Source organism: Phacochoerus africanus, chromosome 15, assembly GCF_016906955.1.
Source record: "Phacochoerus africanus isolate WHEZ1 chromosome 15, ROS_Pafr_v1, whole genome shotgun sequence".
In the NCBI taxonomy this organism is placed as follows: domain Eukaryota; kingdom Metazoa; phylum Chordata; class Mammalia; order Artiodactyla; family Suidae; genus Phacochoerus; species Phacochoerus africanus.
The window spans coordinates 141698707-141768783 of record NC_062558.1 but is presented as its reverse complement, the minus strand read 5'-3'; the positions used below and the strand labels follow the sequence as shown (position 1 = coordinate 141768783).

The following is a 70077-nucleotide window of genomic DNA, read 5'->3' as shown; positions in this document are numbered from 1 at the left end:
CCACAAAACTGTTAGAGCTCACCCACGAATTTGGCAAAGTCACAGGATACAAAATTAATACACAGAAATCAACGGCATTTCTATACACTAACAATGAAAGAGCAGAAAAGGAAATTAGGGAAGCAATCCCGTTTACCATCACATCCAAAAGATTAAAATACCTAGGAGTAAACCTACCTGAAGAGACAAAAGACCTGTACTCTGAAAACTACAAGATGCTGATGAACGAAATCAAAGATGACACAAACAGATGGAAAGATATACCATGCTGGTGGATTGGACGAGTCAGTGTTATCAAGATGACTATACTACCCAAGGCAATCTACAGATTCAATGCAATCCCTAGCAAATTACCAAGGACATTTTTCACAGAACTCGAACCAAATATTTTAAAGTTTGTTTGGAAGCACAAAAGACCCAGAATATCCAAAGACATCCTGAAAACGAAAAATGGAGCTGGAGGAATCAGGCTCCCTGACTGCAGACCATACTACAAAGAAACAATCATCAAAACCGCATGGTACTGGCACAAAGACAGAAAGATAGATCAGTGGAACAGGATAGAAAGCCCAGAATTAAACCCATGCACCTACAGCCAACTAATCTATAACAAAGGAGGCAAGACGATACAATGGAGAAAGGACAGCTTGTTCAATGAGTGGTGCTGGGAAAACTGGACAGCCACATGGAAAAGAAGGAAATTCGGACAATTCTTAACCCTTACATAAAAATAAACTCCAAATGGATTAAAGGCCTAGATATAAGACCAGATACTATCAAACTCCTAGAGGAAAACATAGGCCAAACACTCTCTGACACGAATGACTGCAACATCTTCTCAGATCTATCTCCTAGAGTAATGACAATAACAACAACAAAATACTTAAAAATGTACAATCTCCCACAACTGAATCCTGCAAGAAATAGTAATTATGACCAGTCAGATTACCAGTAATGAAATTGAATCAGTAATTTAAAAACTCCCAGCAAACAAAAGCCCAGCACCCGTTGGTGCCATAAGTGAATTCTACCAAACATTGAAAGAAGAGTTAATGCAGATAAATGACCTAACCAGGAAGTCTAAAAAACAACAAACGGAGCCCAAAGATACAGAGGAAGTAAATTTTAAAGATGCGAGCAGCAAAAAATGAATACGGCCTTGAAAGACAATAGGAAATATAACAAACTTAAGAGCTATTTCTTTAACAAAATGAACAACAAAATTAAAAGCTATTAGCTAGACCAAGAAAAAAGAGAGAACTCAAATAATTGAAGGGGGAGACATTACAGCAGACACCACAGATCTAGAGACAGTCATAAAGGAGTAGTATGAACTATTCTGTCCCCCAAACTGATGACCCAGAATAAATGAACACATTCCTATAAACATGCAGCATTTCAATTGGGTCAGGAGGAAAGAGATAAGCTGAAGAAAATGCACAAGGAGTAAGTCGTGTAAGGAGATTGAAGCAATAATAATAATAATAAACCACCCCCAACAAAAAAAACCCAGGACCAGATGGCCTCATGGGGTCAATTATACCAAAAATTTAAAGATAAACACAAGTCCTTCGAAATTCTTCCGAAAGTATTAAGAGGAGCAAACACTTTTAAAGTCACTTAACCAGTCCAATAGCACCCTATTACCAAAGTGGGACAAGGACTCAATCAGAAAAGGAAATTCCAGGCTAGTATCCTTGAAGAACATAGATGCAAAAATCTCAGAAAAATACTAGTTAACCAAACTCAAGAGCACATTAAAAAGTATGCTCAACTTTTAATCTTGTGATGCAAGGATAGTTCAATATTCCCAAATCAATCAGTATGATTCACCACATTAATAGAATAAAGGATTAAAAACCATATGATATAGATGTAGAGAAAACATTTGAAAAAATAAACCATCTTTTCATGAAAAAAAACCTCTCAACCATTAGGTACAGAAAGAAGGTACCTCAATATAATAAAGGCCATAGATGACCGGCCCCCAGCCAACATCTTCCTCAGAGGTGAAGGGCTCAAAGCTTTTCCTCCAAGATGAGGACTAGGACAAGGAGGCCCACTCTCACCACTTTTATTCAGTGCAGTACTGCGAGTCCTAGCCAGGGCAAACAGGCAAGAAAAAGAAAGGAAAGGCAACTAAATCGGAAAGGGAGAAGTGAAAGTGTCTGTGTTTGCACAGATGGCACGATCTTATACACAGGAAACACTAACGACTCCATCAGACAACCCCACGCAAGTCACCCTGCCCTTTGGGACAATCGAGATGAATCTGGAGGACATTGTGCCAAGTGAGATGTGCCAGGCAAAATGACAAATAAGTACGGTACTGCTCACATGTGGAATCTAACAAAATTGGGTCACATAGAAACGGAGAGTAGAATGGGGCTTGCCAGGAGCTTGGAATGTGGGGAATGAGGAGAGGTTGATCAAAGGGTACAAACGCTCAGTTATAAGATGAGTAGGTTCTAAGGACTGACTATACTGCATGGAAACCAGAGTTAATAACACTGCGTTGTATGCCTGGTATGTGCTAAGAGAGCTAACATTGAGCATTCTCGAAACAGAGTATGTCTGGGAACTGATGAATACATTAATTAATTTTACGGAGGTAATCATTTCAGAGTGTGTACATATATATATCAAATCATCATATTGGATACCCCTAAAGTCCCATGTTGTAAATGCAAAGTATAAATAGACCCAAACTGGTAGGTGCCCTAACGTCCAGGCAAGAGCAGCAGGATGAGTCTGAGAAGATGTGGTGACCAGCCACCACCGATTCCACATTAACGTCCTGAGGACTGGAAAGTCCTAAAGCTTTCCAGGAGCAGGGCAGCTGCAGCCACTGGTTCATGCTGGCCCAGGTGTGTGATTTTTTTCTTTTTGGCGACACCCACAGCATGTAGAATTTCCCCAGAGAGGGATTGAGGCTATGCCACAGCAGAGACTTTGCTGGAGCCTTAACACGGTGCAGCAGCAAGGAACTCCCCAGGTGTGTGGTTTGCCCAGGGCAGGGTGGTTTTCATTCCCCCCACGTTTGGTAAGCAACTGTTAAGAGGAGTTGTTGCCATGATTGGATGAAGTCTGTACTTGCTGGTCTTGCGAGGGAGGCAGCAGTGAAAGAGCAGACGCTGAGAGCAGTGTCACTAGTGGCCGTTGACAGGCGGCCTTTAGCCAGCATATGACACTAAAATCGGGTGATGTCCTTGGCAGCGTGGACCACAGATCCACTGACAGAGGCTGCCCTGAATTTTGTGTGTTTCTTTCTGGGAAGGAAGGTCAGTGTCTGCCCTCAGCCGAAATGATGGGTCCGTTTGTTCCCTGCCTGGATGCCAGGAGAACGTCAACGTCTGACATGTCAGCTCTGCGCATCCTGCAGCTGTCCATGCTGCTGCTGCTGGTCAACCAGTCCCTGGATGGGCACGTCTAAGCACAGCCCCAATTCCAGGCAGGAAACACCAGCATGTGCCAAGGATGACCTCAGTTCTTCCTTGGCAGGGCTTAGACCTGTCCCCAAGGTGCTGGTCAGCTCCTCCAGAGAGTCCTGGATCCATGGGCTGGTTCTGCCTAATTAGGGAGAACAGGTTCTGTGCTAATTGGTCCCTCAGTTAGTCCCTGAGCACTAACTGTGAGCCATCTCTGTGGACGTCAGATGAGGCAGAGCTTCTCCAGCCGGGCTCACCATCTCTGCCTGACCTTCCTCTTGTCTGCAGTGTACCCATGGTACTTTTTTTCCCTTTTAGTCAACTCTTTCTTCAAGTGATTGCCGAGAATTCTCAAGCGTTTTCCTGAGAAGGGAGTTTCTTGAGAGGATACCAGGAGCTCCAGAGATTCTTTTCCGTCTTTCATAAGCACCTCCTGTGAGTGAATGTGGATTCTGTGTGTCATGTGTGTGCTGTGATTTGGGTGGATGGTGCTATTTTACTCTGGGACTAAGAGCCGTGAGACCCCTTTGGCTGTCATGTTGGAGAACAAAAGTTCTGTAAAAAGGGAAGTGAGTAATGTGCACGAAAGATGGTATAAAATCACTCTCTCCGTGTGTGTGTGTGTGTGTGTGTGTGTGTCTTTCTCTTCTTTACTGGGAGAAATTGCTGGTTGAGAAGTGTTAGCGTTTTCCACACCAGTGGAGACATTCCAGTTGGCTGTCTGGATGTCATTCTGGACCACCGCTCACAGAGACACATCTCTGTCACATTTCGGGAAAGCCCTAATCTCCAGACATTGACTCTAAAGCAGGCGGGCACAGGGAGACCAGACTGAAGGCACACCATGCAGTGGTTGGTTGGTCCCCAGATTAATGTAGACATGTGATAATCTCCTTTTTATTTAAAGTGCTGCAAGCTAAGTGGTGAAGTATTTTTAAAAAGCTTGAACTTGAAATCCGCTCAGTGCCCCCCATGGAACCCCAGTTTATAAAGTGCCAAGACACCTTCACTTGCACCTCCATCCAGAAGCTGGCCTCCATGAGCCCAAGTGCCCACTATTTCTGGATGATCCTGTTGTTGGCGGGGGGGGGGGGGGGTGGTGTGTTTCATTCAGCGGAAGAGATTTGGTGGTGACTTTTCTCTGATTTCAGGGGTCCCTGTTGTGGGTTGCTCAGGGGCAGGCAGCTGCCAGATCTGGGTTTGGTACCATTCTGGTTCTTGGCATTCCAGTGACCCTGAGTGTGAAGACCCTTGGCTGACTTCAGTCCATGTTGCCCTGTTGTGGTTAGTCTAGGAGGCGACATGAGGATTTTGGAAACAAGTTCTTTGCCATAAAAGGTTATTTTTTCTTGCCATTCTTCCTTTGTGACCAGGCACTGAATGCATGTGTGGCTAAAACGAAACGCTTCAAGTAGGAGAAAGAGCTCAGGAACCCCTCTGATGGGTTTCCCTGACAGTTGAGCCCAACTGCAACCCCACACATGCTCAGTGCTCCATGAGGGCTGGGCAAGGACACGTCATGCACGCTGTCCAGGTCTCGGAGTCTGGGGATTTGGGGGAGTGGCCGTCTTGGTCCTGCACCAGCAGAGAGGGGGTGGGCACTGGAGCTTCTCCACACCTCGTTGGGCAACTGCTCTCACAGCAGTTTCCCAGGGGTCCAAAATTATCAGGGGCACAAAGCTCCACTTTTATTGCTGGCCTGGGATTTGAACTTCTCTTCCTAACTTCTCTTTCTTGCTACACCCATTCTAGCAAGATGGAACATTCAGCTCCAGTGTAAAAGTGAGTCCCTCTGTCTCTACAGCCAGTGCCAGAGCAGCCCCTGGGCTCCCAGAGGGCTCCAGCCTGGCACCCACCAGGGTGGTGATGAACCAGACGCTGGTCACCGAGTTCCTCGTTCTGGGATTCTCCGAACCTCCTGGGCTGCAAACACTGCTTTTTCTCGCCTTCCTGCTCCTCTACACCGTGGCCCTTTTGGGAAACCTGCTCATCGTGGTGGTCATCAGCTCCAGCCCAGCCCTGCACACCCCCATGTACTTCTTCCTGGTCAACCTGGCCTTGGTGGACATCCTCTGCACCTCCACCATCCTGCCCAAGCTGCTGGTGGGCATGGTGGCCAGCAGGACCATCTCCTATGGGGGCTGCATGGCCCAGCTCTTTTTCTTCACGTGGTCCATGGGGGCCGAGCTGCTACTCTTCTCTGCCATGGCCTATGACCGCTACGTTGCCATCTGTCGGCCCCTCCACTACAGTGCCCTGATGGGCCCCCAGGTGTGCCAGCTCTTGGCAGGAGTGGTGTGGACAGTCAGCCTGACCAACACCGGTGTGAACACTGGCCTCTTGTTGCGCCTGCCGTTCTGCCACTCCAATGTGGTTGAGCACTTCTTCTGTGAAATCCCGCCTCTGCTGAAGCTCTCCTGTGCCCCGACCCACCTGAACGAGACCATGGCCTTCACTGCGGATCTTTTCCTGGCGGTGGGGAACTTTTCCGTGATCATGCTCTCCTACGGCTGCATCGTCGGCAGCATCCTGCGCATACGCTCAGCTGCGGGCAAGCAGCGGGCCTTCTCCACCTGCTCCTCCCACCTGCTGGCGGTCACCATGTACTACTCCACTGTCATCTACACCTACATCCGCCCCACGTCCAGCTACTCGCTGGACAAGGACAAGTTGGTGTCGGTGATCTACACCTCCGTGGCACCCTCCCTGAACCCCCTCATCTACTCACTGAGAAACACAGAGGTGAAAGTGGCACTCGGGAGGCTGCTCTCCTACCGCTGAGGTCTGTCCTCGTCACCCAGCCTGCCCCCATCCCCCCAGGGTGGGGCCCAGCACAGTTTTCCCTAAGGTGGGGCGTGTTTGGTCCTGGAAGCCTCTCTTGTTTTCTCTGAGCACACACGTGAAGTACCATTCAGTGTCCATGGGACCAGTTCTGACCCTTTATGCCCTGGGGGCTGGAGTTGCCCCTAAACCTCCAGTTGCCCCTAAAACCTGGGGTTGTGTGTGACTTCTTCCTGACCTGAGAAGCACTAAGTACATGTGCAGGTGGGCTGAGCCCTTTCTCCAACCCTCCTCCCAGGTTCTCCCCAGGAGGCCATCTCTGGATCTTGTGGACAAGCCAGGGTTTGCTCGAGCTCTCCCGCTGTGAGCTCCTTCCATTGCAGTGGCCTTTGCCTTAGTCAGAGTGGGGGCTGAGCAGGGAAGGAGGGGGCTGAATGGAGGGTAGGGGTTTCAGGAGGACAGGTTCTCCCAGGCAGCAAAGTCTCCAAGAGGAGTCCTTCAGAAAGGGGAGTGCTTTTTAGGGTACTATTTTGACAAGGCTTTTTCAAGTCAACAGTGTAAAGATGTTACAGGCATCCGTAAGGGCAGCGGCCTGGAGGCTTCCTTTCCTTCTCCCTCCACCACCAACCAGGAATCCAGCCAACCTCTCCTTGGAAGACCCTGGCTCCAGGAAGGTTGGGTTCAGGAGGGTTTGGGCACCAGGACAGGTGCTGGGGATGAGGTTCTTCACGGGCAAGCACTTTTTGTTCCCTTGCGATTTGACTTTGCACTGCTGGGGGCGGCAGTGTGGGGAGGTTGTGTGGCTTGAAGGAATGTGGGAGAAAGGACCCTTTGAGGGAACAGGGTTTTCAGTCTTGTGGGGTTTGGCACCCTCTCTGAGCAACTCTGACTCCTCCACATTGTCTGGTCTCTCTCCCTGTACACACTGTAAGTCCTCTGAGGACGAGGACCTGGTCCTGTCCACCTCTTATCTTCAATCCCTGGTTGTTGGTCCAAAGCAATTCATTCCGGAAGCATTGCACACCAGGCCCATGGCAGGCACCCAGTAAAGACCAGTTGACTGACAGAAGGAGTGAGAGGTAGGGATGACTTCTACCAAATAGACCGCTAGGCCCAGTTTTGGAAGGCTTGGCAGAGGCATTTTTGTGGCATGGTAAGTCAGTGAATGGTGACCATTGTCTTTATTTTCCTATTCAGAAATAAACTTCCTGTTTATGAGATTTGTGATGCCTGTGGAAATTGGGTGGTGGCCAGTGGCTGAGTTTGCAGCACAGTCCTGGAGCCTGAGCTTTCACAGAAGGTCACAGGGAGGAGGGGGTGATCAGTCAGCTGAATGTTGAGGGTTAGTGGGCCCCACACTGTGGCTTTGCCCTCCATGTATGTAGGCTTAGCTTTCTGAGATGCTCTGTCCTCAGGGGAAGCAGGAGGTCTGCAGGAGGTGCTTCCAGACCAGAACCCTGAAGCCACAATCTGCGTGAGGTGCACGGCTCTTCCACACTGGGGGAGGCACTGCAGTGCGGTGCACGTCCAGAGCCCTCGTGGAGGACCCGCAGCCCAGGCAGCCACTGTAAGGCTCACACCCCTAACTCGTATGAATTCCTGGTTTCTGTTGCTGTGTGCTGTAGGGATGCCCCGAAGAAGATAATGGGGCTTCTTTTCATTACAAAGGGATTCCGTGCTGGTAAAATTAGAAAGCAAGACATTTAAAGGGTGAATATACAAGAGCAAAACCCCTGTAATTCCACTGAGAGGTAACCATTTATAACATTCTGGTGTAAACAGGTTTTTTTTGTTTGTTTGTTTTTTCCTGTTTGTATGCATTTCTGCACATACAGAGACTTTAATAAATAGAGGATTATTCCGTACTTACTATTTAAAAGAGAACCTGTTTCTCTCACTTTTGAAAACACCATGTACTTCTTTACATGGCACTCCAGGCTTTTCCGAACTGATTCATTTGGGAAGTCCTGTATTTCATTATCGGCATGGGAATGCAGTTATCAAGATATGCAGCAGTCAAGCTCTAGATTCAAATTCTCAGAAAGTTCTCTCGTTCTTTCCTTCTGTTCTATTTTCCAAAATAAAATGTACGTATAATGAAATTTTGTAAATTGAGATTTTAAAAGAGACACCGTGCTATTTCTAATTCTATAATCTTTCAGTAGGTTGTATCAGATTAGCCTCCACATAGGCAGCAACTATAATCTCCCGAATAAAAAAACCTTTTAATGCCACAATTCTTTTTGTAGCTGAGGGTGTTGTATACCAGGCAAAGCAGGACAGAAATAACCTGTGAAAGGATGGCATCATTGTACTGATTTTCCTCTGGCTAAACTCAATTTTCAGCTGAGCATGGGGCACAAGCAACTCCTCATCAGGCCACACTCTCATCGGTTTGATGTGCCCAAGGACGGAGACTGGGACAGGTGGTGACTGAAATTTGAGTTCCACCAAGGAGAGGAGCGTGGCCATTAAAACAGAAGAAGGGCCACACTTAAGGAATAAACTCTTCATTACAGGACTAAGGGCCTACCCTAAGACGGAGGTCATTCAAACACAGATCAAAAAGCACAGTGACATGCAGCCTCACACCTGTTAGAATATCTGTCCTGCAAAAGACAAAGATGGCACATGTTTGTGCAGGTGTGGGGCAAAGGGAACCCTTGTGCACTCTCGGTGGGAGTGTAACTGGTGCAGTCACTGTAGCGAACCATATGGAGGCTCCTCAAAAAGTTGAGTTAGAATTTCCTTGGGGTCCAACAGTCTCACCTCTGGGCATATATCCAAAGGACCTGAATCAGGATCTTGGAGACCTTCCTTCCCCGGAGAGAAGCCAGACCGAAGTCTCCTGATTCTGTTTATAGGAAATGTTTGAGTTAGGCAGATGCAGACAGACTGGTGGTTGCTAGGGTCAGGGTGGGTGTGGGTGCCGGGAGCAGTAGGCAGTTACCACGTAAAAGCCCAAGGTTCCTGGAGTGAGGAGTCCAGATGGCAGAGTAGAAGGACCCAAGCTCACCTCCTCTCATGAAAACGCCAAACGGATTGTCGAACAACCCTCAACAAAAAAGAGTTGATTCTACCAAAAAAGATATACTACCCCAAAAGAAAAAGAAGAAGCCATGAGAAGATGGGGGTGGGGGGTGCGATTTTGCTGTATAAGCAAATCCCATACCTACTGGGTGGGTGTATAGTTACAGACTGCACAATAACTATATGGCAGAGACGTTCCCACAGGCGTGAGAGTTCTGAGCCCCACATCAGGTTCCCGTGCCCATGGTCTGACATCGGGTGGAGGAGTCCCCCACACCGTTGGCACTGAAGCCCCGTGGGGCTTGACCGCAGATCCATGGGATCAGGAGAAATAGAGCCTCCACTCTTGGAAGGTGCACACGATATTTCATGTGCACTAGTCCCAGGACAAAGCAGTCACTCCTTGGAAGTCTGGGCCAGAACTACCTGTGTGTCTTGCAAAGTCTCCTGGGAAGCAGGGTTCAGCTATAGCTCCCTGTGGGGGCAGAACACAAAAAGTGAAGGTCCCAGACAGCAATTATCAGTATGAGCTCCTCCTGAGGTCAACTTGCAGAAATGAGACTGCCCCACCCAACCGCCTCCTGTGCTGCAGTGTTACAGACTTGGGGCCACCCAACAGGCTCTGGTGCTGGAATGTTACAGGCCAAACAACCATAGAGTGAGCACAGCCCCACCCATTCACAGAGTGGCTGCTTAACCTCCTCCAGGCACACATCCACCTCTAAACACAGCCCTTGACATGTCTCTTCCCACCAGATGGACAAGACGCAGCTTTACCCACGAGTGGGCAGGCAGCAGTCCCTCCCACCAGAAATTCGGTGCAAGCCCCTGGACAGAACTCACCTACCAGGGGGCAGACACCAGAAGCAAAAATGGCTGAAACCCTGCAGCCTGCAGAAGGGAGACCACAAACAGAAAGTTAGACAAAATGATGTGGCAAAGAATTATGTTCAGGTGAAGGAACGAGTCAAAATCCTAGAAGAACACTAAGTGAAGTGGAAATAGGAAACCTACCAGAATGGTTAATGAACCCGACTAATAACCATGAGGTTGTGGGTTCGATCCCTGGCCCCACTCAGTGGGTTAAGGATCTGGTGTTTCCGTGAGCTGTGGTGTATGTCGCAGACGTGGCTCAGATCCTACGTTGCTGTGGCTGTGGTGTAGGTCAGCAGCTGTAGCTGTGATTGGACCCCTAGCCTGGGAACCTTCACATGCCACTTGTGCAACCCTAAAAATACAAAAAACAAAAGAAATATAAAAGAATGGAGGCACAGACCACGAAATTACAAGAAACCTTTAATAAAGAGCTAGAAGATTAAAGAACAAACAGAGAGGAACAATACCATAAGTGAAGTGAAAAAGCACTGGAAAAATCAGTAGCAGAATTCATGAAATGGAAGGGCGAATAAGTGAGCTGGAAGACAATGGGTGGAGATCACTGCCAATGAACAGAATAAAGGAAAAAAAATGAGGAAGGTCTAAGAGACCTCTGGGACAACATTTAATGGACCAACATTTGCATTAAATGCGTCACAGACGGAGAAGGGCGATAGTGTTGGAGATGGAGAAATGTTCAAAAAGACAACAGCCAAAAACCTCCCTAATAAGGGAAAGGAAAGACTCCAGTCTGGGAAGGGCAGAGGGTCCCACAGGGATATGCCCTAGGAGGAGCCCCCCAGACACATATTAATCGAACTGAACAAAATTACAGACAAAGAGAAAATATTGAATGCGGTTAGGGAACAGGAACAAATAACAAGCAAGGGAATCCCCATAAAGTTTTCAGCTGATTTTTTAAGTAAAATTTCTGTAAGCTAGAAGGGAGTGGCACAATATGTTTTATTTTATTTTATTTTATTTGTGTGTTTGTTTATTTATTTATTTTGCTTTTTAGGGCTGCACCTGTTACATATGGAGGTTCCTAGTCTAGGGGTTGAATAAAAGTTGCAGCTACTGGCCTATACCCCTACCACACAGCAATGTGGTATCTGAGCTGTGTCTGCAACCTACACTATAGCTAATGGCAGTGCCAGATACTTAACCCTTTGAGGGAGGCCGGGGATTGAACCTGCACCCTCATGGATACTAGTCAGGTTTGTCACTGCTGAGCCATGATGGAAACTCTTCCACAATATATTTAAAGTGATGAAAGGGAGGGAGTTCCCTGGTGGCCTAGTGGTTAAGGATTTGGCATTGTCACTGCTGTGCTGCAGTTTCAATCCCTGGCCTGGGAACCCCACATGCTGTGGGCACAGCCAAAAAAAAAAAAAAAAAAAGTAATGAAAGAGAAAACTTACAACCAAAAATAGTCTACCCAGTAAGGTACTCATTCATATTCGATGAAGAAGTCCAAAGATTTAAAGACAAGCAAAAACTAAGAAGATTCTGTGCCACCAAACCAGCTTTACAACAAACGCTAAAGGAGCTTCTCTAGATGGAAAACAAAGGCCATATATAGGAAGAAGAAAATTACAAATGTAAAGGCAAACAGAAAATAAAGTTAGGGAATCATCCACACACAAATATGGTATCAAAACCAACAATAGTGATAAGAGGAGAGTATGAATGCAGGATATTGGAAAGGCATTTGAAATTAAGAGACCAGCAACTGAAAACAGAGAGAGAGAGAGAGAGAGTCAGAGAGACTGCTGTATCAAAACCTCATGGTAACCACAAAACAAAAATCTGCAATAGATACACACACACACCCACACGCACACCCACACCCATACCCACACACAACAGCAATCCAAATATAGCACTAAAGATAGCCATCAAACCACAAGAGAAGAGAACAAAAGAGGAAGGGAAGAAAAAAGACCTACAAAGAAATCCAAAACAATTAATGAAATGGTAATAAGAAACACATATCGATAATTACCTTAAATCTAAATACTCCAAGGAGTTCCCATCGTGGTGCAGTGGAAACAAATCCGACTAGGAACCATGAGGTTGTGGGTTCAATTCCTGGCCTTGCTCAGCAGGTTAAGGATCTGGCATTGCCGTGAGCTGTGGTGTAGGTCACAGACATGGCTCAAGTCTGGCATTGCTGTGGCTGTGGTGTAGGCCAGCAGCTGTAGCTCCAATTAGACCCCTAGCCTGGGAACCTCCATAAGCCACAGTGTGGCCCTAAAAAGACCAAATAAATAAATAAATTAGTACTCTAACCAAAAGACAGACTGGCTGAATGGATACAAAAACAGGACCCATATATATATAATCTGTCTACAAGAGACCCACTTCAGATCTAGGCACACATGCAGACTGAAAATGAGGGCATGGCAAAAGATATTCCATGCAAATGGAAATAAAAAGAAAACTGGAGTTGCAATACACATTTCAGAGAAAATAAACTTTAAAATAAAAATGGTTACAAAAAACAAAGAAGGACACTACATAATGATCAGAGCATCAATCTAAGGAGAAGGTATGGCAACTGAAAATATATATGCCCTCAGCACAGGAGCATCTATGGCAACTGCTAACAGATATAAACGGAGAAATCGAATTAACCCAATAATTGCAGTGGATTTTCACATCAATGGACAGATCATCCAGAGACAAAATCAATAAGGAAAAAGAAGCCTTAAATGATTCATCAGACCATGTAGATTTAATTAAATTTTATAGATCATCCCATTCAAAAGCAGCAGAATACACATTCTTCTCAAGTGCAAACGAAACATTCTCCAGGATAGATCACATGTTGATGCGTAAACCAAGCCTCAGTAAATTTAAGAAAATCGAGATCCTGTCAAGAATTTTTTCAACCTCACAATTCAGTGGGATTAGAAATCAACTACAAGAAAAAAACTGCAAAAAGAAAAAAGCCACCAACACTTGGAGGCTGAACAATGTGCTACTAAAACCCGGTGGATCACTGAAGTAATAAAAAGGTAATAAAAAAATACCTAGAGACAAAAGAAAATGAAGACACAATGACCCCAAACCTATGAGATTCAGCAAAAGCAGTTCTAAGAAGGATGTTGATAGCAGTAGAAGCCTACCTCAGGAAACAAGAAAAATCTCAAAGAAACAACTGAAAGCAACTAGAGCAAGAAGAATAAACAAAACCCAAAGTGAAATAATTTTACTTTTTAGAATTTATTGGGGCTTATTCTGTGGCCCAAGATGTGATCTATCTTGGAGAATGACCTGTGTGCAGTTGAGAAGAAAGTATATTCTTCTGCTTTGGGGTGAAAGTTCTATAGATACTAGTTAAATCTATTTGGTCTAGTGTATCGTTTAAGGCCTGTGTTTCCTTGCTGATCTTCTGTCTGAATGATCTGTCCATTGCTGTAAGTGGCATGTTAAAGTCCTTCACTATTATTGTGTTACTGGCGATTAGCCCTTTTTTGGCTGTTAGTAGTTGCCTTATATTTTGTGCTGCTCCTATGTTGGGTGCATGTATTTTTAAAATTGCTATTTCATCTTCTTGTATTGATCCTTTCATCATTATGTAATGTCCTTCTTTGTCTCTTGTGGCCTTCTTTATTTTAAAATCTATTTTGTCTGATATGAGTATTGCTACTCTGGCTTTTCTATAATATCCATTTTCACGTCATATATTATTCCATCTCCTCACTTTAAGTCTGTATGTGTCCTTAGATCTTAAGTGAGCCTCCTGTGGACAGCATATATATGGGTCTTGCTTTTGAATCCATTCAGATAGTCCTTTTCTTTTAATTGGAGCCTTTAATCCATTCACATTCAAATAAATTATGGATAAGTACGTATTTTTTGACATTTACTTGAACTTTTTTTGGATTACTATTTTTGGTATTTTCTCTTCCTTTCTCCTTTTTTGTTGTCTTTTCTTGGATTTGCTGACCATGTTTAGTGCTAGGTTTGGCTTGGTTTTACTTTTTTGTGTGTGTGGCCACTATAGTTATTTGACCAGTGGTCCCCCCTCGTATTTTGACATATCCATCTATATGTGTGCAGAATTGTTTTGTCTTGCTGGCCCTCTTAAATGCAAATGCATTTTCAATGTTCTGCATCTGTCTTCTCCTCTTCTCATGCCTGCTGGTTTAGATATCATATTTGTCAATGGGTGATCTCCTACTTTTAAATTATCTTTGCCTTTACCAGTGAGCTATTCATTTTTAATATGATAGTTTCTAACGTGGCTTTTCATTTTCTGCTTAGAGAAGCTCATTTAGGAGTTGATGTAGAGCCGGTTTGGAGGTGCTGAATTTTCTTAGCCTTTTCTTGTCTGTGAAGCTTTTGATCTCTCCATCAAATCTGAATGAGAGCTTTTCTGGGTGGGATATTCTTGGTTCTAGGTTCGTCACCTCAAATGTATTTTGCCAGTCCCTTTTGGCTTACAGAGGTTCTGTTGAGAGATCAGCTGCTATCCTTATGGGAATTACTTTATATGTGATTTGTTGCTTCCCCTTTGTGGCTTGTAATATTTTATGTAAGAGAATGAAATTAGAACACTGTCTAACACCATATGCAAAAATAAAATCAAAATGGATTAAAGATCTAGGTGTAAGGCAAGACACTATACAACTCCTAGATGAAAATATAGGCAGAATACCACTTGACATAAATCACAGCAATATCTTGTTTGCTTCACCTCCTGGAATAAAGACAATAAAGACACAAATAAGCCAATGGGACCTAATTAAATTCAAAAGCTTCTGCGCAGCAAAGGAAACCTTTAAAAAAATGAAAACACAATGCACAGAATGGAGAAAATTTTTGCAGATGACCCAGCCAACAAAGGTTTAATCTCCAAAATACACAAACAACACACACAACTCAACAACAAAAAAACAAACAACGGAATTGGAAAATGGGCAGAAGACCTAATGAGAAATTTCACCAAAGAAGACATACAGATGGCTAGCAGGCACATGAAAAAAATGCTCACCATTTCTAATTATTAGGGAAATGCAAGTCAAAACTATGATGAGGTACTACCTCACTCCAGTCAGAAAGGCCATCATTAATAAGTCCTCAAATAAGAAATGCTGGAGAAGATGTGGAGAAAAGGGAACCCTTCTACACTGTTGGTAGGAATGTGAATTGGTACAACCGCTTTGGAAAACAGCATGGAAATACCTCAGAAAACTAAATGTAGACCTGCCATGTGAAACAGCAATCCCATTCCTGGTCAGATATCCAGACAAAAATTTCATTGAAATAGATACATGCACCTGTATGTTCATTGCAGCAGTAGTGTCAATAGCCAGGACACGGAAACAACGTAAATGCCCATCAACAGATGAATGGATTAAGAAGATGTGGTACGTATATACAATGGAATACTACTCAGCCATAAAAAGAACAAAACAATGCCATTTGCCGCAACATGGATGAAACTAGAGACTCTCATACTGAGGGAAGTAAGTCAGAAAGAGAAAGACAGGCACCATGTGATAACACTTCGATGTGGAGTTTAAAATATGGCACAACTAATCTATCTACAAAATAGAAAAGTTATGGACATGAAGAGCAGACTCATGTTTGTCAGGGGGGAGGGGGAGGACGTGGGATGGATTGGGCATTGGGGTTAGTAGATGCAAACTCTTGCATTTGGTGTGGATGGGCAATGAGATCCTGTTGTATAGCACAGTATCTAATCACTTGTGATGGAACATGATGGAGGATAATGTGAGAAAAAGAGTGTATATATGTATGACTGGATCACTCTGCTGTATAGGAGAAACTGACAGAATGTTGTAAATCAATCAAAATAAAAAGTAAAAACCCCCAATGAGTAGAAGGAAGGAAATCATAAAGATCAGAGCTGAAATAAAGGAAACAGAGACGAAGAAAGCAATAGGAAAGATCAATGAAATGAAAAGCTGGTTCTTTGAAAATATCAGTAAACTTGATAAATCTTTAGCCAGACTCATCAAGAAACTAAGAGAGAGGGCTCAAATCAATAAAATTAGACGTGAAAAAGAAGTTACAGCTGACACCACAGACATACAAAGGGTCATAAGAAATTATTATGAGCAGCAATATGCAAAAAAAAAAAAAAAGGACAACCTAGAAGAAATTGACAAATTCTTAGAAAGGTATAATCTTCCAAGACTGAAGCAGGAAGAAATAGAAAACACGAACAGGAGTTCCCATCGTGGCACAGTGGTTAACGAATCTGACTAGGAACCATGAGGTTGCGGGTTTGGTTCCTGCCCTTGCTCAGTGGGTTGACGATCTGGCATTGCCGTGAGCTGTGGTGTACGTTGCAGATGTGGCTCGGATCCCCTGTTGCTGTGGCTCTGGTGTAGACCAGTTGCTACAGCTCCGATTCGACCCCCAGCCTGGGAACCTCCATATGCCGTGGGAGCAGCCCAAGAAATAGCAACAACAACAAAAAAGACAAAAGACAAAAAAAAATGCCAAGAAAGAAAGAAAATCATTTCTATACAAACTCATCCATAAAATTAAACAAGAAAGAATACTTCCAATTCATTCCGTGAGGTCGCTCTCCCTAGTTTCAAAACCAGAAGAAGGTGTAGCAAGAAGACTGGGTACCAACATCACTCACACCTTTAAATACAAACTTTCTAAACCAAATCTTCTAAATAAACTTTCTAGACAAAATAATTTGCAAAGTGAAAAAGCCCCACCTTAAAAGAGTACATGTGTATAATTCCATTTATATAAAGTTCACAAAGTGTTACCCACGTAGAGAACAGACTCGCGGTCGGCAAGCGGGGAGGGGCAGGTGGGACGGAAGGGGACTTGGGGTTGGTAGATGCCAACAGTCGCATTTACGTGGATCGGCAACGAGGTCCTCCGTAGAGCACAGGGAACTCTAGCCAGGGCGTTGGACAGAGCACGAGGAGCGACGATGTCAGAAAAAAGGATGTGTTTTACACACGTGTAGAGGGAGAGATGTGACTGGGTCAATTTGCCGGACAGCAGCAATGGACACACGATTGTGCGAGCTATACTTTAATAGAAAAAATAAAGTAAAATAAAATTCAGAAAGTGCAAGCTAATTCAGTGTCGAAAGCTGAACCACGATTCCCTGTGGCGGCAGGTGCAGGAGCGGCGAGAGACAGACAGGGCGTGAGGGCTGCGACAGTCTCACGGGTGACACGAAGGTGGCGACTTGCGGCCGTGCACATTGCGAGGTAGGTGCTGCGCTAGTTCTGCCTCGATAAGAGAATTAAAAGGAAAACAAAGACACAGCATATCAAAACTTCAGGGGTGCAGCTAAAACCACACTAAGAGGAAACATCACAACCTGAAATAATTACACTAAAAAGAAGAAAAGCTGACAATCAGTGCTCCAAAACATCCACATAAAAAAGCCAGAAGAAGGAGGAGGAAAGAAATTATAAAGCTGAGAGCAGAACCAAGTGAAATCAAAAGCAGACGTTCAACGAAAACCGGGAAGAAGGACAAAGGTTCGTGTTCCACGCGCCCTGGGAGGTGCTGGTGACGAGAACGCCCTCTGACAACACTGATCACGACCCCGAGTGAGGAGACAGCGGTGAGCAGCGTCCCGAGCAGAGTGCCCACAGAGTGGCTGCAGAGTCAGGGGCATTAAAACAACAGCCGGCGTGAACCACTGCATGCCAGTACATTTAGAAATTTTAGATAAGATTGCCAATTCGCCGGAGAACTTAACAAACCAAATATGAGATAAAAAAAAAAAAAAACCTGGATGCTCCAACTATCTGTATTTTTAAAAATTGAATCTGAGCAAAAAAAAAAAAAAAAAAATTCCCGAAAAGAAAACTCCAGTCCCAGATGGCATCACTGTTGAATCCTTCCAAACACTTAAGGACGAAATGAAACCAACGCTACATGAAGTCTTGCAACTATTTTTTTAAAACATAAGGAATTTGTCCCATGGCTGAATAATCATTATACCAAAAAATGAAACAGAAACACTCACAAAAAAGGAAAATTATACATCAAATTCTCCACTATTTACTTCTGAGAACTGCAAAAGAACATCACACATGACAAAGCTGAGTTCGTTTAACCCAAGGCTGGTTTAACATTTGCAAATCAATCAATACAGCGCTCACCTTGCTAACCAAAAAGTGGAGGAAAGTCATGTGTTACCTTAACGGACACAGAAAACCATTTTCTAGGCCAATGTTTTCATGAAAAAAGGCAAAACACCTAAAAAATTCAGAATAGATTGGATTGTCTTTGGTCTGATAAATGACACCTACCAAAGAAAAGAACCTCAGATGTCCCATTCATGGGCGACATGAAGTATGAAACCCCGTCACTCTCTGCTGCAAATCAGAGGAGGGAAGGTGTCCGCCCGCCGCCCGCTCTTCAGCACCGGGTGGGTCCTGGCCTGTGAAATAAGCACAAGAAGAGGAGACTCAAGGTGCGAGAACTGGAAAGGCGAGGGTAAGTTCGACGTTATTTGCAGGTGACATGATCACTCACCGAGAGTCTGCGAGACCCTCTGGGTGCCGTTAGGAAGGATCAAAAACGGGGAAGGGAAGTGAGTGCCTGCTTCCACCACGGAGGCTCCGGTACTTATTCTGCAACGTGAAGATGATACCATTGTGCTTTAAAAAAAAAAAAAAAAAAATGAAGCACAGCTATGGATTTCTACACGCATTTGTATTTGTCATAACCAGGAGCCTCCAGGCTACGCAGCACATCTGTCCACAGCGAGGACCTCCCAGCAGGAACAAGGACGGGGGGACACGCAGGTGGAGGAGGGCCGGGATTCTATGGGAGCCTTGAGGACACTGCACTCGTTCTCAAATTGAACACAATTGCAAAGGAAAGTGAAGACCTGTGACTTTGCAACCGGAGGCCCATGTGCATTTTCTCCAGGTGTTTTACAGCCGCGTCTCCTGCAGCGGAAATGCAGCCTCATCGTAACCCTGAGGACGAGATCCGCGGTCTTCTCCCTCCTCCAGCGCAGACTGTCCATCTGCGAGGCTCGCTGCCCTCCCGAAACGGGTCACCAGACACGTCGTCACCGTGTTGGCAGGGAGTGCAGATAGCCCCAGAAGCCACGATGACTCGCCACAGTAGTCCGGTCTGTTCAGACGTCCCTCTTGTTGGGGATGCACAGAAATGTCACCAAAAGAGCACACGTCAGAGTGCTGAGTGCCGACACCAGCACTCAGTCCCCCACCACAGCACCTGCTCACCCACATGAGGACACTGAGGTGGGTTGCCTCCATCAGACGCGCACCCCACCCCACCCCGTGGAGGTCCTCACCAGCGAGACACCACCTGGGCGGCCCCTGGAGCTGCTCTCCCTGGAGTGGGACAGCCTACTGGGGGCGGAGCTTTCTGACTGAGCCCCAGAGGCCCACTCCATCCCCACTGGTTTGGTCCTGCATGGCCCCTGCCCAAGGGAGCCCCTTGCACCTAGACAGACTGTGGTCAGCGCCCCCTCCTGGTGAGTCCTCCAAAGTCCCACCTCCAGGTCCACCCCACGGAGCTGGGAGCATAGACACACCTGCCATGGGCACCCGACCGCACCCTGGTCCTCCTCACCCGGGGGCTTAGCTCAGGCTCCGCAATTTCCTCATCTGGCACAGCTGGAGGCAGCTCCCCGAGGACGTCACAAGGGGGTTCTCCAGGAGGTGCCTTGGAGCTCCCCAGACCTAAGGCAGGGAGGAGCATGGCCACACACAGGCCCTCGGTGTGGATGCGGCCATGGAGGTGGGGTGGCGACCTCAGGACACCACTCAGCAGAAAAGCCGAACACTCCGGGCTGGGACCTGGAGGCTGCAGGGCTGTGACCAGGACCCTCTGTGGGTGCCCATGGCTGGCCACCAGCCCCTCATCATGGAAGCCAGATGCAACTCCCCCTTGAGCCCCAGTGTGACTTCCTGATGGGGCCCTCTAAGATTCAACCCAGAGTCCCAGGAGTCAGGGGCCGATTACTTTCCAAGTCTCTCTCTTTGGCCAGTAGGAGGACACTTTCTGTGAATGCCCCCCCTCAGCCCCTGCCCCGTAGGGACCACAGTGCCAGGCTGGAGTGCTGCTCTCATTTTCACCACACTGACCGTGGGGCTGGGGCAGGTGTGCACACCTCCCTGCTTCATCTGTGTGATTCGGAGCAGGATCAGGAGGCCCAGGAGAAGACCAAGAAGGGATCCCAGGACTTTGCTGATGGCCCTGAGCACCAGGCAGGATTGGGGGGGGGCAGCGAAGGGGCTGGGCCAGGCTCTGTGGAAAGAGAGGTCAGGAATGGGGTCAGTGGTGGGTGAGCCCTCAGTGGTGGGGGGCAGTGCCCACACCCTCACCCTCATGGGTCGGCATGTGGCTTCAGAAATATTGCAGGAAGCATCTGCAGGTCCCTGATGGGCTGAGCACCCCAGAATCAGCTAGTGTGTGCCAGTGGGGTGCCATGTTTCTGCTCTCAGAGGGAAATGCCCCCCCCATGACACAGTGAACCTCATGGTCCCAGAGCAACTACATGAGGCAAACTATTTTACTACACTCAGTAAAAGCTACCCACAGCTAGTATGCTGCTACAGTCACTGCCATGGTCTTTGTCCTCTGCCAATAACACAGTGCAGCACTTGGAAGTAAACGCAGTGTCCAAACTAACAGAGGCTCCGCAGCCCCACACTTGCCCCTGGGTGACCCCACTCCACAGCTGTGGGCATGAATCAGGGGCAAATAAAAGTCGTGTCCCCAAAATATTGGAGGAAACCACAACAGACCAGCTCATCTCAGGAGAAGTCAAGGAGGAAACCCATCACCACATGGGGCCCATCCTCAAGCCCAGCAGGGACAGAGGGAGCCAGAGGCCCTGCCCACTCACCTGAGCAGCTCACTCATCTCCCAGCAGAGCCTCGTCTGCCCTCGGCCTCCCATTTGATCCAGCGCTCTCACTGACCCACCTGAGCAGACCGCGGTGGCCGCGTTGCCACGGGCACAGGCCGGGGCCCCCAAGGTGCTCACTGGGCAATGCCACAGGTAGGGCTTGGTCCCCACTCAGTGAAAAATGTTGGGCCAGATGCCTGCGTCCCCGTCCCCAAAATGGCCTCCTGCTGGCGTGGCCACCGTGTTGCCACAGTTGAGCTGCTGGCAGAGGACCGTGGTGTCTGCTAAGTCCCAGTGGGCAGCACAGAGGGGCGCCCAGCACCCCTGAACCTGGAGCTCCATGCGCCCCTCACAGGCACTGCTGCCACTGACCAGCCAGAACTCTGGGGGAAGACGGGGTGTCAGCACTGCCCCAGATCTGCTGCATCTCTCCTTACAGTGAGCTTGGCTAAAAACAGTCTGTTCCCAGACTTGGGAGGGACAGACTGAGAACTACAGCTCTGAGGAGTGACGTCACTGAAAATGGTAGCTAAGGGACACCAAAATCTATCTCTTCACTAAAGCAGTGGTTAAGCTGGAAAAAGAGTCAAAGCCAACTCTTTCAGCAGTCTGCAATGTAAGAAATAGCAAGAAAGCATTAATGAAAAATGAAGTTGTCAAATGTTGTCTCCCTGCAAACAGGAAGAGAATAGGAAGATAGAGAAAGTGGCAGAAGAGTGAAACTCCAAACTCCATCCTTCTTCTAAAGCAATGATTAAGCTGATAAAATTGTAGTAACCAACATTTTTGAACTCTGGTATCTAATCAAAAACTTGTTGGGAGTTCCCTTGTGGTGCGGTGGATTAAGGATCCAGCGTTGTCACTGCAGCAGCTTGGGTTGCTGCTATAGAGCAGGTTTGATCAGCCTGGAATTTCCACATGCTCTAGGTACAGCCAATAAATAAATGAGTAAATAAATATTTTTAAAGAAAACTCGTGACACTAAGAAACACTTAATAAAGTAATAAGTGTGCCAGTATGGCTCTAAACAGGTAAGAAGTGAATGCTAAGGCAGAGTTGGAAAATGGCCTGCCTTAGCATTAAAGATGTGGTCCAATGAAGACCTAATACACAAAACCAGAAGAGTTTTGAGTTTGGTTTATTTATTTTTAGCCAAAAGAACTTAAGAAAATTTTCTATCAAGTCACTATCTCACCACTTGGCTAATGAAAAAGAGACCTCAGTGCCACTCTTTATAAAACTTGTTTAGAAATATCACTAAACATGTAAAAAACTGAGAGTTCCCATTGTGGCTCAGTGGTTAATGAACCCGACTAGTATCTATGACGTTGCAGGTTCAATCCCTGGCCTCACTCAGTGGGTTAAGGACCCGACATTGTCATGAGCTGTGGCGTGGGTCACAGAGGTGGCTTGGATCGCACATTGCTGTGGCTGTGGTTTTGGCCAGCAGCTACAGCTCCAATTTGACCCCTAGCCTGGGAACCTCCATATGCCATGGGTGAGGCCCTAAAAAGACAAAAGAAAATGTAAAAAACTATAACCCATAACAATATCTACAACAAACTCTGAGGTGAGGTGGGGTGGAGAATATGGTTTTTGGAGCTTCCACATTATAATAACTCACAATTTCCCACTTTCAACAACAACAAAAAATAAGACACATACAAAGGATCAAGAAAGTATGACACAGGGAGTTCCCATCGTGGTGCAGTGGTTAACAAATCCAACTAGGAACCATGAGGTTGTGGGTTTGATCCCTGCCCTTGCTCAGTTGGTTGACAATCCAGCGTTGTCATGAGCTGTGGTGTAGGTCACAGATGTGGCTCAGATCCCGCATTGGGCTTTGGCGTAGGCCGGTGGCTACAGCTCCGATTGGATCCCTAGCCTGGGAACATCCCATATGCTGCGGGAGCAGCCCAAGAAATGGCAAAAAGACAAAAAAAAAAAGTATGACACAGTCACATGAGAAAAGAAAAAAATGGAAACTGCCCCTGAGAAAGCTAAATCATTAGACTTACTAGACAGAAACTTTAAATATAGAGTCTTAAATATGCTCAAAGAGCTGAAAGAAACCAGGATGATACCTCATAAATGGGGAATTTCAATAAAGAGACATAAGTAACTTTTTAAAAACCAGATTGAGTTTCTGGAATTTAAAATAATTGAACTGGAAATTTCACTATAGGGGTCAGCAGAAGATTTGAGCAGACAAAAGAATCAATGAACCAGAGATTATCAATAGATATTATCCAGTCTGAGGAGTAGAAAGGAAAAAAATGAAGGAAAATGAGTAGATCCTAGAAAGTCAGTGGGACACCCGATCAAGTGTACCAACATATACATAATGGGTGTGCTAGAAAGAAAGGAGAGAGAAAATGGTAGAAAAAATATTTGGAGAAATAATGAGGAAAACATTTCAGGTTTGATGAAAGACATGAACCTACATGTCCAAGAAGCTCAACAAATTCCAGGTCGACTGTGGTCAAAAAGCTCTACACTTAGACACATTATAATCAAACTGTCAAACACCAAATTGAAAGAGAGCACTGAAAGGAACAAAAGAGAAATGACTCATCAAGTACAAGGATCCTCAACAATATTAACAGTTGACTTCTCATCAGAAACCATGGAAACCAGAAGACAGTGTGATAATGCATTTAAAATGCTGACAGAGGAGTTCCCATTGTGGCGCAGTGGTTAACGAATCCGACTAGGAACCATGAGGTTGCGGGTTCAGTCCCTGCCCTTGCTCAGTGGGTTAACGATCTGGCATTGCTGTGAGCTGTGGTGTAGGTTGCAGACGCTGCTCAGATCCTGTGTTGCTGTGGCTCTAGTGTAGGCCGGTGGCTATAGCTCCAATTGGACTCCAAGCCTGGGAATCTCCATATGCCACAGAAGCAGCCCAAGAAATGGCAAAAAGACAAATAAATAAATAAATAAAATGCTGACAGAAAGACATCAACAGATGATTAGATTAAGCAGATGTGGTATATATACACAATGGAATATTACTCAGTCATAAAAAAGAACAAAATAACGTCATTTGCAGCAACATAGATGCAACTAGATATTTTCATACTAAGTGAAATTAGAAAGAAGAAGACAAATACCATATATCACTTACATGTGGAATCTAAAATATGGCACAAATGAACCTATCTACAGAAGAGAAATGACTCACAGACACGGAGAACAGACTTGTGGTTTCCAAGGGGACGGAGAACAGACTTGTGGTTTCCAAGGGAAGGTGGAGGGAACAGAATGGACTGGGAGTTTGGGGTTAATGGATGCAAACTGTTGCATTTTAAATGGATAAGCAATGAGGTCTGACTGTACAGCACCGGAAACTATATCCAATCTCTTATGATAGAACATGATGGAAGATAATATGAGAACAAGAATGTAAACAAATGTATAACTGGGTCATTTTGCTGTACAGCAGAAATTGACACAACATTGTAAACCAACCATACTTTAATAAAATAAAGTGCCGGCAGAAAAAAATACCTGTTACCCCCAAAATCCTATATCCACCAAGGCTATCCTTTAAAAATGAAGGAGAAATTAAAACAAACACTAAAGAAATTCATTGCTAGTAGACCTTTCCTAAAAGAAATGCTTCTGTCTGAAATAGAAGGACACTAGATGGTATATCAAAGCCATATTACTAAATAAAGAGCCCCGATGAAGATACTACATAGGAAAAAATGCAAAAGCCAACAGTACTGTATTTGGAGCTTATTACTCCTCTATTTTTTCCTATATTCCTAAAAGACAAATGCATAAAACAATGATTATAAATCTATGTTAATTGGCACATAATACATAGAATGTCATTTATGACTAACTATATAGAAGTAGACTTTAAATACTATTGAGGATAAGTTAACTTTAATTCAAACCAGAGTTTTAGAAATTTAAAGTGTTACTTATAATTTCCAGATTAACAATTATGGAAAAAACTTAAAAATACACCCCAAAAAAGAGAGAAAAATGATACAGGAATCAAAATGGCACGCTACAAAAGTCAATTAAACACAAAAATCAGTAGCAGAAGAAGTGCATAACAAAAAAAAGATGAAAGACATGGAGAAAACAAATACCAAATTGGCAGAAGTAAATATTTCCTTATCCATATTATTTGAAATGTAAAGACATTAAATTCTCTAATTAAAAGGCAGAGAATGGCAGAACGGAATTTTTGAAACATAGTCAATAACATGCCATTTTCAGTGTACTCACTTTGGATCAATGGACAATAGGTTGATGGAATTCCCTTGTGGCTCAGTGAGATAAGGATCCGGTGTTACCACTGCTGTGGCTTGGTCACTGCTGTGGAGCAGTTTCCATCCTTGGCCCAGGAACTTCTCCATGCCACAGGCATGGCCAAAAAAAAAAGGTTGAAATAGGTTGAAAGTGAAAGGCTGGAAAATAGGAAACCATGCAAATAGGAACCAAAAGAAAGCTGCTGTGGCTATACCGATATTAGACAAAACAGACTTTAAGTAAAAGGTTGCTGCAGGAGACAAAGTAGAAGACTGTGTGTTGATTAAAAGATCAGGAAGATAAACTGATTATAAACACATGTGCATCTAATAACAGAGCCACAAAAAATGGACAGACGTGAAGGCAGAAGTGGAAGATTTTTAAATAATAGTTAAATGCATAACTGATTATTAGAGAAATGCAAATCAAAACTGCTATGAGGTACCACCTCACACCAGTCAGAATGGCCATCATTAATAAGACCATAAATAACAAATGCTGGAGAGGGTGTGGAGAAAAGGGAACCCTCCTGCACTGTTGGTGAGATTGTAAATTGGTACAACCACTATGGAGAACAGTATGGAAGTACCTTTGAAAACTATACATAGAACTATAATATGACCCAGCAATCCCACTCTTGGGCATATATCCAGACAGAAGTTTCCTTGAAAAAGACACATGCACCCACATGTTCATTGCAGCACTATTCACAATAGCCAAGATGTGGAAACAACCCAAATGTCCATTGATAGATGATTAAATTAAGAAGATGTGGTATATATACACAATGGAATACTACTCAGCCGTAAAAAAGAACAAAATAATGCCATTCGCAGCAACATGGATGGAACTAGAGACTCTCATACTAAGTGACGTAAGTCAGAAAGAGAAAGACAAATACCATACCACACACTCATAAACAGCCAAAGGATCAAAGAAGAAATCAAGAAAAAAATTAGAACATGAAAACAGCATGCCAAAACTTATGGACCGAGGCAAAAGCAGTGTCCAGAGGGAAATGTAGAGTGACAAAAGCCTACATTAGGAAAGAAGTTTACACCTTAAGATCTGAAGCTAGTGGAAGGAAATAATAAAAATAAGAATGGGGAATTCCTGTCATGGCTCAGCGGTTAATGAACCCAACTAGTATCGATGAGGACACAGGTTCAATCCCCGGCCTTGCTCAGTAGGCTAAGGACCTGGCATTGCCATGAGCTGTGGTGTCAGTCGAAGACATGGCTCGGATCCCACAATGCTGTGGCTCTGGCATAAGCCGGAGTCTCCAGCTCTGATTGGACCCCTAGCCTGGGAACCTCCATATGCCACAGGTGTGGCCCTAAAAAAAACAGAAAGAAAAAAAAGTAAGAATGGAAGTAAATGAAATGTAAAATAAAAAACAATAGAGAGAATAATGAAAAAAACTTTACTTTTTGAAAGGTCAACAAAACTTAAAATAGCTAAATTGACCGTGAAAAGAAAGAAGATTCAAATTACCAAAATCAAGTTACTAAAAGAAGTCAAAGGGGAGGCATTACTACTGAGTTGACAGAAATAAGAAGAAATATAAGCAAAAACTACAAACAAGCACTCCACCATACTAGATGATTTTGATGAAATGAACAGATTTCTAAAAACATGAAAACTACCAAAACTGAATCAATAAGAAATAGGAATTTGAACAGACAAAAAAAGTAAAGAGAATGAGTCAACAAAGAAAAGAAATGTAAACAAAGAAGACAGCCCTGGCTGTCTTCCCTCTACTGATAGAATGAAGGGGAAAAAGCAAAACATGATCATCTCGAGCGATGCCGAAAAAGCATCTAAACTCAACAGACGGAGGACGAAAACACTCTACAAACCGAAAGAGCAGACTCCCTCACCGCAGTGAAAACCCATGGCTCACACACCCAATGGTGAAAAGCTGGAAGCTTCCCCTTAGAACCAGGAGCAAGACAAGCATGTGCTTTTCCACATCTGCCCTTCACACAGTAATGGGAGCTGCAGCCAGAACCATCAGACGGGCAGAAAAGCAGTAACAGGCATCCAGGTTGGAAAGGAAGAAGTAAAACAAGCTCTGCTCACAGAGGCATCATCTTATGTACAGAAAAACCTACAGAATCCACGCACCCCCACACTATTAAAGCCAATAAAAAAATTGAGGCAAGATGAGGGTACAAGACCAGTAGTAACGAAAAATCCTAAAGGAAATTAAGAGAACCATTCCCTTTACAAACCCATAAAACTTACTTTCCCCTGAGCACCTGAGCCCAGTGTCCTGGCCATGCCCACACTGGTGCCCGTGGCCCCCGAGGGCATTGGAACAGCAGGGACTTTTGCCGGTGCAACGGAAGGCCTCCGTCCACACGGGCCCGGAGCCCCGGCCGAAATGGACATCCCCAGGGCATGGACACAGCCATGCCGCACTGCAGCTCCCGGCACACCACGCGGGCCGTGGCCAGGTCCTGATGGGCATCACAGATGGTGCCCCAGGTCAGGCTGCGTCTCACCTCCAGGCGCCCAGCGCAGGGGTGCTCACCACCCGCCAGCCAGGCCTCTGTGTGTCCTGGGGACAGACACTGGGCTGAAGCAACCCCTGAGGGCAAGTGACCTGACCACCTGCTCTCCAGATTCACAGGGAAGAAGAATGAAGGAGGACCTAGACCACCAGGCCAACACAGCCTGGAAGAACCCAGTCCTGGGGGCCTGGCGCCACTCAGATTCTGACGGCAAGCGCTCCCGCGAGGGCCAGAGGGAGGTGAACACAGCCCCCACAGTCTTGCACCCCAGGGCCTGAGCCCCCACCCCAGCTTGGACCACGTGCCCTGCTGGCACTGTAAGAGCCGGCTCAGTAAAACCCTGGCACCTATCTCACCCCAGCTGGTGCGGTCAGAGCCCTGTGGTAGGCACTGGCATAGGAGGCAGTCATCTCCCCAGACACTTGGGGGCCACCCAGGAGAAGAGGAGAGTCCTAGGGAGGCACCCAGTCACTGTCCCTCTTTGGGCAAGCTGGCTGCGCAGCAGGTGTGCAAACTGCCCTGCCCCTCCTCAGGCAGCGACACCACTTCAACACAGGGGCCACGGCTGAGTGGCTGCCTCCCTCTTGGAGAGCTGGGTCTCCCTACCCGAACACACCACCCGGGTGTCTGTTGGGAGGTCACACAGGCCCAGGAAGTTCAGGTTGAACCTGCAGTTGAAGATGCTGGACTCTGTTCCCTGGCAGGTCACCACCTCAGGCACTCGGCCCTCAGAAGACCGGCTGAGGTGGGTCTGGGCGCCTGCAGCGCGGACCCCCAGCCCAGCCTCCTGCCCAAGAGGCTCACCTCCTTTGCATGGAAGCTACACCTCAGGACATATCTTTCCAGCAGTCGGATCTCAGGGGTCCCAGCTTATGGGCTGTGTCCTCGGCTCAGCCCCGTGGTCACCAGCTTCCCACCTGCACACAGCACAGGCGCCCGCTGGGGTGTGGGCCCCACTCCTCACAAGGGATGGAGCTGGCAGGAACCAGAGGGGCCCCTCCCTCCTGCCCTGGCCCTCGGGGAGGGAGGCTGAGAGCGGCTGCATCACCGCCCCCAGGCCGCTCTCCTCCCCGAGCCCTGTGCGCCGAGGCTTCTGGGCGTGGACATTTCTGGGGCTTCAGCAATCGGAGGCTCCCCGCCAGAGCCCAAAGGGCCGGGGAGGCTTAGCAGTGGCCCACTAAGTGATCCTGTTTTTCGCCCGCATCACCCTGCCTTCAGAGGGGACAGTGCAGCTCAAGAAGGTGCCATGTGTGGGGTCATTGTAATGCGACCTGGGTCTGAGGGTCGCAGCCCCAGGGTCATGGGCTGCCACCTGGGGGCTGGCTCAGGCAGGGGAGGGGCGCAGCGCGGTGCGAGGCCCACCGAGCAGAGCACGGCGCTGATGCACCTGCACGCGCAGCCCCGCAGTGGCCCCCACGGCCCCAGCGCGCACTCCCGGAGCGAGGCCTCCGCACCCTGGCACCACACACCCTGGAGCAGGGACCGCGGCATCGCTTGGGGCCACACCATGTAGGTGGGGGCCGCGCGGACGAGGCCACAGCCGAGCTGCCTGCAGATCACCGCTGCTTCACCCAGGCCCCCGCAGTCCCCGCACACAGGGCCCTGCTGCCCTCGGGCCTGGACCTGCACCAAGCCCTGGCAGTGGTCTGCGCCCCTTGGCAGAGCCAGGGAGTCCTCAGCAAAGCCTTGGAGACAAGAACACAGGAAGGCTGTTGATGGCAAAGCGGTGCTCAAGAACATGTTGTCCAGAATTTTCAAACAAGCAGCAGAAATCAGGGTTCCCGCCGTGGCAGCGGAACAAATCCAGCTGGGAACCATGAGGTTGCGGGTGGATCCCTGGCCTCACTCAGTGGGTTAGGGATCCAGCGTTGCTCTGAGCTGTGGTGTAGGTCACAGACACAGCTCGGATCCTGCATTGCTGTGGCTGTGGTGTCGGCCAGTGGCTACAGCTCCGATTAGACCCCTACCTAACCCAGGAACCTCCATATGCTGCGGATGCAGCCCTAAAAAGAAAAAATTAGAAATCAAATTTTCCCTTTCTATCCCCATTTGTGCCCTGAATTTTGACTTTCCCAAGCTTTGTCACACTTTATTTCGATGGTGTCAATGACATGAACGCCTTGGGATCACTTTCCGTGGAATCTCCAGAACTGGGGGCACAGATGGTTTGCGGTCACTTCCCCTCAAATGACCCTGCAGGGCTGAGCCAGCCCATCCCCCTGGGGCCCTCACGCCCCCATGTGGGCCCTCCCAGCCGCAGCCCTGGACAGCAGCAGGTGCTCACCTGGAGGGAGGGTACAGCAGGCCAGGAGGCAGGGCCACCCCCTCAAAGGGAACACCATGCTGGTCACCTCTGCTGCTGCGGCCATCCAGGCGGAGGTGAGTGTGCTCCCCCTGTGTGCAGGACGTGGCCCCCAACTGGATGGGGAGCCGTTCAGAGGAGTCAGACCCCACCCGCCTCCCCAGCTCATCTGCTGTCACGTGGGCAGGAGCAGCTCGTGGGGGGGCCCAGGCTGGGTGTCCAGAGGAGCCGGGGCGCAGTGCACACCAGATGCGAGGCTCCCGGAGGCGCGACGGCCCCGGGGCCACTTGGGAGGCGAACCTTTCTCTGCGCTCACTCAGAACGTGCTGAAGAACAAGCCTCTCCGAGCTCTGGGGTGTTGTGAACAGACAGCAATTTGATTGAAACCCTTAAAAACCTCCCGACAGACGACGGACGGCGTCCTTGAGAAGCAGCCCAGCGTGCGACGGGAAGGAGCGAATGAACCCTGGAGGGCGCGCCTGAGAGACCACCAGGCAGGGCCGCAAGTGACCGTGTGCGCCAGTCAGCACCTTCGCTGCGCGTCTGAGGTGGGACACGTGGAAACAGACCTCACGCCGTGCGTCACGGGCACGTCTCTGCATCTGCGCAGAGAGAAGCTCTCAGAGGATGTAACTCAAGATGCTGAGGCGGCTTCTCTGAGTGATAGGGGTTCTTCGTTTTCTTTGTTGGTTCTACAGGTTTTCAAATTTACAATAATAAATGTGTGTTATGTTGGAAGCACTTAAGATCCAAAAAGGTTACTTTCCAAATGATTTGCCAGACAACCAGTTTTCCAAAAGGCAGCTTGTATCTTCAGACCAGCATGAAGGAGACAGGCTTCCAGAGAAGACAGGGCCTCAACCACACAGCTCTCTGGGCAGCAGCTCCAGCACCTCCAAACCACGGCCGGCGCTGGGCACCAAGCCGCAGTCCCAGCTCGGGCCTCAGGGGCACCTGGGACCTGCAGCTGCCTCAGTGGCATCCCCAGTGCCCCTCATTCCCAAGATGCCTAGACAACACCCTCCAAATGGACTGAGAGGGCTGGAGCCTTCGGGAAAGAGCTCGGGACTCAGCTCTGAAGGGGGTCGCAGCCGGGGATGCCCAGGGCAGGCGAAGGGAGAAGCATGCAGAGAAAGGGCAGGCGCGGCCTCCCTAACCCACCCTCTCCGCTGCTGGCCTCACATCCTTGGTCTCATCCACAGGTGTCTTCTGGCTCCCCTGCCCCATGCTCAGACCCTCACCTCATGTCCTGCCGGCTCCCTCTTTCCTCCAACCCCAGGGACACCCTCCCCTGCATACCTTCCCTCACTTCCAGGCCCCCAGGGACCTCCAGCATGCACCAACAAGCCAGGATGGCCGACCCTCGACTCCAGCAGGCAGGCCCTGCTCAGTCGCCCAGGAAGCCTATTTGTCCCCCAAGGCTCTTCAGGAGCTGCTCCAGCACCTGACAGCTGGTGCTCACTCCTCCTCACCCCAGAGGCCCCCTCCAGCCTCTCTGCCCCCTCCTCATCTCCTGCATCAGGGCTTCCTGTCCAAGGGAGACCTTCACGTCCACCTTCTCCAGCATCGCGGTGCCCGAGACCACAAGCAGGTCTCTCTAACAGGCTAGGGGAGTGAGGCACAGGGGAAGGGAGGCTGTGTTCAGAGAGACGCCAAAGGCCCAGCACCAGTGATGGCCACAGCAGCCTGGCCAGACTCTGAGGGGAAGCACTGAGGGGTAGGTGGGAAGGGATGGCATCGCTGGACAGACCCTACAGAGGAGGGAATCAGAGCATCGTTAAAGCCTTCCCAGGATGCTGAAATGGCGGGGTGGGGGGTCCAGAAAGATCTGGATATGGTAGGTCTGGCCATTTGCAAACCAATGCCTGATCCACACAGGGGAGAGGATGCAGGGAAACTTATTTCCCAGAGAGGATGTGGGTATGGACGGCGTGGTCAGGGAGGGCGTGGTCAGGGAGGTGAGGTCATGGGGGGCGTGGTCGGGGAGGTGTGGTCAAGGGGCATGGTCATGGGGGCGTGGTCGGGAGGTGTGGTCAAGGGGGCGTGGTCGGGGTGTGGTCGAGGAGGGCGTGGTCATAAAGGGCTCTGTGGGGGCATCAGAGCAGGACAGCTGTGAGTGTTGGGGCTCCTGGCACAACACCTGAGCTGGTCCAGCACTTTCTGCAGATGAAAGGAGAGGTGGCCAGGAGCTGGTTCATCAGGGACCACCCCCCACCCCACAAACCCCAGGAGGACCACGCGGGCAAGAGGCTGAGGGTGAGGACAGTTGAAAACACTCAGAGCTGGGGAGGGGCAAAGAGGCGGAGAGGGGCCAAAACCAGAACCTGGGCCACGGTGGGCACCTGAGGAATGTTTCTGAGATGAATTATGATGAATGATTTACTAAATCTCTTGAAGAATTGAGGAAAATGAAAGCCCCGGCCCGCTGGGCTCTCCCCCGCCCTCTGGTCTGGTGGAGGTCCCCGGGGTTGGCTCGTGGTCAGCACGTCCTGGGGCAGAGGCTGCCGTGATCTTCCTTCCCAGCCTGAGCTGTGAGGAGCCCCACCTGTGTTTAAGGAGAGAGACACGCATTGGGGGCCCTCAGCAATTCCTCAGGGTCCCCAGGAATTCTGAGCCCCGGCTTCTTGCTGCAGCACGAGGCCAGCGTCGAGGACTGGACGGAGTGTCAGTGCACCGCTGCCCGCAAGTCTCTGCCCCCTTGTCCGCTCAGGCCCCTTCAACCACTGGACATGGCCCTGGACGGACAAGGCGCAACCCCAGAAAGAAACCCACATAAAAATCTAGGACTTCCCTAAACCCTGAACACCAAGCCTGTGACGGAAGTGAGGGTCACGGCGGACACACAGAGAGGCACTTTCAGGATCTTTAGATGTAGGCACAGCCAGAGAAAAGCCCTGGGTGTAGGAGCGGCACAGCAGAAGCACCATGGATGCCAAGGCGCAGAGGTGCCCACCTGCAGAGGGCAGGGGGCCCCTCCTCCGCTTCCTCCTCCTCGGGGTCGAGCCCGGGCTCCTCCGCGTCGTCATACTCCTCCTCCAGCACCGGGGCCCCAGACGCTCTGAGCCCCTCGTCCTTCTCCCCCAGGGGGACAGCTCCAATGTCCTCATAAACACCTTCCGAGGGCAGATTCCCCAAGGTTCCAGAACCTGCAAAGGCCACACCAGAACCTTTTAGCAGAGACACTCCCCACAGTTGAAGCCCCTCTGCAGGGTGCCTCATGCACAACCAGCACCCTCTGGCCCCCCCCAGGAGCACGGCCCTCCCGCCGGGGGCCACACGCTCCCCCAGGCCCACCAGGTCCTGGGTGGGGGAGCTCCCCTGATGCACATTCAACACAGGGGTCAGGACCCCCTTGGAGCCCTGTTCTCCCCCAGGCAGCCCCAGGACTGCAGCTCTTCTCACACAGCCCCTCCCGGAGCGGAACCGGCTGCCCTGTTACCAACAACAGGAAGTCACCAAGGTTCAGGGGGTGGGATTCTGAGCTGGACCCAGCTCACAGGACAGTGCCCAGGACGGAGGACCTGAGGTAGGCTGGGTTCTCAGAGCCCCTGCCCTCCCCCCAACCTCCCCATGCCCAGGGCCTGGTGTTAACCTCGACCACCATGCCCACCTACCCCTGCAGGCTCCTCTGCCCCGGAGCCACCGTGCCCCCAGGACCAGTGAGATGACAGCCAGGAGGGGGCCGAGGACCAGGCAGAGAGTCACGGGCAGAGTCCCCGCCTGGCGGGCAGGTTGAAGGGCCAGAGGAGAGCCTGTAAGGACAGCGAGAGGTGGGGTCCTCCCTATATGCTGCACTGCCTGCGTCTTGTGACCTTGGACCTGAGCCACCTGAGCCTCTAAGGAGGGGGAGCGGCACCCAGAGGAGAGATGGGCCTTGTGCTGCTCTGAGGTCACAGGGCTGCCGTCAGGAGAGTGTGCGGGGAGGAGGGGCCAGGAGGGCAGCTCTTGGGGTCCTGCCTGCTTCAGGCTCAGAGTCTGTATCTAAGAGGCCACGGTGGACCAGAGCCAAGCTCCCCAGTCAGCGAGGGACAGGTCCAGAGAAGTGGCCGGCAGGGCCTGGGCCTGCTGTCCCTCCTGAGGCTCTCCGCTCAGTCTGGCACAGGGGCCCCTCAGGGAAGGGCGTCTCTGGCCCTTCGGGACCACGGTCCCCGTCTCCCTGGCCTCCGCCCGCCAGCCTGGGTGAGGGCCGACTGGGGCATGGCACCCACGAGACTCTGGGGCACCTCTGGGAGGGGTGGGCAGGAAGCTATGAGCTGAGATCTGATATGTCACATGCCTACCTGATGGCGAAGGCAGGACTGTGGTCCCCCAGTCACCTGCAGGAGAAATGGGTGGAATGTGTGGGCCAGACGGGGCTGAAGGCAGCCTTCACCCAGACTCTCAGCTTGACCTAGAGGTCATGGAGGCAGCCTGTGCCCCAGCGCCCAGAGGGATGGCACAGGGCAGCCTCGGGGCTGGGATCTGGGGCATCCAGGATGGAGGGGTAGTCCAAAGGCTCCCTCCTGGCACCCCTTCCCCAGCCCCCAGCAACCTCCCATCAACCCAGCCACCCCAGCAGTGGGGCCAGGGGGAGCCGGAGACCCCGCCCACTCACCTGAGCAGCGCACTCCCGCATCCTCCTTGTGCCCGCAGTCTCCAAGTCCCCACGGCTCTGCAGGGCAGCCCCACAGGGACGCCTCGCTGCCCCGGCACCCCACCTCATCCAGCCACACCGGCCCAGAGCCCGGCCCGAAGGCGGCCCCCACCAGGGCGCCCACAGCCCGGCCACAGCCCAGCTGGCGGCACACAACCTCGGCGTCTGCCAGGTCCCAGGAGTCGTCACACACGGTGCCCCAGGAGCCAGCGTGCCAGAGCTCCACGCGGCCAGAGCAGCGGTCCTCGCCGCCACGCACACGCAGCGCGCCCTCCTCTGCAAAGGAGACTGGTCACCGCATGGCAGGACCGGGATGGGGCATGGATGGGGAGGTGGTGGCAGGGGTACCTGGGCAACTGTCAGTGGATGAGCAGTTGAAGGTCTGCCTGGGATCCTGTGTGGTTTTCTCTGACACTCCTGTTGGATTAAACAGTGACCCACCTGGCGTAAATGCCCTGAAAAGCTTCCGAATGAAGCGTGTGGAGCCCAAGCGACCCCGCAGCCCCAAGCCATGGGTCAGGGGCAGCCCCTACAAGTGACGTGTCAGGGCATTTAAGCTGCCTCCAGGGCCCCCAGAGACCTCCAGGGCTCACCTGCACAGGTGAGCCAGACCTCCTCTCCACGGGCACAGGAGTGTGGGTGCCACGGGGCTGAGGGGCACTGCCACAGCGTGGTGTTTCGAAGCCTGCGGCACTGGATGTTGTCCACCCAGGAGGTACCCAAGCTCGTGTGGACAGGCCTGTTCTCCAGCCAGCCCTGCCCCCCACAGCCCAGCTGCTCGCAGATGACGGACAAGGAAGTGTCCCGCAGGGCATTACTGCACACGGCGCCCCAGGTCCCGTTGTAGAACACGTCCAGCCACCCAGCACAGCGGCCACTGCCACCTCGAAGCCTCAGAGCCACTGACCCTGGAAGACACGCACCCTCAGGCCAAGGAGATCGCTGACAGAGGAGCTCCCGGCTCCAAGACTGACGCCACCCAAAGGCATCTAAGCCAGCGAGTCCTGGCATCCACCTCACAGGATCCCACAGCCCCATCAGTTTCAAAGATGGATGAGCCATAACTTAAACAAGAAACCCCATGACTGAAACAGTTGAAGAAAACTTTTCTAAAGCAAAAATAGGAACCAAAATCCCTGAGAAGAGGCCCCGCTGGGCTGCACTGCCTACCCTGGAGGGCTGCCTGGAGGAGGCTGGAGGAGGCAGGACCAACCAGATGCCCCCAGGAGATGACAAAAATCTGTCATTAAAAATAATCATACCCAAGAGTTCCCATCGTGGCTCAGTGGTTAACGAACCCGATTAGGAACCATGAGGCTGCGGGTTCTATCCTTGGCCTTGCTCAGTGGGTTAAGGATCTGGCGTGGCCGTGAGCTGTGGTGTAGGCCGCAGATGTGGCTCAGATCCCACGTTGCTGTGGCTCTGGCGTAGGCTGGTGGCTACAGCTCCGATTAGACCCCTAGCCTGGGAACCTCCACATGCCGCGGGAGCAACCCCAGAAAAGGCAAAAAGACAAAAAAAAAAAAAAAATCACACCCAGACAAGATCCCCAGAAAGAGCCTCAGATTGGCGTGAGCTTAAAAAAACAGCTACCTTCATACACCACCTCAAAAACACTCTGAGAAAAGTGGTCCAGCACACTGAAATACGGATCAAAACACAAACCCAAGTCAGGGAAAGCCTAGCATGAATGTGAGGGGGCTTGTGAGCAGGGGAGAAAGACACCAGGCAGTGGATGCCCAGGAGCCGCAGGCCTCCTCCCGCCCGCAGAGCAAAGGAGGAGGTGCTTAGTCCCAGCTACAGGGCACTGAAGCTGGGAGGTGCCGGCTCTCCAAACCAGGCAGCCAGCAGCACTGGAGTCCGAGGAGAGCACGTGGGTAGAACAAGCACAGCACAACCATTTGAAACCCTGCAGCCCGGGGGGGGGAATCGATTTACGGCCCCCACCTGAGCAGAAGACGCCGGCGTCCTCCTTGTGCCCGCAGTCATGCAGACCCCAGCCCCCAGACGGGCACCGCCACAGCGCAGACTCATGGCCCTCGCAGCCCAGTTCATCCATCCAGATGTGCCCGGCCCCCGCCCCAAAGTGCGCCGCCCCGGGGGCGCTCAGCGCGTGGCCACAGCCCAGCTGCTCACAGACCACGTGGGCGTCCCGCAGGTCCCAGCCGTCGTCACACACGGTGCCCCACACCCCCTGGTGCAGCACCTCCACGCGCCCGGCACAGCGGCCCGGCCCAGAGGCCAGCCTCACCCGGAGGCTCCCTGCGGAGAGACCAAGTCAGGGCTGCTGTGCCCCTCAAACCCCACCAGGATGGGGCGCGGAAGGCGGGAGGGCGGGGCTGGGGGGGGGGGGCGGCAGGCGGCGGCCGGGTCCTCACTCACCAGCGCACACGACACCCGCGTCCCGAGACTCCCCCTCGGGCACCAGCGGGGACAAGGACACGTTGCACTGGGTCAGGCGGGTCTCGGTGCCCAGACAGCGCGCGCGGCTCAGCCCCAGCGGGACCGCCCCGCGCCCGGGCGCCGGCGCCTCATAGGCTCGCTCGGCCTCTCCGCAGCCCAGTTGCCGGCACACGACGCCCGCGCCGCGCAGGTCCCACGCGTCGTCCAGCACGCGGCCCCACACGCCGTCCAGGGACACCTCCACGCGGCCGTCGCAGCGGCTCTGTCCGTCCCTCAGCCGCAGGGCGTGCGGGAGACCTGGGCAGCGAGGCGGGACGCTGCAGGGTGCCCGCGGGACGGCCCTCGGCCTGGACCAGGAAGGGGACCGACCCCCACCGCCCAGCAGAGCCCCGGCCACCCTCGGCCTCCCGTTCGATCAGCGCTCTCGCGGACCCACCTGAGCAGACCGCGGTGGCCGCGTTGCCGCGGGCGCAGGTGGGGGCCCCCAGCGTGCTCACTGGGCAATTCCACAGGTAGGGCTCGGTCCCCACGCAGTGAAACGCATCGGGCCAGATGCCTGCGTCCCCGTCCCCAAAATGGCCTCCTGGGCGTGTGGCCACCGCATTGCCACAGTTGAGCTGCTGGCAGAGGACCGTGGCGTCTGTGAGGTCCCAGCGGGCAGCACAGACGGGCGCCCAGCGCCCCTGAACCTGGAGCTCCACGCGCCCCTCGCAGGCGCTGCTGCCATTGACCAGCCGGAACTCTGGGAGAAGATGGGGCGTCAGCCTCCCGCCACCCGCAGCCCCAGCTCAGGGGCAGTTTCTTCCTTTCCACCCCTGGTCAGGGCACCACAGCCCTTGTTCCCACCAGCTCCCCGCCCACCACCTCTCCACCCAACTCAGCATCCCTGCAGAGGAGCCCAGGCTCCTGGTGCGGCCTTCAGGGTCCCATCCTTCTAAGACCGAAGTCCTGCCTCCCCCGCCTCCCTTCCCTCAACCCTCAGAAGCAACATGTATCAACAAGAGTGCGCACACCCTCCTGGCTGAGGCTCCTTAGGAGCAGGGCTAGAGCCCCAGCCGGGTGTCAGAGGAAGGCTGGCAGGAAGGAGTCGGGGCCAAGCCTCAGAGCCCACCCTCCTGGTCTCACCTGAGCACCTGAGCCCAGCGTCCTGGCTGTGCCCACACTGGTGCCCGGGCCTCCGAGTGCAGTGGAACAGCAGGGACTCATTGCCGGTGCAACGGAAGGCCTCTGTCCACACGGGCCCGGAGCCCCGGCCAAAGTGGGCATCCTGGGGTGTGGACACAGCCATGCCGCACTGCAGCTCCCGGCACACCACGTGGGCCGTGGCCAGGTCCAGGTCGGCGTCACAGATGGTGCCCCAGGTCAGTCCACGTCTCACCTCCAGGCGCCCAGCGCAGGGGTGCTCACCCCCTGCCAGCCGGGCCTCCGTATGTCCTAGAAGAGGAGACAGATGCTCAGTAGGGTTAGGTGTGGTCAGGTAACACCTCAGCCTGGAGCCACCACCCATGGGCCCTGGGGGGCTCCAGCCAGAGTAGATCATCTGTGTCCAGCAGTGCATCTGCCAAGCACTGGGCAGGAACGGACGGCCGGAAGCCCATCCGGTCTGCACCCAGAACAGAGCAGGAGTCCTTGGTCAGAGGGCAGGTCACCTGCAGCAGGTGCTCCCCCGTGTCTCGCAACCTCTGCCTGCCCAGTGTGTGGCATCAAGGACCTCCAAGTCTCAGAGGCCAGGTCAAGGCACACTTCCGGCCACAGAGCACCGCCCCCTGGAGGGCACCAAGGAGAGTGGACAGCTTACCTGCTCTAAATCCCAGAACACAGCCAGGATCTAAGAGGCCCACTTCACTCCCACAGACTAGAGACTGGGCTGGGAGGGAGACACTCACCACCCAACCCTGATTTGTGTTAGAGATGCAACAAGGGCTGCGAGAACACAGAGATGCCGCAGACGCAGATGGCCTGGGGCTCTGAGCGGTCACCTCTGCTGGAGGCAGAAACCCAGCTCCGTGCTGCTGGGTCCAGCCCACCTGGAGCTGCTCTTGAGGCACCTGCTGTGAGCCCCGGCCCCACCCTGCCCTGTGCTCTCACCTCTAGGTCTTGGTTCAGAAATAGGGTGAGCTGGAAAACGCCAGATCTCCAGGGGGGAGTCTCCCCCTCCCCCCTCGCTTCCCTTCCCTTCCCCAGCCCGCTCTGCACTCCTCTGCCGCAGGGAGCTGTGCAGGGGTCCAGGGGAGAACCCCTCCTCCCAAGGCGTCACGCAGGACTGGGCCCGTGGGGGACCTCAGGTGGGGCTGCCCCTGCTGCAGCCACTCTCTGGCTCCCTGCTGTGCCCTGGGGTGCCCCGGACGGTGGAGGGACAGCCTCACCTGAGCAGACCACCTGGGCGTCTTGCTGGAAGTCGCAACCTTTGCGAAGGTTGTTGTTGAGTCTGCAGTTGCGAATGGTCTGCTCGGTGCCCGTGCAGGTCATGTACTTCCCGGCGACGCCCTCATCCTGACGGGAGGCCTGGAGGGCAGGGCCACACCCCAGCTCCCGGCAAAACACTGTGGCCTCCTCCTGGTGCAGGCCGCAGAGGCGATCCACCCCGTTCACGTTCCTGATCTCGGGGAGTCCCGCACAGGGGCTTCGGCCCTTCACCAGCCGGACTTCCCGGAAAGTGCCGTCTGCAAAGCACCCACGGCGTTGCGCAAAGTGCAGGCTCTGCTGCCACATGGCCGCTTGGAGCCCGATGTCCCCACCACACTGGGGACGCCTGGCTTCTCAAGGGGACCAGCACTGGCCCTGCCGAAGGGATGGCTTGGAGGCCCCACCCAGTTCCGTGACCTCCGGAACACCCTCGGTGATCTTTCCAACAGGCACCTGCGTTCCCCTTGTGCTCTGGGCCCCACGAACCGTGCCGTGGGTCAGCTCAGAGACAGGGCGTCCCCAGGGGGCCCACGGATGCTGGGGCTTATAAAGCGCCAGACACAGCTGAAGGCTGTCCAGACTCCAGGGAAAGGATTTGCCTTGGCAGTGGTGATTAGATGTCCGGGCGACCATGGGGGACGAGGGGGCCCCCATCCCTCTGCCTGCTTTTCCGCCCCTGGCACCGCTCTTCTACCTGCTGATTTGTTCACGCTCGCTCTCTCCCTGGACAGTGTAGACCCCATGCAGCAGTGTAGACCGCATGCAGCCGTGTAGACCGCATGCAGCAGTGTAGACCCCCAGCTGCAGTGTAGACCCCCAGCTGCAGTGTAGACCCCATGCATCAGTATAGACCCCATGTAGCAGTGTAGACCCCATGCAGCAGTGTAGACCCCTGGCAGCAGTGTAGACCCCCAGCAGCATTGTAGACCCCATACAGCAGTGTAGACCCCCAGCAGCATTGTAGACCCCATGCAGCAGTGTAGACCCCTGGCAGCAGAGTAGACCCCCAGCAGCAGGGTTTTGTACCGTTTATTCACAGCTGCATCCCCAGAGCCTTGGAAATAAACATTTGTAAATAAACAGGAGAAATGAAGAGAGATGAGAATTGGCCCTGCCTATGGGGTCAGACGGTTCAGGGGGGCCTCTCCAGAGACTCCCTGGACCCTCCCTCCTTCTCCCCACACCCCCGGCCCCACAACTTACTGGAACACAGAGCAACCACCACCCACTCATGGGGGCACTGGCTCTGTGTCCACGCCCCCAGGCTGCACCCCCAGAGGGAGGCCTCGTCGCCCCTGCAGGACACGTTGTGGAGCCAGGGCCGCACCACCTCTCCGGACAGCGGGACATACTTGGGGGCGCCCACGGCCTGGCCACAGCCCAGCTGCCTGCAGACCACCGATGCCTCCTTCAGCGTCCACTCCTGGTTGCACACGTGTCCCCACTCCCCTTCATGCCGGACCAGCACCACCCCATCGCACGGACTGTGCCTGTAGGCCAGCCGCAGGTCACTGGGTCCACCTGAAGACAGACAGGCGGGAGGGGTTGGCGCACATGGAGTGCCTGGCGAGGATGCCCGTGTTTCCCTGCGGCCACCTCCAGGGCCATGCTCCGAGGTCTCAGCCCAAAGCCATGTGCCCCCACCCTAGCAGAATGGTCTAGAAAGGTGGTGGGCAGGGGTCCCCGTGGGCCCTGTGAGGCCCCAAGTCCTCACCCCCTAAGCCCGGTGTATCCTCCCCTACCCTCCTTGGCCGCTGGAGCCCCCACGTTGTGGGCAAGCTCACCCCCAGACAGGAGATTCCCTGGGCCTCCTCTGCCTGGAGCTGCGGCCCCTCCTACCACCCCACCCTGGCCTCCAAACAAAGGCCCTTTCCCAGCATCCACCAGAGACCCTGTGCCCCGCCATCCACCTAAGTCCCCCTCACTTTCCTCACTTATCCCTCCCGCCCCCGACTGGCACTCACCGCCTGTCCAGCTCCCTCTCCTGGGTCCCCAGTTGTCTCAGATGCCCCCAACTTCCCATCCCACCAGGACCAAGGATGCCTCCCCCCTAACCACAGCCCCTAGGCCTCTGCACCCCGGTCTTTCCCACACAGCCCTGGGTGGGGCCACCTCAGCGCAGCCCCCAGACCCTCCATCCTCACCCCCCTGCCCTGGGCCTGTGCAGGGGAAATAAAACAGCCTCCATGGGGACATGTATGTGGGTGGGCTGAGTTGTCCTAGCCAGGCGCCACCCCAGACGACCTTCAGGGCCTGGCCTGGCCTCGTGGGGAGGAGAGAAAAGACCCCTCCCCAATACCGAGGAAGGCACATTCCTCTCACCTCCTGCCCAGAGCCTTCATCCATCACTGCCACCCCTACTCAAAGCCCCCTCACCCCCCACCCCTTTCCTCTGGACATAAACAAGCACAGCATCTGCCATTTTAACTCAAAACAGGCCCCCATCCAGCCCACCTCACCGTCCCCCTCAGAGCCCGTCCCTCTGCCCTTCACGCCCTCTAGCATCACTGCCCAGATCCCCACCCCCCGCAACGCACCCCTTCTGTGCAGCTCATGGCCACCTCCTTGCTGGACCCTGGACCAGCCTGCCCAGTGATCGTCTCTCCATCAGTTTCTAGGCCTGCTCGTGCCTGCCCCCCCAGCCCAGACACACGCTCACATGCGCACACGCGCACATGCACACACACTCGCCTGCACACACACGCACGTGCCCACACTCACATGCACACACTCGTGTGCGTGCACACACAGGTGCTTACACTTTCTTTCACACACATATCTGCCCACACTCAACACTGACACACTCCGCTCTCATAGCAGCTCCCACACCGCCACATGCACTCCACCAAGGTTCACTCACCTCCAGCCTCCATGCTGTTCCCTCTGGCAGGACCCCCACTCTACACCCTCTGACCCGTGACAATGCCTATCGGCTTCTGGACCCTGCAGCCGCCTACCCCCAACCCTCGGTGGAATCTCTGGGACTGTGGCTCTTCTCCATGGCCCAGCACCCAGCTCCTCGCTCACCCGGTGGCCAGGTGCTGCCAGCTTTCCCACTCCCCACCCACCCCTGTCCTGCCCTGGGGAAGGGGATGGGACAGCACCCTTGTAGGGCCCATCCGCATCCCGGTCAATCTGGGTCATGGCGACCAGACGCTAGCTGTAACCCTCAATCCGTCTCTGCTCTGACCCAGCCCTGCACCTTAGACTCCAAGCAGTGGGGCTGAGGGATCTGGGCTCCCCCCGGAATTAAACCTGTTCACTGAGTGTAAGGACAAGTATCTCCAGGGTTTGGACTTTGGAGCCCACGTGCCCACCAGCCCTAGGCTGTGCCATCCCCTTTTTGCTGAGCAAGACTCAGGCAAACAGCTGGTCTCAACAGGGGATCCTCACACTCCAGCACCTGTGGAGCCACTGCTCCAGAGCTTCCATGGACAAAAGAAGGAGAAACTTACCACCGGGGAGTGCCCTGACAGCGGGGAGAAGGATGCCAAGACCCAAGGTCCAGAGAGCTGCCCTCATTGCCCCGCAGCCCCAAGGCCTCAGCCAGCTCCAACTACTCAGCTGGGGCAAAGGCGGAGATCGTGGTCCACAGCCAAGTACGCAGAAGCAGAGGGACCAATGGGATGGTGAGGGCGTTTCCAGAGCATATCAGTGGCTTTGTCTGTCTGTCTATGAGCAGAGCAGCCAATGACCTTGGTGGCCCTGAGCATTGCCAGGCACGAGCAAGGGGCCCAGGCTGTGGGTTTCCTCCTACACTGGTAACTGCTGATGGGTTAGCTTCACTCAGATCCCACAGTCAGGCAGGTGGTCCAATCTGCCCACAGCCACAGCATCAGCCAAGCCCTGCCCTCCACTCAGGTCAGCAGCTTCAGCTCCCCATCTTAGATGGTGACACAGTGACACCAGACATCCTGGAGAGCAGTAGGGATGGGGTGGGGACCCCACATTATAGAGAATGAGACAGGCCAGGACAGCTTTGCTAGGGCTCTGAGATCTAAGCTCTGGTTGGAACTAAAGGCACAAAAGAAAACCAGAGCCTCCACCCTGAACCTAAACGAGCGGTCACCTGCTGAAATGGAAGACTTAAAAGGAATCAAGTGTCTCCTAACATCACAACCAGGATGCGCAACTGAAAATCACTCACCGTGTGAAGAACCTGGGAAACTGCACTTTGAAGATAAAGACAATCAGCTGTTCCAATACCAGGAACTAGAGGTTGAAATTATCTGACAAGAATTCTAAAACAGCCATCATAAACACACTTCCACAACAAATTGCAGATTCTCTTTAAACAAATGAAAAGAAAATCTCAGGAAAGAAATAGAAGCTATAAAAGTGAACCAAAGGTGAGGATGTGGAGAAATTGAAACACTCACACTTTGCTGGTAGGACTGAAAAATAATGCAACCAGTTTGGAAAACAGTCTGCCAGTTCTTCCAAAGGTTAAACATAGAGGTGCTCTGTGACCCAGAAATTCTGTATATCAAACAGAAATGAAAAGTTATGTCCAAGATAAGCAACAAGGATATAGTGTACTGCAGAGAGAATTATACTTATTATCTTATAATAATGTTTAATGTATTATAATCTGCAAAAATACCAAATCACTATGCTATACAACTGAAACTAATATAATATTGTAAATTGACACTTCAAATTTTAAAATGGGGTTTTTCGTCTTTTTTTTTTTTAGGGCAGCCCCCTCAGCATATGGAGTTTTCCAGGATAGGGTCAAATCACTGCTGTAGCCACTGGCCTACACCACAGCCACAGCAATGCCAGATCCAAGCCATATCTGTGACCTATACCACAGATCACAGCAATGCCAGATCCTTAACCAGCTGAGCAAGGCCAGGGATCGAACTTGCACCCTCATGGATACTAGTAAGATCTGTTTCCACTGAGCCACAATGGGAACTCCCAATTTTTAAAATGTTATGTCCACATTAAAACCTATACAAAAAAACTTCCTAGTAACATTATTCATAAAAGAAAAGGTAGAAACAAATTAAATGTACATTAATTTGTTGGTGAATGGATAAACAAAAGTTGGTACATCCATACCATAAAATATTATTCAACCATTAAAGAGCATGAAGTGCTGACAGATACTACAGTGAGATGAACCTTGAAAACACTATACTGAGTGAAATAAGTCAGCCACAAAAGACCACACATGCAATTCCATTTACATGAAGTGTCCAGAATAGGCAAATCCATGGAATAGAAAGTGGATTCATGGTTGCGAGAGCCTGGAAGGAGGAGGAAATGGAAAATGATTGCTGAAATCAGTTAGTGGTGATTGTTGCACAATTCTGAGTACACTAAAAACCACTGAATACACATACGCGCACACACACACACACCCCCAAAAAAACACACAATTTTAAAGCATTCATTTTTGGCATATGAACTGTATCTCAATAAGGCAGTTATATTTTTAAAGGACCAAATGTAAATTATAGAACTGAAGGTACGAGAGCTGAAATTCGTTTTAGAAACTCATTTAGTGGACTCTATAGTAGAAAGGACGAAACAAATGGTAGCATCAGTGAACCTGAAGACTAATAAATAGAATTTACTCAGTGTGGACAACAGAGAAAAATAAGAAAAATTAATAGAGCCTCAGACAGTTCTTGGACAATGACCTAAAGATTTAATATTTCTCTCATTAGAGATCTGGGAAGGAGCAATAAGAGATTGTGAGACTTAAAAAGAATTTGAGGAAATAATGGCTGAAAATTTCCCAAACTTAATGGAAGACATAAACTTACAGATCCGAGAAACCGAGTAAACCCCAAACAGGATAAATTCAAGAAATTCACACCAAAACACATCATAATTAAACTTTTGAAAACTAAGGACAAAGAAAAAAATTCCAAAAGCAGCCAGAGAGAAATGATGCATTTATTTACCAAAAAGCACCAATTTGAACAAAAGCAAATTTCTCATCTGAACAGAGGCTAGTAGGTAGTGGAAGAAAAGACTTTAAGTGCTAAAAGAAAAGATGAGTCAAGCCCAAATCCTGTATCTGTGAGACTATCCTGCAGAAATTAAGCAGAAATTAAGGTCAACCTCAAATAAAGAAAAACTAAGGTAATTTGTTTTGGCAGATCTACCCTTAAGTAATGGCTAAGGAAAACCCTCCAAAGAGAAAATAAATGATAATAGTAAGATGGAGCTTTCTGAAAAGACAGAAGAACAATGAAATGAGTAAAAATAGAGGTGAACATAATAAACTATCTTTCACTTTGTGATTTCTTTAATCATATTTTATGGTTGAAGCCAAAGTTATAACACCTGAAGTGGAGCTCAATGTATATAGAGAAAATACCTAGGAAATTATATTTTTTAACTTGGAAGGTAAAGGAATCTAAATGTAAGTAAGACTTCTGTATTTCACTTTGGTAAAATGTCAACATCTATAAGTTGTGATAAGTTACTTCAGTGTACAATAGATAAACAACCAATAAGAAATTATACGAAACTCAGGAGGATCCATCAAGATTGTGGAATAAGAGGACATGGAGCTTGCCTCCCCCCAAGAACATATCAAAAATACATCTATATGTGGAAGAATTCTCAACGGAAACTGGCAGAAAGCCTCCTATAAAACCAAGCCTGTAAGAAAGATACTAATGTAATCAAGTATTTTTTCTGACCACAACTGTATGAACCTAGAAATCAGCTACAGAAAGAAAATGGGAAAAGAACAAACAAGTATAAACAACATGCTACTGAAAAAGCAATATGTCAAAAAGAAATCAAAGAGGAAATCAAAAAATCCCTAGAGACAAATGAAATGGAAACACATCACTCCAAAATCTATAAGATGCAGCAAAAGCAGTTCCAAGAGGGATGTTTATATTAATACAAGCCTTCCTCAAGAAACAAAGAAAACTTCAAATAAGCAACCTAACCTACCGACTAAAAGAGATAGAAAAATAAGAGCAGGAGTTCCCATCGTGGTGCAATGGTTAACGAATCCAACTAGGAACCATTAGGTTGCGGGTTCGATCCCTGGCCTTGCTCACTGGGTTAAGGATCCGGCATTGCCGTGAGCTGTGAAGTAAGTTGCAGATGTGGCTCGGATCCTGTGTTGCTGTGGCTGTGATGTAGGTTGGCAGCTACAGCTCTGATTCGACCCCTAGCCTGGGAACCTCCATATGCCACAGGAGCAGCCCAAGAAATGGCAAAAAAAAAAGACAAAAAAAGAAAAGAAAAATAAGAACAAATCCCAAGTCAACAGGAGGAAGGAAATAATAAAGATCAAGGAGGAAATAAGTAAAATGGACATCAAAAAATAGAAAAAGATCAGTGAAACCAAGAACTAGTTTTTGAAAAGATAAAAAAAATTGACAAAAGTAAGGTCAGACTCACCAAGAAGAGAGGAGGAGCCAAATAAACAAGAAAAAAATTTTTTAATTTTAAATAAATAAACAAATAAGAAATGAAAGACAAGAAATAACAACCCGTTTTTTATGAGATACAAAAACTCATAAGAGAATACTGCAAACCATTTTATGCCAACTAATTGGACAACCTAGAAGAAATGAACAAATTTCTAGAGGCATATAATCTGCCAAGACTGAATAAAGAAACAATTTGAAGAGACTGCTGACTAGCAATGAAATCAAATTTGTTATTAAAAACAAAACAAAACTAAAATCCCAGAAAATCAATGTCCAGGACCAGACAGCTTCACAGGGGAATTCTACCAAACATATAGATAAGAAATAATACCTACCCTTCTCAAACTACTCTGAAAACTGAAGAGATTGGGACATTCCCAAATTGATCCCACAAGGCCACCATTACCTTCATACCAAAACTAGACAAAGACACTACAAAAAAATAAAACTACAGGTCAATATCTTTTTTTTTTTTTGTCTTTTCTAGGGCCGCTCCCGTGGCATATGGAGGTTCCCAGGCTAGGGGTCTAATCGGAGCTGTAGCCACTAGCCTATGCCAGAGCCACAGCAACGCAGGATCCGAGCCGCGTCTGCAACCTACACCACAGCTCACGGCAACGCCGGATCGTTAACCCACTGAGCAAGGGCAGGGACTGAACCCGCAACCTTATGGTTCCTAGTCGGATTCGTTAACCACTGCGCCATGACGGGAACTCCAGCAGGTCAATATCTTTGATGACCATAGATGCAAAAACTCTCAACAAAATATTAGCCGACTGAAACCAACAATATATAAAATTATATATCATGATCAGGTTGGATTTATTCCAGGGACACAAGGATGGTTCAACACTCTCAAATCAATCAGTGACATATACTACCTTAACAAAAAGAAGGATAAAGATCACACAATCATCTCAATAGACACCGAAAGAACATTTGATAAAACTCAACAGCCATTCATGATAAAAATTCTCATCAAACTGGGAATATAGCTCAACATAGTAAAGACTATTAATGACAAACCCACAGCCAACATTATATTCAATGATTAAAAGTTGAAAGCCTTTCCTCTAAATTCACAAAGATGCCCACTCTTGCCACTTCTATTTGATGTAGCATTAGAGTCTTAAACATAGCAGTAAGACAAGAAAAAGAAATAAAACCATACTCATTGGAAGGGAAGAGATAAAACTGCCACTATTTGCATCTGACATGATACTTTATATAGAAAACTCTGAAGTCTCCACCCCAAAACTATTAGAACTAATAAATGAATTCAACCAAGTTGCAAGAAACAAGATGATCATACAGAAATACGCTGCATTTCTATACACTAATAAAAAAAATAACAGAAAGAGAAAGGTTTTTTAATCCCATTTAAAATCTCATTAAATGAATTCCTGCGGTGGCACAGCAGGTTAAGGAGCTAGTGTTGCCACAGCTGTGGCATGGATTGCAGCTGAGGCTTGGATTTGATCCCTAGCCAGGGAACTTCCACATGCCAGGGGTGCAAACAAAAAAAAAACTGATTAAAAAGGATAAAATATCTAGGAGCAAACTTAGCTAAGGAGGTAAGAGGCCTATACTCTGAAAACTATAAACATTGTTGAAAAAAACTGAAGATGATGCAAAGAAATGAAATAAATTCCAGGCTCTTGGATTCAAATAATTAATGTTGCTAAAACTGCCATACTACCCAAAGCAATCTACAGAATTAATGCAATTTCAATCAAAATACCCAAGGCATTTTTCACAGAACTGGAACAAATTATCCTAAAATTCATATGGAACCACAAAAGACCCTAAATTGCCAAATCTTGAGAAAAAAGAATGAAGCTGGAAGTATCACCCTCCCAGGATTCAGACTATACTACAAAGTTAAAGAAATCGAAACAGCAGGGTACTAGCATAAAAACAGACATGTAGATCAACAGAACAGAATAGAAATCCCCAAAATAAAACTGCATACCTATGGTCAGTTAATCTATTACAAAGGAGGTAAGAATATACAATGGAAAAAAGACAGTCTCTTTAACTCCAAGTGGTGCTGGGGAAACTGGTCGGCTACATGTAAAACAATGAGATCAGGATATTTCCTCATACGATTTACAAAATAAACTCAAAGTAGATTAAAGACCTACATGTGAGGAGTCCCCATTGTAGCTCAGCAGTGACAAACTCGAATAGTATCCATGAGGATGCAGGTTTTATTCCTGACCTCACTCAGTGGGTTTAGGATCCAGCACTGCCATGAGCTGCAATGTAGGTCACAGACACAGCTCGGATCCCGCATTGCTGTGGCTGTGGTGTAGGCTGTGGTGTAGGCCAGCCAGGTCCCATTGACACAAAAACTTCTATATGCCATTGGTGCATCCCTAAAAAGACAATAAATAAATAAATACCTACATGTGAGATCTGAAACCATAAAACTCCTAGAAGAGAATAAAGGCAGAGCACTCTACGTAAATCATTGCAATGCATTTTTTAGATCTGTCTCCTAAGGCTAAAGAAAAGCAAAAATAAATAAATGGAACCGAGTTAAACTTAAAGGCTTTGGCACAGCAAAGGACACCATAGACGAAAGAAAAGACAATCTATGCAATGGGATAAAATATTTGCAAATGATAGGACCAACAAAATATATATGCAGCTCATATAATTCAATATCAAAAAAAACAAACAACCCAATCAAAAAATGGGCAGAGGACCTGAATAGACTTTTTTTTTCCAAAGGAGATATACAGGTAGTCAACAGGTACATGAAAAGATGCTCAGCTAATTATTAGAGAAATGAAATTCAAAACAATGAGGTATCACTCACACATGTTTGAATGGCTATCAAAAAGTCTACAAAAGTAGCAAATGTTGGAGAGGATATGGAGAAGGGAACCCTTGCACACTGTTGGTGGGAATGGAGATTGGGGAACCCACCATGGAAAAGAGTATGGAGGTTCCTCAAAAAAGTGAAAATAAAACTACCGTGTGATCCAGCAATTCCACTCCCGGGCATCTGCCCAGAAAAAAGTAAAACACTAATTAGAAAAGATACATGCACCCCAATGCTCATAGCGCTCCTTAGAGAAATGGCTGATTCTAAAACTGGGGTAGAAAAAACTGCAAGATGAGCTGTGAGCATCTTGTAGTGCTAAAAATGAAGAAGTGATCCAAAAAATACCAGCAGCAGCAGAAACATCAGAGGCAGTATGCCAGAGGCACGCCCAGGCAAACTCTCAGCTGGCTCCCAAGGGCCAAGGCTGGAACGATATGAGCAGCAAAATAAATAAAGCAATACTGGACTACAACCCAAAGTGTAAAGTAAACTTTCCCGGGCCAAGAATAATAAAAAATGAATAAACCAATCAATAATAAACACATCAAATGGGGAGAAGACACAAATTTCCCATGCAGACTTCCAAATACGTCATGTAGATGCTCTGCTTTCAAGGAAGGAGCGCATGACCCCCCACCCCTTGAGTGTGAGCCACACATAGTGTCCTCCTTCCAAAGAGTGCGATGCAGACCAGGGAGAAAGCGGAACCTGACGATGGAGAAGCCTGAAAACACAGCAGCAGCCAGGTCATCAAAGTCAGCATCAGCAGTGACGAGTCACGCCGAGAGTACGGGCCCTGGACATCCTGCGATGGGAAGAGGGCTCTACCTCTGTCATTTCCCTCCCCAAACCCATAGGCACAATCCAATGAGGAAAAGGTCAGACAAATTCCAGTAAAGAGCATCCTGCAGCACTCTTCGCCAGGGTCACGGTCATCAAAACCAAGGTCGTCAGAAACCCTCACAGCCAGGAGGAGCCTAAGGACACAGGCCAACGACAAGGTCCTGTGGTGTCCTTGATGGGATCCTGGGACACAAGAAACAGGACCTTGGGGAAAAACTAAGGAAATCCAAGTAAACCATGGGCTTCAGTTTCCATGCTATATTAACTAACACCAGTCCATTAATTGTAGCAAATATAGCACACTAATGTAAGATGCTATGAATGAGAAAACTGGCTGTGGGCTATCTGATGACCCACTGTACTATTTTCTCCATTTGTGTGTAAATGCAAACTATTCTAAAAAACAAAGTCTAAATACTGCTGAAAAAGCAATCTCTAGGCCCAGATGTTTTCAAAGAGAAGTTTACCAAAAATTTACGTAAGAATACACCAATTCCACACAATTGCTTCAAGAAGATTAAAAAAAAGATGGAACACTTCCCAACTTACAAGGCTGGGATTACCCTGCTCCTAAACAGAGACAGCAAACTGCAGACCAGTATTTCCAGTAAATTAGACGCAAAATCTTCAACGCAATTTTATCAAACACAATCCAGTACATAAGAAGAGTGATATACTGTAACTGAGGGGAATTATCATAAGCACGAAAGGCTGGTTCAATATTCGAAAGCCGGTCACTCTAATCCGCCCACCACGGCTGAGAAGACAAGTTATATGATCATATCAAATGATGCAGAAAAAGCATATGACAAAATTCACACTCCACCCACGATAAGAAAAAATTCTTAGAAAACTGGGAATAGAGGTGAATTCACTCAATCTCACAAAAGGCAACTGCAAAACACCTACGATTAACGTCAGACTCAACGGTGAACGACCGAATACTCTCCCGCTAGGTAAGGCACAACAGTACAGCCTGTTCCTTCTCATCGCCCTTGCTCAGCAGGTAACAGAAGGTCTAGCCAGCCCAATAAGACAACAAACAGAAATAAAAGCTTGCTCATTGGAAAGGAAGGAAAAAAATTTGTATTTTTAGGGCTGCACCTGTGGTATATGGAATTGGAGCTGCAGCTGCTGGTCTACACTACAGCCACAGCAATGCCAGCTCCAAGCTGCATCTGCGACCTACACTGCAGTTCATGACAACACCGGATCCTCAACCCATTTAGTGGGGCCAAGGATCAAACATGCATCCTCATGGACACTAGTTGGGTTCATTACCGCTGAGCCAGAGTGGGAACTCCAAAAGGAAGAAATTTTAAAATGTTTCTACTTACAAATGACACAATTGCCTATGTAGAAAATCCAAGAAGTCTACAAGAAGAAAACTCCTAGAACAAAGTGAATTCAGTAAGGTTACAGGACGCAAAATCAAAAAACAAGAATCAATTGCATTTCTCCATACTAACAATGAACAGGTGGAACCCAAAATAAAAATGCAAAATAACTTACAATTTCTCCAATGAAAAGGAAACCCTTAGGCTTAAATCTAAGAAAATATACCCAGGGTATGTCTAGTGAGAATTACCAAATGTTGATGAAAGAAACAAATTCTCGGAGTTCCCTTCATGGCTCAGTGGTTAACGAATCCGACTAGGAACCATGAGGTTACGGGTTCAATCCCTGGCCTTGCTCAGTGGATTAAGGATCCATCGTTGCCGTGAGCTGTGGTGTAGGTCACAGACACAGCTCAGATCTGGCATTTCTGTGACTCTGGAGTAGGCCAGCAACAACAGCTCCGATTCGACCCCTAGCCTGGGAATCTCCATATGCTGTGGGTGCGGCCCTGGAAAAGACAAAAAAGAAACAAATTCTCTCTCATATGTTCATGGGTTGGAAGACTCAACCCAGTAAATATGTCAGTTCTCCCTAAATTGATGTGTACATTGAAGGCAATTCCTAGCCAAATCTCAGCAAGGTTGTTTGGTAGAAACAGACAAACCTATTGCAAAATTTACATGGAAAAGTAAAGATGCTAGAAATAGCCTTATGTTTGGGAGCTGGGAGAAGAGAGAAGACTCACTGTTCCCAATGGTAGGAATTATCGCAGAGTGATAAGAATCAAGACACAGATAAATGGGACAGGATGGAGAAACCAGAAGCATACATACAAATATGCCCAATTACTTTTTGGGGAAAAAAAGGGCAATTAAATGAAAGCGGTATAAACTATTGAGTAAATGGTGCTGAAATAATTGGATATGCAGGCGGGAGGATGAAATTGAGTAAATAAGCTTGTGTCTGCATGGTAACAAATATGGCTAGGATGAGGACACCGGCTCCATCCCTGGCCTCACTCAGTGTGTGAAGGATCCAGCGTTGCCACGAGCTGTGGTGTAGGTCACAGACGTGGCTCAGATCCTCTGTTGCTGTGGCAGTGGCGTAGGGCAGCAGCTGCAGCTCCAATTCACCCCCTTGCCTGAGAACTTCCACATACCTTGGGTGTGGCCCTAAAAAGACAAAAAATAAGTAAATAAATTTCATACCTTATTTTTAAAAATGAACTCCAAAAGGATCATGCACTTGTGTATAAACTGTGAAACTATAAAACCTCTAGCAGAGAAAATAGAATAAATTCTGTGGGACCTAAGAAAAGGCAAATTATTCTTAGATTCGACACCAAAAGCAAAATTCCACTAAAAATTGGTAAAATGGACCTTGTAAAAATTAAAAACCTTTGCTTTGTGAAAGTACTATGAAAAACTTACACACTGGGTGAAAATACTAGCGAGTCACATATTCGAAAGAATCTGAAAAAGACTATATATGTGTATATGTATAACTGAATCACTTTGCGGTAAACCTGAAACTAACACAACACTGTCCATCAATTGCACTTGGATAAAAAATAAAAATTTAAAAAGGCAGGACTTACATTCAGAGTATATTTCTTAAAAACTCTGAAAGACAACATTTTAAAATATTCAATTAAAAAGTGGACACTCAGGGTCATGTCACCAAGGAAGCTGCACAGCTGTCAGGTAGAGCTATGAAAAGGTGTTCAACTTCATGAGCCATCAGCTAAGTGTAAACTGAAAATACAGCAAGCTCTCACCACAGAACTACCAGGTCGGCTTTTGAAGAAATTAGTGATAACACCAAATTCTGGCAAGGAGGTCAAAAACAAGTGAATCACTCATGCGTTGCTGGGGGGAATGTCTCTGGTACGGCCACAGCCACATGTGACCTCACTTAAACCGAGACTTACCACGTGACTCAGCAGCTGCACTCTTGGACATTGATCCCAGGGAAGTGAAAACTTTTTTTTTTTTTTCAGAGATTTGTTCCCCAGTGCTCACAGCAGCTCTATTCATAGTAGCCAGAGACTGGAAACTACTTAAATGTACCTCAATGGGTAAATGTTTACATAACCCGGGGCACATCCACACGACAGAGGAGGACTCAGCAGTGAAAGGAGTGAGCGGTTGGTGGATGCACCTTGGACGAACCTCAAAGAAATGACACTGAATCGAAAGCCAGTCTCAAAAGGGTACACACAGCACGATTCCACTTACCTAACATTGTTGACGTAACATTTGATTAGCAAGATGGAGAAGAGATGAATGCTTTCCCGGGGTTCAGGTATATGGGGGTGAAGGGGTGTGCCTGTAAGGGGAGCACCAGGGAGTCTTGTGATGATTCAGTTAATAGCCTGATCGTGGTGGTGGCTACATGAAGCTACAGGCGAGAGAAAGTTGTGAGCTACACAGACACACAAGCGAGCACATGTACAACCAGAGAAGTCTGAATGGGCTCTGAGGACGGTACCAGTGGCTGTTTCCTGTTGTTACAGTTTGGGGCTACTAGAAACAAAGCCCCTGTGAACATTTTTGTATGGTCTTTTTGTGGACACACATTTCATTGCTCTTGGGGAAATAGCCATTGTTGGGTCATAGATATCTTTAACTTAATTTTTCTAAATGATTTTTATTTCTTCCATTATAGTTGGTTTACAGTATTCTGTCAATTTTCTACTGTACAGGAAAGTGACCCAGTCACACATGCACATATACACACTCTTTTTCTCACATTATCCTCCATCACGCGGCATCACAAGTGACTAGATACAGTTCCCAGGGCTATACAGCAGGAGCTCGTTGCTTACCCATTCCAAATGCAATAGTTTGGTTTCCCAAAGGCCTGGACCATTTGGCATTCTCCTCATCAGTGTAAGAGGGAGCCGTCCTCCCGGTCCTCAGCAGCACCTGGTCTTGTGGGGCTTTTCAGTCCATCCACTCTTGCGTGGGTGGAACCCTAGGTCCCTGCCGGCTTAATTTGCATTCTCTGGATGCAAATGACGTTGAGCAACTTTGATGTGCTTGTTTTCCATTCATCGATCTGCAGGAATCACCTGTTGGAGTTGCCCATCTTTGTTGCTGCTGTTCTCTTGTCTTTTATTACTCATTCGCAGGAACACTTCAGATCTTCTGGGTACACATTCTTGGCCATTTCCTCCCAGTCTCAGGCTTGCTTTTTCGTTCTGGTGGATTTTGAAGACAGAGGTCTTAACTTTTATGGAGTTCAATTTATCAATGTTTTCCTTTTTGTATTCTCTTTAGGAAAACTGCCTTCCTGAGGTTGTAAAAATATGTTCCCATGTGGGTTGTTTTGTTTTTTTTTTTTTTTGTATATGTTATAGTTTCAGCCTCCACATTTGGGTCTAGGACCACCCCTAAGTTCTTTTTGTGTGTGGTGTGAAGGAGATGCCAGGGAGTTTGTTTCTCCAGGTTGGCATCTGTTGTCCCGAGTTGTCCCTTTCCTGGTGAAATGCCTTTCACTCTCACTGGACTCAACTGCGTGCCTTGTGTGGGTTTATTTCTGGGCCTTCCACCTGTTCTGCTCATCTGCTTCTCTCTCCTTACAGCAACCCCACACCGTCACTGCTCACTGCAGCTGTAAAATGAATCTGAAATCAGACATTTTTTTACTTTTCTTTCAAGATTTTTCTGTTGACATTAAAGGTCCCTCGAATGTTTGCACAAATCTGGGACTCAGCATAGATAAATCTTGGAATTTGTCACGTGGATTTCTGCATCCGTTGTGATAATCACATATTTCTTCCCTGTTCTTCTGACAATATGAAAACTATATTATCATATAATAGGCAATTATTTGAACTTCACCAAAGAAACGTGGACGGCCAACAACTCTCTGGGGAATTGCAAATTAAAATAGCAAAGCAGCCCCCACACGCCTGTCAGAACTGAAACTGAAGGACTGACAGGTGTCAGAGAGAACGTGGCGGGCCGGGACGGGAGCCCACGTCCACAACCTCCGGGGAGTTACGCGGCACCGCGCGATCCCGCAGCTCCCCGCTAGGTCGTTACCCAGGAGGAATCGAAGCCGGTGCACACAAAGTCTTCTGCACGCATATTCACAGCTGCATTCTTCACGATGGACAAATACTCAAGCAACCGGAACGGCCGGCCACAGGCAAGCAAATCAGTCGTGGCGAATCCGCGCAATGGGATAAATGGGCGACGTGCTCGGCCACAGAGACCGCCTCTAAACGCTGCTCAACGAAGTCAGCCCACGGTTCTTTCACACACAACTGACCGACAGGGACAGAAAGCCGGTCAGGGCTGCCAGGAGGGGAGGGGCGGCGGGGAGGGGGGGAGGCTCCAGGCAGGTGGAAATTCAGGTTCTCTTGGTTGTGGTGCTGGTCCCATGGGTGGGGACTATGTCAAATCTGACCAAACTGTACACTTTATGTTTGGGGGGCGAGTGGTCTTTTTAGGACCGCACCTGTGGCACAGGGAAGTTCTCAGGGGTTGAATCGGAGCTGCAGCTGCCAGCCTACGCCACAGCCACAGCGGCATCTGCAGCCTACACCAAAGCTCCCGGCAGATCCTTAACCCACTGAGCAAAGCCAGGGATCAAACCCTCGTCCCCATGGATACTAGTCAGGTTCATTACTGCTAAGCCACAACAGGAGCTCCCCAAACTGTGTGCTTTAAATATGTGCTATTCAGTGTATGTCAGTGACACCTCAATAATGCTGGAGGGCTTTGTTGTGTTTTAGTTTGGTTTTGGCCCTTGGGCTGCAGAAGTTCCCAGGCCAGGGATTGAACTCATGCCAGAGCAGTAACAATACCAAATTCTTAACCACTGGGGAATCCCTATAATGCTGGTTTTAAAGAAAGGAAAAGCTCCAGCAGAGAAAATCCCAGGTCCAGACCAATGGAATCAGCCGTGTGTGCAAAACACACCGAAGGTGCCCCCCCACCACCGGCTTTTCTCCAGGGGAGCAAAGTTGGCCTAACATTAGAAAATCACTAATTTGTCCCATGGAAATGCTAAGGGAGAAAAGTTACACCATCAACCTCAGAGGTGCCAAAAAATTATACATAACATTCCATTTCCACTTATTCTGCTGAGCAAATCAGGTGAGTCTTTGCAAACCAGAAGCAGGAAGGCATTTCTTTAATCTGATAACAAGTGCCATCAGAACTCAGCTCACAGCCAATGTCCTACTTTCTGTAATCAGAAACAGTCCAGGGCTACTCACCACTTCGGACCACCTCTGCCTGAAGGTCTTGACCGGCGCAGTAAGTTATGTAGGGGTTGGAAACAAAGAGCAAGCTGTCATGCGCACACCACAGGCCACCAGGAATGTTAAAAATCCAGAAGAATCTACAGATAGGTTAGTAGGACCCAGAAGAACGTCTAGCGAGATAACGAATCGATAAGTCACTCGTTTCTGCCGTGAGGATAAACAGAAAGTGAATTATTTTAAGTGGCTGCGTTTCCTAAAAGCAGAAAGTATACATATGAAATATCTAGGAATTACTCTAACGGAAGAGGGGGAAAGGTTCATGCAGAAAACTTAGTGACACCGAAGGAGAGTCTGAGGCAGGAAGGAAATGCACCAAGTTCACGAGCTGGAAGACAGTCTTGCAAAGACATAAAAATTCCCAGATTACGCTGTCGGAGGAGGAGGACTGGACTTGACGAAATGACTCGGAAATTTCCAGAGCAATCCAAAGGGGCGGGAATAGCCTTCCAGGCCAACCACTGGCAGGACTAGCGGCCCCATGTAGATGAGCCATCCAGGTCCTGGCTGGGCAGCGCGGGCAGAAGCAGCAAGCAGAGCCTAGGGCTGGAGGGGCGCCTCCAAGGGCTGGTCTAGGCTGGGGTCCGGAAGGCCTCCCTGCCCAGCTGGTACTAACAGTGTGAGAAAGTGAGATTGTTGGCCACCGAGGGGCAGAAGCAGGGGAAGCCCGCGGGGCTGGGGGTTTCTGCCCTGCAGCTGGAAGCCTGAAGAGAGTGAAGGTGAAGGCCTGGGGGCAAAGCTGGTGGGTCCTGGGTGGAGACCTCAGCGAAGCCTGGAGGAGGTCAGACCCCAGTGTCAGCAGGAGGCCCCCAGGAAGCTGGATAAAGATCAGGTCTCTCTGCAGAAGCAGGAAGTTGGGCCCTTGCCTCGTGGCTTGTTTTCTGAGAACCGGTGGAAGTGCAGACCTTAGACGGCCTCCTGGGAGGGGGGACGGAGACGGGGCCCTGCAGTGGAGGGTGAGTGCCAACCCGCGGCTCCGAGGTGGGGCCGGGGGCTGGGACCCAAGACAGGCTGGGAGCTCCCCTGCAGCACAGTGGGTTAAGGATCTGGTCTGGTCATTGCTGTGGCTCAGGTTCAACCCCTGGCACGGGAATTTCCACAGGTGGGGGCACAGCCCAAAAGCAAAAAACCAAAAAAAAAGAAGGGGCAGGACCTTCGTCTTGGGCAGGAGGTGAAGTTCCGGGTGAAGGGGTGTCAGAGGGGAGGGGCTGAGACGGCGTGGGGGGAGGGCCCAGGAAGCCAGAGGCCAGGGAACCAGCAGCCACGAGCCCGAGAGCAGGAGCCGGGAAGGCTGTTCATGGAGGCCTGGGTCCCGAGAGGAAAACCCCAAACACAGGCCAAAGTCTCCGACAAATGAGCGTGAGGTCCCAGCAGTTCTGCCGCCTGTGCTGTTCCGGGAGGGACCTTCAAGGCCTGACTGGCTGGGGCTGCAGTGCCAGGCCCCCCGGGGGAGGGGGGGGGCGCTCAGTAGTGAGTCATCCGTCCCCAAGACACGCAAGCCCTGAGCGGATCGGGGGGCTGTCCCCTAAACCTTCTAGCCGCCTCTCTGCAGAGCTGCTTGGTTGGCACCGGCAGAGCTGAGACCATGTGCTGCAGACAGAGGCCCACAGGGAGGGCAGCCCTGCCCTGGAGCCCAGAGCTGCTCCCCCGTGCCCAGACCCAGCAGGAAAGTAAGTTTTCGGACTGAGAGTGAACACACCGCCCACACCATCAACATGTCCCAGTGTCCTTCCTGGGTCATCAGACCTGGCTGCATTCTGGGTCCCTTAAAATTACATCCTGAGCAGATCAGATCCAGCATCCTCAGAACACCCTGGACTGAGCTAAGCAAGGCCAAGGCCCGGCTGACTCCGTCCACACACACACACACACACACACACACACACACACACACACCCAGCCCAGCCCCGCCCCACCCACTCCAGGCTCCTTTCTCATCCACACCCTCAGCCATGGGAGACCCCAGGCCTTGGGCCCCTCCTCGGCCTCGTGATGAAGGGCCATCCTACCCAGATGAACCCCAAAGGCTCGCGTCACCTCCACCTCCAGCCCAGCCTGGAGTCCAGACTCACACGGCCACACCCCCACCTGTCACCTCTAAATTAGCACCCCCAAAATGACTTCTAACTTCTGCCCAGCCCCTCAGGTCCCTCTGATCCCAGAGCCTGGGGCCCCTGGCTCTTCTACACCCATGTCCAATCCATCAGCCAATCCCACTGCCTTGGTCCTAGAATCCAGCCTGCGACATCCGGGCCCCGTCACCTTCACCATTAGACTATAGCCTACAACCCGCAACAGCAACCACTAACCAGACCTTCTGCACTTGGGTCCTTTAAAGCAAAGTCACATCTGGCCCCTCCTCTGGGCAGAAGCTGCACTTCCCCCCGGAGAAAGCCAAGCACCAAGGACCCACCAGGCCACGTGTACTGACCACGCATGAGCAGCCACCTCGGAGCTCAGGCAAGGAGCTCTTCCCCCAGCCCCTTCCTCTGCGCAGAGCGCCCCCCACCCCAGCCCCAGGCCTCAGAGCCCAGGCCGTGCCCCAACCCAGCTCCCCCCACCCCAGCACCCCGAGGCCTTGGCAGCCCCGCCTTTGCAGCTCCTCTCCTCTCCGCCTGGCACCCCTATCCTGCCGTCTCCAGGCCCCCTGGGCCTTCAGGAGTCCAAGGCCACAGCCCCTGCCCCACGGTCCCCCTTCCCCGGTGGCACCAGGCAGAGGTCACCATCCCATGTGCCCTGAGGTGGCCCTTTCATTAGACTGTCTTCTCTTTCCTCCAACACCTGAGCTCCACGCGGCGGAACTTATCTGCCCGCTGCTGTGTCCGGAGTTGAGGATCTGGCCTGAGATCGGCAAGGACCCGGCAGACACTGCTGAATGGCAATGAGTAAAGGCCTCTATAATGTGACTTCGGGGCAGAGGGGCCAGGACCCCTGAGGGGCTGGTCGGCTGTCCCTGCAGCTTGTGGGGGCTGCTCTGATTCAGCCCAGAGACTGACTGAGAGGCCTGGGCCAGCACGCCCCACACACGGGGGGCAGGGGGGGGCAGGCGGCCTCCCCCCACCCCCATGGGCAGTGGGTCCTGGTGCCTGCACCCCTCGTGCCTCTCTGAGGGGTTGCTCTGTCCACCTCGGTGACTCTCCCAGGGGAGATGAGGGAGGAAGGTGACCTGGAGGCCAGCCCGGAGCCACAGCCCCAAGCACTCTGAGCGGGCAGCGTGGAGCCCCCAGGACAGCAGGGTTCGGGCGTGGCCTGGCCCACTCCTGCACCCCGGGCTCTGCCCAAGGGTGGGCAGTGGTTTCTTCCTGGGCCCCCTCTGGGGGGAAGCAGCCACTGGGTGGTGGGAGTGCCCACCAATACCCAATCTTACCCCAATCACACCTGCTCTGGCCCCATGAGGATGGTGAGGGAAGACAGATGTGTCCCTCTGGGCTCGGATTCCGGCCCCTTTAGCTGACAGAGCTGTTCGCTGGAGGGGTGAACCCCGGGCAGAGGCCTGGGCCTCCCAGGAGGAGCCGCAGCGGTTCGGCTGCCTTGTGCTCTGGCCCCTGGGACCAGGAGCCTGGCCCTAGGCCCCCCTCCTCCCCTCTCTCCTCTCCCCTCCCCTCCCCCCCCCGAAAAGGGAGGGGGTGGGAGTGGAGGCAGGCTCCCCATTTAAGACCTGGCTCTCCTTTAGAAGCAGACTCCTGGCCTGGGGAGGGGGTGGGGTGGGGTGGGGTGGGCCCCCGGCTGCCCGCCCTGGCCCCTCTCCCCACACAAAGGCGACCGGGATCCCTCGTGCATTTCCCCAGAAAACCTGACTCCTGGTCCTGTGAGACACGGACGCTGCAGGAGGCGCCTGCTTCTGTCCTGGGCATCCGACCAGAGGGGTCTCGTTAGTGTGCAGGGCGTCTGTGCAGCCAAGCTCAGCTCATTTCACTCCCTCCAAGCTCCCCCAGGGTGGGGCTGCACCTGGGTGGTCACAGGGCACTCGACTGCCCTGGGACGGGGAGATCCGAGGGCCCAGCCTCCAGAGCCGGGCTCAGCTGAGGCCCGACGCACCTTGGCGGGGGGGGTTGGGGGGGGCTCCCATCTAGCTTCTGCCTGCCCTGGCCCAGCCTCGCCCCCCCCCGCCCCCTCTGAGCCCACGGGACCAGTCAGGAGCCGTGTCTGCCAGGCCCCTGCCCCAGAGAACCGTCAGGCCCCCCACGACCACGACAGGTGAGCAGAGCATGGGATGGGCTGAAACGCAAACCCAGGCCATCTGTCTCAGCACAGGCGGGGCTGAGGGTGCCCGGGACTGCATCTGAGGGCAAGCCCCAGCCCTGGGCAGTGAGCCCGGCTGGGCTGTCGGTAGCAGGTTCTGTGTCCTGACTGGCATCTGTGTGAAGGGAGCATGTCTGCCGTTTGGGCTTTCTCCTTGTGTCCGAGCCGTGTCCATCCACGTGCAGATGTTGTGTGCGTGGGGACCACTGCGTGTCGGGGCGTGGTGTCTGCGTGGACGCCTGCTCGGGGGGCCTGTGGTCTGGGTACGGTGGGGGTGTGGGCGCTGTGAGTGAATCTGACTGGGGGGACAGTGTGCAGCTCTAGGCTCGTGTCAGCTTTGGGGAGCCCGTGTGCCGACTGGCACACTGAGGTGCAGGGTGGGGACCTTGCCATCTGTCTTCACGTGTCTGTGTGACAAGGACTCCCGTTCCTGCTGCAGTACCCACTCCCACCCCTCGGGTAAGATGGAGAAGCAGGGGCTGGGTAAGGACAGAGGTTTGTTCCAAGTCCCATGGCAGCGGCAGATCTGAGCAGACACCAGCGGTCGGGGTCACGAGGAGCCATAGAGCAGCGTGGGGTCGTTCTGCCCAGGCCCTGGCCACACCGGGAGCCAACACACACCACCAGGGTCTGACCAGGCTCCCTCCTGCGGCATGGCATCCCTGGGCACCCCGGGAAACCAGGGCAGGTGTGGCCCTCGGAGCTCAACCCCACCCCCGGTGACCCGGTGACGGTCCTGCTGCCACCCTGGGAGGCACGGAGGGGGCAAGTGTCCTGCCCAAGGCACAGGTGGCCAGTGAGAGGGCAGGGTTTAAACCCAAGCGTCTGTCCCAGAGCCCATACCCTGGAGCTCTGCTGCCTCCTGAAATCTTTGCAGGATGAACACTGGAAGGTCTTGCCACCTGGAGCAGGTGCTGAAAGGGGCAGCGCTGAGTCCAAGGTTCCTGTTCTCCAAATACAGTCTCCACTCCAAGGCCCAGCTTGTTTCAGCAACCAGCTGGGTGGCCCATCAACGTCAAGGGTGTGGACCCGTTCAGGGCCACGTTCTGAGGCACTTACAGGGCAGATAAAGAGCTAAAACCCCAGCCACACTCCAAGGGCCTAGACTGGTCTTTGAATGGCTTTGGAGACCCGGAGGCTCGCAGGGCCGTCTGGAGGGCCGGCTCCCGCAAGGGGGATTCTGGCAGACGTGGGGCTGGGGACGGGCTGGGCAGCAGGCGAGAGACCTGTAGCTGCGCAGCCAAGCGGCCGGGGGGCTGACGTCTGTCCTCCCGACCCGGCCGGCCAGCCTGAGACAACAATTTCCTGTAGCTGGGAGGAAGCTGCCACCAGCCTTGCCCCCGCGAGGCCCCTTGACTCTCACTGCAGGGGGCAGGGCTGGGGGCATCGGCAGAGGGAGGCCCCACCCCCAGGACCTCCCTGTGCAGCTGTGGCCACTCAGCCAGGTGGACAGCAGGAGCTGGCACTTCCCCATCTGCCCAGGCTCACTCGCCCACTGCTGCTGACCTGGATGACCTCGGCCCTGGCCACCCCTCAATCCCCATGAAGCCTGTTTGCAGGTCCCCAGCTCGGGCCTCTGAGGGGCCCTGCTTGTCTTCCTAGAACCCACATCTGCTCTCCTGCCACCCAGTGCCCAGTGGGAAACTCGTGGTGCCATGGCCAGGCCCCGGGCAGCACTGAGGGGGGCAGACGAGGGTCAGGACCCCTCCTCGTGGGGAGCTCAGCCAACACAGCCCCCGCGTCTAACCTGCCACCTGTGTCCCCAGGCAGGGCCAGCACACCATGTCTCCAGGCACCAACTCCTCGGAGGTGACCGAGTTCATCCTGGGGGGCTTCCCGGGCTCGCGGGGCCTCCACGGGGGCCTGCTGGGGCTGTTCCTGCCGGCCTACCTGCTGACCGTCACCGAGAACCTGCTCATCGTGGCCGTGATCTGCACCAGCCCCCCGCTGCACAAGCCCATGTACATCTTCCTGGGCAACCTGTCCTTCCTGGAGGTGGGGTACGTCTCCGTCACGGTGCCCAAGATGCTGCTCAGCCTGGCGGTGCCCGAATTCCGCCGCATCTCCTTCGCGGGCTGCATGGCGCAGCTATACTTCTTCCTGGCGCTGGCCTGCACCGAGTGCACGCTCCTGGGCGTCATGGCCTATGACCGCTACGTGGCCATCTGCCGTCCCCTGCGCTACCCGGCCGTCATGAGCCCCAGCCTCTGCAGCCTCTTGGCCGCAGGTTCCTGGCTCTCGGGCTTCACCGTCTCCATGGGAAAGGTCTTCTTCATCTCGCGTCTGGGCTACTGCGGCCCCAACGTCGTGAACCACTTCTTCTGCGACGTGTCCCCCCTGCTGAACCTGGCCTGCTCCGACATGTCCCTGGCAGAGCTCGTGGACTTCCTCCTGGCACTGCTCATCCTGCTGGGGCCCCTGCTGCTCACCGTCTCCTCCTACTGCGCCATCATCGGCGCCGTGCTGGGCATCCCCTCCACCGCCGGCCGCCGCAAGGCCTTCTCCACCTGCGCCTCGCACCTGGCCGTGGTGCTCATCTTCTACTCGGCCTCCCTCTTCATCTACGCCCGGCCTCGCGCCGTCAGCTCCTTCGGCCTCCACAAGCTGGTGTCCGTGGTCTACACGGTGCTCACGCCCCTGCTCAACCCCATCATCTACTGCCTGCGGAACCGGGAGGTCAAGGCGGCCCTGCACAGGGCGGGGCAGAGGGCGGCCGGGGCCCTGGGCACCTCCTCCTGGGATGCGCTGCGGGCCAGCTCCCGCCCGTCCCCAGGACCGTCCCCAGGACCACCCCCGGGACCCACCCCTGGACCCCTCTCTTTTGCTCCCCCCGCTTGGCACCCGTGCACCAGCTCTGTGGCTGACCGGCCCTGTGCTGACCGATGACCCCCAACCAGGGCATTTCAGAGGGTGAGGAGCATGTGGGGACCGAGGTGTGAGGGGGGAGTGGGGGCAGCTCCGTCCAAGCCACTGTCCTCTACAGGGGGAGGCGGTGCTGGGTGGCCCGAGGGCTTTTCGGAGGGATGGTCTCTCTGCCATCCGCAGGAAAGGGTGACTGGGAACAGAGCCTCCATGCTGGGGGGTTGGGGGGGAAAGCCCACACTTCGCCCCTGTGCCCAGGACTGTGGGCGAGCTAATCTGAGGGCCTCCTGTGGGGCGACCTGGCACTGACTGCCCCAGCGCTGCAGGGGCTCCAGGATCCCACGGTCCGGCCGCTCAGCTGCCACCGCAGCCGCTGCAGTGGAACAGATGTCCCATGAGAGGAGCTTGTACATCTGAAATGATGGCCCTGTCCCTCTTTCAAAACGGGCAGACTTCCAAGGCCAACTTGTATAAAGCGGTCATTTTTAAAAGAATGAAGATACTGGGTAACCAATTTGTCATTTAATTAATAAGCAAGGGATGCGTGCCCGGTGCTCCTCAGCCTCGCAGAGGCCAGGTGGGTCAGGGAACTCACACCTGGCTTACACACCTGGGGCACGGATGCTCTGAAGAGTGTGGAGATGCCCATCCAGTGAGAGGGGAGGGCCCTGCAGGGGAACAGCAGGGACAGGAGGGAGGAGACCCTAGTGGGGGCGGGGGAGGGGGTGCAGTCTCCTAGGACTCTGGAGAGAAGGGGGTCACTAGGATGTAACAGGTCTCCAAAGTCAGGAACGGGAGAGAGAGAGACACAGCGAGAACGCAAGAGGCCGGACGCAGCCGTCAGAAAACGCGCAGGCAGGCAGGATGCGGGAGCGGGTCCGAGACTCAAGGCAGAGCCACTGCGAGAACCACGCGAAGGGAGGACTGAAGGGTCTCCGCCGAATCTGTCAACAGCCCGTTGGACATCGGCGTGGGGGCCGGGGTCGGGGGGAAACTGGGTTGGGGGAAGTGGAGGAGAGGGCGCTGGGGGAGGGCTGGGGGAGGGCAGGAGGCCCCCTGTGCGCCCTCTGTCCAGCTGGCCCTGCGGATGCGAACGAGCTCAGAGACCGGAGGGCAGGGTGGGGGCCATGCAGACCTCGGCTCAGGCGTGAATGAGGAGCGGGGAACCTGGGCGGTGTCAGCTGAGGAGCAGGACGCCTCGCGGGTGGTGGCCGCAGCCCTCAAACCAGCTTGTTGAGGCTGCGAAGTCCTCGCAATTCTGAGCCCAGGACCCCGGCGGGAGTCTCCCTCCTGGACGGTCCAGGGCTGCAAGCAGCGCCTCCCGGCCTCTCTGCGTCCGCCCTCTCCAGGCCACACCTGGGGACCAGGACTCGGCCCGGGACCGATCTCGGCCTAAGCTCCCATCCCAGCGCCTCCCCGAGGCAGCCGCAGGACCCTCCTCTGGGCTGCCCACCCCTGCTGGGGTCTCTGGAGCCCCGACTCCGCCCCGGCCACGCCCACCGGTGACGACACCCTCCTCCAGGTGGGAAGCACCGCCCTCCACCCCTCGCCCAGGCCCTGGCCCCTCCCCTGCCTCTCCCGCACCTCGCCCCATGGTGACCCCCCTGGTACCACCCTTGTCCCCTCCCCCTCACTCATGAGCCTCATCAAACCCCTATTGTCCAGAGGATAAATTCGCAAATCCTTATCAGGACCCTGTGATCCAATAGTAACCACTCTCAGCCCGTATCCCCTCTCTGCCCTCCCTCCCTCCCTATCCTGTCGGGGCCCAGCCCTGTCCCCAGGTCCCCTCTTGAGAAAGGCAGGCCCCCTCGGCCCTGACCCCTCCCACCAGCTAGTCTCCAAGCCAGACTTGTATGGAGAGGAGCCCCCCTTTCAAATCAGTCCAGTTCCCAGCGCTGTCCCCACGTGTGTCTGTCCATCCGCTGTGTTCATGTGTTCATGCCCCTCCCCCACTGGGGCCACAGGCCCAGCCACACCTCCTCCCACCACCCCGGGTCGTCTGCAGGATGAAGGTGGCCCTTGGATGGTTGGGAGGGGCCCTCCAGGAGCTGGAGGCCAGGGCAGGGAGGACGCCCCCACCCGGGGGGCGGAGGCTGGTGTTCTCCCAGCAGCTGCTAGGGAGACAGAGGAAGGAGCTTCAGGTCCAGGCAGCCCCTCCTCAGCCCAGCCAGCGCCGCCTGCCTCGGCTGATGCCCCATCTCCCCTTTTCTGGGACTTTGGAATCACCTGTGTTTCCAGTGGCTCCTCCTTTCAGCAGAGGAGGGGGCCTGTGTGCTCGCCCCCACCCTGCTTGTCAGAGCAGAGGCCGGAGGCCAGGGCGCCCTAGGCCTGCAGGGCCGGGGGAGGGGGTGCCCGGTGCCCACTCCACCAGGCAGGACACCCCTGGCAGAGCTTCCCTGGGCCAGTGCTCACCAAAGGCGCCGCCCTCCGCCTGGAACCACCACCCTCCCCCCAAGGCCTCCTCCGTCTTCCTTCCTCCCGTGCCCCTGAGAAGACCGGCTTCCAGGTAAAGACCATGGGTTGAGCACAGCATACTCCCACCTCGAATCCCACCAGGGTGAGGGTAAAGAGGCCCCCACAGTAACGACAACACTTCAGAACCAGAAAAAGGAGGTGGGCTTGGCAGAGCAGGGCCTGAAGTGGAGGCAGGCAGCCAGGGGTCTTCCAGCTCCAGGCTCAGGTTTGGCCACGGCTCCAGGTACCTCTGAAAGTGAGATACTAGTGGAGTTGAAGATGGGGGGTTGCAAAAGGTGGCAAAGCCCAGCCTGACCCCCGCCCCCCCACCACCCGGAACTCCAGAGACAGGGGCCTGGGACCAGGATGTGGTCCAGCTACCGGAGGACGTGGAGGCAGCGAGCCCCCGGCCCTGCACACTGGGCCCTTCTAGACGGGGTTTAGACGAACTTCTCTGAGGGACCTGGGCATCCCGGGAGGGCCCAGAACCAAGGACACAGACAGTGGGGCACTTCAACCCAACAGCCCTTCCTGGGCACAGTTGGCATTTCGGACTCCACCGGGGGCTGAGAGCCAAGGGTCACCAGACAGCTGATGAGAGCTTCTCGCAGGAAAGACGGAGTGAAGCCAAGGAACGAGAGGAAGTCGGAGGAGGCAGAGCTCCAAGGGAGAAGAGTCCCGTGAACATCCCCGAGGGCATGAGCGCATCCTCGAAACAGCAGAACATTAAAAGAAGAGGAAGGAAAGGGAGACTCAGCGAAGGTGAGCAAGAACACGCTTGCAAACGGGAGGGTGATGCAGAAGTAAAAGCCCCGTGCGGATGGGCAGCGAACGGAAGAAATCATCCAAACACCCGGCGACAAACATCAAAAAGTGACGTGAAAATGGATGTCACCCACGTTTTAGGGTCAGGGGATTGGCCCGGGGAGCCGACATCTAAGCAAGAGTTCCAGAGACTCAGGAAACAGGGGGAGCTCCAGAGCCAGGCTGGAGACCCGAGCACTTCAGATGAGCCCTTTCCTGGAGGACATCGGATAAGTGAAGTGAATCGTGTTCTAATCTTACAGCAGCAAAGGGGACAAGAGTCAGGGAGGCACTACCAGGCTGAGGGACAGACATCACCGGTGCCCAGCATGTGGGCCCAGGCTCGGGCCTTGGGCCAGCTGAGACCCTGCAGACCCCATCAGCAGGGGACCCTGGAAACGCACACCCTGCCTGGGGAGGGGCTGCCCCGGGAATGCGGGTGAGCGGACCAGACCCAGCTCCCCGGCCCAGGACAGCTGCGAGCCATCGATCATCAAGCATCCCCTGCAGACGCTGAAGTTGGCGTCTCAGGATTCTACACAACTAGCACCACCATGTGTCTGGAAGAAGCAAAAGCCAACGAAACATCCCTCTCAGAGGAAGAGAGCAGAATAAGCACCAAGGATTCCCTCAAATAATGCTTCACATCTAGTCTTCAGCACAAAACCGGAAATAACCAGGCGTGTGAAGAAATGAAGGACCGTGAGCAACAGCCAGTGTCAGACAGGAAAACTCTGAATGCGCGAGACCCAAGGAGGGAGAGCGACAGAGCGGGGAGGGCAGAGCGGACTGAACGCCCTCCGACTTGGCCGGACCGGCCCTTGGAGGGCCCCCTCCACGCCACTGCAGGATATGCATTCTTCCCAAGGGCACAGGGTGCTTACCAAGATCGGCCCTTAGCCTAGGCCGTAAAATAAGTCTCCCGTTTTAAAGAATTAAAAATAATACAAAGCATAGGAGTTCCTGTCGTGGCTCAGTGGTTAACGAATCCGACGAGGAACCATGAGGTTGCGGGTTCCATCCCTGGCCTTGCTCAGTGGGTGAAGGACCCGGCGCTGCCGTGAGCTGTGGTGTAGGTCGCAGATGCGGCTCGGATCCCGCGTTGCTGTGGCTCTGGCGTAGGCCGGTGGCCACAGCTCCAATTCGACCCCTAGCATGGGAATCTCCTTGTGCCGTGGAAGCGGCCCTAGAAAAGGCAAAAAGACAAAAATAATAATAATAATAATAATAATAATACAAAGCATAGCACTGGGAACTGTGTCTAGTCACCCAGGCTGGAGCCTGATCAAGTGAGAAAAAAGAATGTGTTCATGCAGGCGTGACTGGTCACCTCCCTGTGCAGTAGAAAATTGAGAGAACACGGTAAACCAGCCATGGTGGAGAAAATAAAAATCATTGTTAAAAGGTAATAGTAATAGTAATACAAAGCATGTTTCTGGTCACCAGAGAGTTAAAACAGAAATCAAGGAAAGAGTAAGATATCCAGAAAATCTCCAAATACTGGGGAACGATACACTTCTAAATAACCTACTCGTGAAAGAAGAAGTCTAAAGGGAGATAAGAAAACGTTTTTTTTTGTTTTGTTTTGTTTTGTTTTGTTTTGTCTTTTTGCTATTTCTTGGGCCGCTCCCGCAGCATATGGAGGTTCCCAGGCTAGGGGTCGAATCGGAGCTGTGGCCACTGGCCTACGCCAGAGTCACAGCAACGCGGGATCCGAGCCGCGTCTGCAACCTACACCACAGCTCACGGCAACGCCGGATGGTTAACCCACTGAGCAAGGGCCGGGACCGAACCCGCAACCTCATGGTTCCTAGTCGGATTCGTTAACCACTGTGCCACGACGGGAACTCCAGAAAACATTTTTAAATAAATATAAAAACACAACATGTAAAAACTGCGGAATCCTACTAAAGCAGTACATAGAGGGAAATTTAGAGCATCAAACACCTAGGTTAGAAAAGAAGAAAGTTTTTAAATCAATAGTATCAGCTTCCATATTAGGAAACTAGAAATGTAATAATAAATCAAGCCAAAAAATAAGCCAAATAAAGGCAATAATAAAAGTCAGGGCAAAAAAAAAATCTGTGAAATGAAATGGAACACAGAAAAAAAGAGAGAAAACTCAGTGGAACCAAAAGCAGTTCTTTGAAATTATCGATAAAATTGATGTTTCTCTAGTCAAGCTAATCAGGAAAAATAAGACACAAATTACAAATATCAAGATTCTCCTTTTTTTTTCTGCCTTTTGTCTTTTTAGGGCCGCACCTGTGGCATATGTGGGTTCTCAGGGTAGGGGTCGAATTGGAGCTACAACTGCCAGCCTACACCACAGCCACAGCAACTCGGGATCCAAGCCACGTGTGCGAACCACACCACAGCTCACAGCCACGCCGGATCCTTCACCCACTGAGCAAGGCCAGGGATGGAACCCGCAACCTCATGGTTCCTAGTCAGATTTGTTAACCACTGCGCCACGACAGGAACACCAAGATTCTGTTTTTTTGTTTGTT

At 51.3% G+C, this 70077-nt stretch overlaps 4 protein-coding genes and 1 long non-coding RNA gene across 5 annotated transcripts; 2 read left to right on the top strand and 3 right to left on the bottom strand.

The window, feature by feature from the left end:
* Positions 1 to 3304: 3304 nt before the first annotated feature.
* LOC125117022 (olfactory receptor 13G1-like) lies at positions 3305 to 6591 on the top strand. Its single transcript, XM_047762696.1, has 2 exons — positions 3305 to 3427; positions 5181 to 6591. Exons 1-2 carry the CDS (start codon positions 3305 to 3307, stop codon positions 6207 to 6209), a joined length of 1152 nt encoding a protein of 383 aa, XP_047618652.1. The 3' UTR covers positions 6210 to 6591.
* An 11856-nt stretch (positions 6592 to 18447) lies between these two features.
* LOC125117021 (scavenger receptor cysteine-rich domain-containing protein SCART1-like) lies at positions 18448 to 31623 on the bottom strand. Its single transcript, XM_047762695.1, is given in 9 exon segments — positions 18448 to 18522; positions 19692 to 19801; positions 21050 to 21355; positions 27486 to 27639; positions 27641 to 27801; positions 28361 to 28513; positions 29026 to 29439; positions 30106 to 30172; positions 31600 to 31623. Coding segments are annotated over 9 exon segments (1464 nt in total).
* A 794-nt stretch (positions 31624 to 32417) lies between these two features.
* Positions 32418 to 43709, bottom strand: SCART1 (scavenger receptor family member expressed on T cells 1). Its single transcript, XM_047762057.1, has 14 exons — positions 42954 to 43709; positions 40702 to 41019; positions 39459 to 39755; positions 38218 to 38526; positions 37529 to 37834; positions 37072 to 37389; positions 36637 to 36951; positions 35283 to 35597; positions 35038 to 35106; positions 34651 to 34965; positions 34337 to 34372; positions 33671 to 33808; positions 33010 to 33202; positions 32418 to 32601 (listed from the first exon to the last, which is right to left on the bottom strand). Exons 1-14 carry the CDS (start codon positions 43018 to 43020, stop codon positions 32439 to 32441), a joined length of 3159 nt encoding a protein of 1052 aa, XP_047618013.1. The 5' UTR covers positions 43021 to 43709; the 3' UTR covers positions 32418 to 32438.
* A 175-nt stretch (positions 43710 to 43884) lies between these two features.
* Positions 43885 to 55121, bottom strand: LOC125116640 (uncharacterized). Its single transcript, XR_007132396.1, has 3 exons — positions 54755 to 55121; positions 54165 to 54255; positions 43885 to 43977 (listed from the first exon to the last, which is right to left on the bottom strand). It is a non-coding gene; the product is annotated as an uncharacterized LOC125116640 (long non-coding RNA).
* A 6194-nt stretch (positions 55122 to 61315) lies between these two features.
* On the top strand, positions 61316 to 64405 carry LOC125116105 (olfactory receptor 6B1-like). Its single transcript, XM_047761058.1, has one exon. It carries the CDS (start codon positions 63227 to 63229, stop codon positions 64328 to 64330), a length of 1104 nt encoding a protein of 367 aa, XP_047617014.1. The 5' UTR covers positions 61316 to 63226; the 3' UTR covers positions 64331 to 64405.
* Positions 64406 to 70077: the final 5672 nt, after the last annotated feature.

Excerpts from the sequence above, each read along its gene's own strand:
- LOC125117022 (XM_047762696.1), top strand. The coding sequence starts at position 3,305 with ATGATGGGTCCGTTTGTTCCCTGCCTGGATGCCAGGAGAACGTCAACG. Across the intron at positions 3,428-5,180 it reads ACCAGTCCCTGGATGGGCAC|CAAGATGGAACATTCAGCTC; the intron begins GTCTAAGCACAG and ends CACCCATTCTAG.
- SCART1 (XM_047762057.1), bottom strand. The coding sequence starts at position 43,020 with ATGAGGGCAGCTCTCTGGACCTTGGGTCTTGGCATCCTTCTCCCCGCT. Across the intron at positions 37,835-38,217 it reads CGCTGGGCTCAGGTGCTCAG|AGTTCCGGCTGGTCAATGGC; the intron begins GTGAGACCAGGA and ends ATCTTCTCCCAG. Across the intron at positions 32,602-33,009 it reads GGGCCCCCTGCCCTCTGCAG|GTGGGGCTCCTCACAGCTCA; the intron begins GTGGGCACCTCT and ends CCTTAAACACAG.
- LOC125116105 (XM_047761058.1), top strand. The coding sequence starts at position 63,227 with ATGTCTCCAGGCACCAACTCCTCGGAGGTGACCGAGTTCATCCTGGGG.